The sequence below is a fragment of the Schistocerca serialis genome, chromosome 7, assembly GCF_023864345.2.
Source record: "Schistocerca serialis cubense isolate TAMUIC-IGC-003099 chromosome 7, iqSchSeri2.2, whole genome shotgun sequence".
NCBI classification, from domain to species: domain Eukaryota; kingdom Metazoa; phylum Arthropoda; class Insecta; order Orthoptera; family Acrididae; genus Schistocerca; species Schistocerca serialis.
Window position 1 is genome coordinate 18,932,964 of NC_064644.1, and position 72,089 is coordinate 19,005,052.

A 72,089-nucleotide genomic window follows, 5' to 3' on the forward strand; every position below is an offset into this window, starting at 1 on the left:
ATGGTCTGCGAATCGTTTGAGGATGTACCTTATTGCCAGTCTCGTTTAGCAGCTCACGTGCTAATCTGGTTGCACTTAGTGTAGGATCCTTCTTTATTTTCTGTATTAGCGGCCTCGTGTTACGTGCATCAAGCTTCGATGGCTGGCCCTTCTGCGGCATAGAGTCGATACGGTCCCCATTTTTTAATCGTCTGGCGGTATCTGCCAGAGCACTGTTACTTACGTTGAGCGTGGCAGCCCCGGTGTGAACAGTGAAAATAAGTGCGGCGCTGTCATCTGTCCTGATATTAGAGTAACGTGACCATCGATGAGTGCTTTATTTCAGTAGCGTTATTTAACAAGTGGTATACGTTGTGTAAACATCATTCATACAATTATTTACTAACATCTACCTTCGTATAATGTGTGGATATTTTTTCTTTTATTGAAAATACAGTTATGATGCAGCAAAGTAAAAATCTCTTAGTGTCCGAATATTAAGGTTTGATAAACGAATAAGGACGCTATGAACTAATGTATTAATCTGATACGCCATAGGGAGAACTAGTAAAGTAAAACTATTCCCTGCATGCCACCTTCGTTTGTGTGTATTGAAGTACACTGCGCTTGAAAGAAAAGACCCTCTCACCACCCCCCCTCCGTTGCCTTTTTTTATGTGTGAGATTGACTGTCGGGAAGGCATAGTCTGCACTCGAATTTTTCCCCCGATTTCCTCTGCGTCGTCTATCCTACAGTCTGCATGGCAGAAAGTAATATGTTGCTTGGCTCTTAGTGCAACGTACACTCTTGGAATTCAACGAGCAAAAATTTCATGGTCCAAACGCCTCTGTTGCGGCGTCTGTCGGTGGAGTGTGATACGTGTGACAGTGACGCTCTGGCGCATACCAAGTCAACCCTGAGGAAACGCGCTGCTATTCCCTGTCTCCTCTATTAGTCCTACTCGGTGAAGGTCGCTGACAGGGCGAGCAAGACTGGATTGAGCGAGGGTTTTGTAATGTACTACCTTAGTGGGTGAATTACATGTGCGTAGTGTTTGCTTTGTCCTGAGGCGTTACTATCTACCAAGGTTGGATGCAAACTACATATTATATATATTGTCACATCATTTTCACAGTGCTTGTTCGTAGTTCGGTTGATTTATCGAGTAACATCTATTAACTATTAGTTACTGTTCGTTTAAAAGTCACGTGTTTAATTTAGAGTTGCGGTCTCGGTGTTTTGGTACGTAGCGGTAATGAAGTACTACAACAACAAATTTTCGTCGGATAGAAACACGGGCGGTGGAATAATGGTTGTGTAGGAAGGTTGCGCCGCGTGTCAGCGTTCGTGTAACGCGCCGGCGCGGCGGTTGGCATGTTGTAGAGGCGTGCGCGGCGTTTTGTCCGCAGGCAGCTGGCTCTGGCGTGAGCGGCGCGTCTAGCGCTAGGAGCGTGCGATCGATTCACGTCACGCGTGCACGCTGCGCGGAAAAGCCGGCAGCCGCGCTGTCTGTGGTGGCGGCGGCAGGGGGGAGTTCCAGAGTGGAGCGGCCCGTCGCTATAAGAGTCGTCAGCGAACAAGCAGTATAGGACAACGGGGCTGAAGAAACCATTCCTGCATGTTTCAAATCTCCGGCAGAAAAGTCTGTATGAGGACTGACGATAACTAGTCTTTCCAGCTCATCTGCACTACGAATTCCGCATCGTAGCCACTGCAAAGAGACAAACAAAACCCCTTTCTTATATGTCAGCTGAGGAAAGAGACAATTGGTACAAGTGAGATAATATTTTATTCATTGCAATTAATGAAATGTATAACAAATTTTAAACAAATTTTGTGAATTCCAGCACCGCAGAGAATTTCGCAGCGCACTGAAACGCATTAAGCACTTCTTCGAAAGATTCGTTAAGAGTTGGTGGAAGATAATTACGAGAGAGCGCTGAAAAGTAGGCCTCCGCTTTTTTTATGTGAAAACTCCAAAGCTTTTAAAGTAAAGCAAACGTTATTACTATTCTGCGTCTTTATTCTTCATTTCTACATATTCGCAGACTTTTGCGCCTGGAGGCCCCCGACCTGTAGTGTGTAACATGGCGCTGTGTTACGTCACTGAGTCGGTGCGTGACGAACACCGTGCTGTGGTGGAGTTTCGAATCGGAGGAGTTGGTTCACATATAGAGCACGTCCTCCTCAAGCATGAAAATACCGGACCAAACACGAGCGTTGCGACATCTGCAACAGTCCGACACCTGAGGTCCTCTACAGTCATCGATCACCCTCCGTACAGTCCCGACTTCGCCCCATCCGATATTCATCTGTTTCCAAACCTTAAAGAACGCCTTCGAGGACTTCACTTTGATAGTGGTGAAGCGATGTAAGAAGAAGTGAGGGTGTGACTCCGTCAGCAAAATCTAACATTCTACGGTGAGCGTATGAGCAAACTGGTCTCCCGTTGCGAGAACTGTGTTCGTCGCCAGAATAACATAGGTTTAGAAATAAATATGTAGACACGAAAAATAAAGATGTAGAATGTTGATGTTTGTTTTATTTCGAGAGCTCTAAGAGTTTTCGCGTTCGAAGCGTTACTTTTCAGCACGTCCTTGTAGAATAAAAACCCTTCAGCGTCACTTTGCGTTAGGTTCTTGGTCAAACTTCGTACTTATTGCACAAAGAAACCACACTATAGTAGTAAATGGACGTGGAACCCAAAATCTTCATCTAAGATACAACACTGTAATGTTTATTTTCTTTTGTAATAACAATATATTGCAAGTCTTCTTGGATCGATTCCCAATATCTCAAACTAGACGCTACCTTATGCTGGATGCTCAATGTTTTTACGTGCGTACAGTGTTTTCTCTACTATTAGGGCATGTAAAAATATGCATTATACCTATTTTTCATAATTACGGGGTATTTACTAGATTCCCATTTCGCAAATATTTTGTTATTATTATATAATTTTGTGTATTGCACATTATATTATTAACTCACTAAGGATTTCTGCTTGGAGTTCAGGTATAAAGGCTCAGATCTTTCCATTGGTAGCAAAAGGTAATAGAAATACACAGTTACTTGTTTGCATGTCGATCAGTACCTTGTTGCAAACTGTAAGCTGTGCCTGTACAGCTCCCTGTTGTTGGTAGCCACATCGAAGAGAGCAAGGAATGGAAGAAACTGGTTTCCAGTTGGACATGTTAGCGAAGGGATTTACATTTCCGGCATTTGGCTTCCTGTCAGAAGAAACGTCCCAATGTCGACACTGTGTTATTGAACCTTACTTGTTTGATTACTGTGTACACAAATCGCAAATGACCGCAATTTTATTATACATGGTTTCTGTGCTTCCGGGAGGGAGGGGGAGGAGGGGAGGGAGAGAGAGAGAGAGAGAGAGAGAGAGAGAGAGCGAGCATAACATCTGTTAGGCGGATTTTTCGTTTACCGCCGTCAGCTACTCGGTTGAAGGATTTAAAGTACAAGTTAATGTTGGAACATTCATCCTATTCGCCACATTTTGTTCCCTCTCACACACGCTGCTCTCCCCACTCTTGATGAACTAGGAGACTACGAATCCCTTTGAGTCCAAAGAAAAAGTTACTGCATCCGTAGATAAGAAGCCTGTATTACAGAGTTTCCAGAACTACACTTTAGGAAATTAATCTTCGCTCTGGTCAAAATGCCGTGACATAAAGGTCTTTCTCTGCTAAGCGGAGAAATTTTAACATTGTCTTCGTAGTAAAATGTCCGAAGTGATGTGTAGGTTAGAAAATAGCCAGCTATTTTACTGCAGGGGCTTGGCATACAGTTCTTGCTTGAGTTTGACTGGAACATGAAAGATGTTACAAGAAGAACGAACAATGTCCGCGCTGTGTGTTTCCATTTTCGGCGTTACCCAGTCTACCGAGCCCTGCTCGAGTAAACGTCGCCCTGTGTGCTCGCTGCTCGCTAAGTAATTAAATGTGGCAGCCGGTTGGGAAGCCAATCGCGCTGCGTGGCGCGCTTTTTTAATTAGGACGGGCTCTTTATGCTCAGACGCTGACAGCGGCGGCAACGTCTGCCTAATGAAATTGGTGTGTTAACATCGGCGTCGCGTTCCCTGAACCCTGCGCCGCTCCGGCAGTTAAGTAGCGCTTATTGACTGACTGTCTGCTGGTGCGAGCTAACTCCAAAAGGCGACCGCCCTGAAAGCGTCACCGGACACCGGTTGACATTGCGTGCGCTTGAAAATGCGAGAAAGCTACAGAACCGTCAACAGGAAGCAGTATGCAGACCGAACAACTGGTGTATCACACGTCGTTATTACCTTCTGGTGAGACTACTATTCCTGGCTGTTTTAAACGATTTGCAGAGTTACTGTAGACAATAGAGTAGGAGCAGAAAAGATGAAAAGGCAGCATCAGAGGTTATCATCAGGAAACAAAAGAAGACAAATGATAATATCAGAAGAGAACTGGTAAGCAAGAAGATCGTTTTATGTATTTGCGATGCATAGTAAGCTGTGACGTGATGTAGAAAGAAACAGAAAAGAGAATAACAAGTATTAAGGAAACATTTTTACTGGAAAAGAGAAAAGTTAAAGAATCTTTTGTATTGAGTGTGACCTTTGTGCTCAAGAGTGTGCGGTGTTTATAAAGATATTCCAAATACGACTGTCTGCCGGAGGTAGGAATGAACTTGAAGTGAATGAAGCAGCTCTAAAAAAGACTGAACAGGAAGGAAAACTGCCACGGAGACGCAACTCACTTCGATGCCAACAGAGTGTATAATAAGTGATGCTTTCGAAGAAAGTGAGAACATTTCACAGGTGTTGGAGTAGATACCAGTGGGTGACCGTACAACATGTCCAGGATAATCATTTAGGCATATATATATATATATATATCGAAGCAAAATGAACGAAGATAGTAACGAAACCTAACTCGACCGGCCAGTGACATTAACAAAAAGGATTAATGAGCTTATCAATGTATTGATTGTCTTCGAGAACTACTACAAGGTGCGTTCAATAAGCAACGTATCACTTTTTTTTCTGAAAGCAGGTTGGTTTTATTCAGGATTCCAATGCATCGTAGTATTCCGCACTCTCTACGTGACAAAAATGTGTTTTTCAATGTAAGCTCCGTCCAGTGCGACGATCTTAGTCCGCCTTACTGGGACGGCCTGTATACACGCATTGTTCCGCTCCACTGGTCAACGGCGGAGCCAACGTCTCGGTGCATCGATAACCTCCTCGTCAGCACGTACTCCTTCCGCTGGAGTGCATCCTGCATTGGGCCAGACAGATGGAAGTCGGAATGTGCCCAATGAAATTTTCGAGGCATTTCTCGAGTGCGTAGACTTTTGAGAGACCTTGCGTTGTGTCATGGAGAAGTGGTTCGTTCGCATTTTTGTGGCAACGAACATGCTAAGTCGTTTCTTCAGTTTCTCGAGTGTAGCAGAATGCACTTCAGAGTTGATCGTTGCACCATGAGGGAGGACACCAAACAGAGTAACCGCTTCAAAGTCCCAAAAGACCGACGACTTTACCAGCTGAGGGTGCGTCTTTGAGCTTTTTCTTCGCAGGAGGGGTAGTGTGGCGCCTCTCCATGGATTGCCTCTTTGTTTGCGGTTCGAAGTGATGAACTCACGTTTTCTTCCCTGTGACGCAGTTGGACTAAAATTTGTCACCATCAGCCACGTAACGCGCAAGCAATTCCGCAGAGGTGGTCCTTCGTTAATCCTAGCGGTCATGTGTTGGGCGATGCGGAACACCAGCTGGCTATCCCGACTGGTCGACGACTGAGGCAGCGCCACCGGCAGGCGCCACGGCCGCGTGCCGGCCCGCGCCCGCGCGCCAGAGATCATCGGACAGGCTTGCGATGAGGACAGGCGCCTCGCCCGACTACTCAGCCTGCTTTTGTTCACTGCCACGTCTCCGTAGACGTTCTGCGAGCGCCTGCGAATGTCTACGACGCTCTGATTTTCCGCCAAAAGCTCTCTGCTTCGAACGCACATCGGTTGTAGACGCAGACGTTGAAAGCTTCGTGTAGCGTCGCTACCTAGCGGAACTTCATGAATCTGTGGGGGCTAAGGCGAGAATGTTCGGCGATGTCCCACAACAAATTCCGCATTTTTTTCGACCGAGGTAGCCGAGAAAAAAAAGTGCTGCATTACTTACTGAATGCCTCTCACACAATTAGTTACGGGATACGGCTCCGTGCGGCTGGTATTCATAATGAAAACTGAGCCGCATTTTATGTGGATTCAGTACGGAGTACATCATGTATAGTGCAAAAAATAATCGCGTGCCAAAGTATAAAAAAAAAAAATGTTTTGTTCATAAAAGTCGGAGTATTTAAATGAGTAAGAGGTTGACAATGCGTAACTAAGTAAGAGAGAATGGATATTTAATGCGCTATTCTACACGCTCTGTATGTGAGTAGCAGTTTGCAAGTTGCGCGCGCACGCTCGCACTTTATGTGCTCGCAAGCCAAATGGGAGACAGATTATTTTGTTCGAAGTATTTTGGGGTTATCTATTAAGTTAACCGTATAAAGGACTACAGTGCATCCTATCATAGACTAGTGCGTCAAGAATTGGATTCCGTGTCATGTAGGTGTAACAACGAATGTCGAAGAAGTATCAGGGATTCGGTTTTAGGGTCTTAAATAGTTGCTGTGCGAAAGAGCTACCGACATTGTATGGGAACGATAATGAGAATTTGATTTTCCTCGCGATACCCTGTTTGGTAAATACAGGGAATTAGTATTCCAGATAGAGAGAGCAAAAATTCTAATGGCGTCATGACATACGTCGCCTAGGAAAAACGAGAATAATGGAAAAGAGACAAGGAGGTTTGTCATACTGACGGATATTTTCCCCCACCGCATACGTGAAATGAATAGGAAATAAGTTTGAAACTTCCTGGAAGATTAAAACTGCGTGCCGGACCGAGACTCGAACTCGGGACCTTTGCCTTTCGCGGGCAAGTGCTCTACCAACGGGGCTACCCAAGCACGACTCACGCCCCGTCCACACAGCTTTCCAGTGCTAGTTCTGCAAGGTTCGTAGGAGAACTTCTGTAAAGTTTGGAAGGTAGGAGACGAGATACTGGTAGAAGTAAAGCTGTGAGGACGGGGCGTGAGTCGTGCTTCGGTAGCTCAGTTGGTAGAGAACTTGCCCGCGAAAGGCAAAGGGCCCGAGTTCGAGTCTCGGTCCGGAAGGCAGATTTAATGTTCCAGGAAGTTTAATATCAGCGCACACTCCGCTGCAGAGTGAAAATCTCATTCAGGAAACAAGTTTATTTGTGTGGCCATCCTCCGCAGCAACCACAGAAATACAGTGATCTGCTTGTGGTGTACTATTATTCTTTGGCACTCGATATAGCTATTTCTTCGGATACAGTGCTTTTAACAAAGTAAATAGTTACGCGAAGCACAATGTTCGAACAAATAGCTCGGTCTAGTGGCAGAAGAATCACAGCACATCACAAAAAAGGAGGAGAAGCATGGTGAACAGTGTGAAAAAATTCGGAAGACAAAATCGTGCGTATGTTTCGGAAGTACAGTGGTAGTGCGACCTCCAGACCAGATGAGAGGAAACGAATGTCACAGCAAACTATGCCACTGAAAATGCCTTACAACAAGAAACAGTCGAAACGCGTCTGGGAAAAATAAATTAAGTTGCAGCAAGAAAAAGCGGTTTTATTTAGAAAACAAGTATTGAAATGAATAGGACAACGATGGTTCACATCGGACCCAAATAGGGCCTGCCAAAGCGCTACCCAACACCCTACGTCTTGTGACGTTGCTCCGTCACTGTCGTACTCAAAGCTCCCTTGAACTTCTCCAAGCTAAAGTAGAAAGGTGCCCATGCCACAGGCTGTAGAACACGCGAATACGCTCCCCATGATGGTATGCATCTGCAGTAGCTTCGCAAATCTTACGCACCAGGACTGTATCAAGTAGCATTTCGGATCTTTATTAGTGTTGCAAATTTTAATTGATACGATGTAATTCTCCTTCCTTTGGCCATCTCGGATTCCACCCCTAATCAGGATGACGTTAGTACCGCCCCCGCCGCCCCTCCCCCGCCGCACCCCAATATATATATGTACATCTAATGTGTTTAATGTGTTTATCCGTGCCCCTCGTCTCTGTCCATCACCTCCTCCCTCCGTCCATCTCCTTCTTTCCTCTTTCCACGTCAATTTCGTCCCTCTGCTCTGCCCACCTCCTCTTCCCCACATCACTTACGTACATATCTACGGAAGTATATATATGACAGTTTAAAGCCTTCTTGTCTTAGTCAAATTTCGTTTCTACGTACTTGATTATAGTGTCTTACTTTTGTTGCTACATACCTGTTTTCCGTTCGTGGTATGTCTCGTCCAAGATTTTTTTTAGTGTAACTGAGGACCCGAATTCATAGTTCGCGACCATACGTAGTCGAATGCCCAATGTCAACATGGGTGCTAACAGTTTCATTAGCGGCGTGTGGCTACCAATAGGTTTTCTTGAAGCAAAACTTCGCAATAACTGTTGGAATATTAGCTTATTCTGCGAAAAAGCTTTTCCGCTGGTCATAAAAGATAGCGTTAACTTCGGTAGTAAAACTTCTTCACAAAAGGAATTTTCGACCCTCCTTGCCTTGCCGGACAGTCCAGTGATTTATAATGGAAAACTACCACCGAAGCAAGAAAGAGAGGACAGATACAAGGTTGCAGCACGGTGAGAATAATGCGTTCAGGTTTTTCCATCATTCAGGCAGATTACCGCGTGGATATGGTATTTGTATGGTTGCGTTACTCCAGTGCCAATGGTGGGTGGATAATGCGGGTAATGCTGATCAGTTCCGTTTCCAATTGGGACATTACCTGAAATTTTTGTAGTGTATAATATATCTCTTTTTGTGAACAGTATAAGTGTACAGTATGTATGTATTTGTGCACCAGACGACTTAGCAGTTTCTCAGATTGTCTTTCCCAAGCACCGAACCGTAACGCTGAGCTCTTGCTCATACATTTCAGTGGATTTCCCCGTTTGCTGCTGGTGTCGTCGCTACAATGATTCTCCGTCCGCCTAAGCTATGCCCGCGTACTTTCCTTCCCTCATCACGTGATCGTAATGTTTCGGCTCACCAGCGTATTAGTTGTTAGTAGCACCACAGTTAGTGTCCAGTCCCTAACGAATGAGACAGGAAATGAAATGGAGGGTAGCAAAGCAAAAGCTGAAATCATGAACTCTGTTTCCAATTGTACCAGTTTAATCCACGTACCATTGAAAAGATCAATGAAATCAGGATTTGCGTCGATGATGTTTAGGAACAGCTGAAATCGTTAAAATTGAACAGAGCTCAGCGCGCGATGGAACCCCTATCAGATTGTATACTGCATTTGCTGTTGAATAAACCCCTATTCTGTCTGTAATGTATCGTAGATACCTCGACGAAAATCTCGTGACCAGTAGTTGAAAAAAAGCACAGATAACACCCGTCTACAAGAAAGGTAGAAGTGATCCACAAAACTACCGTCCAATATCCTTGATACCGATTTGTTGTAGATTCAAACCACATATTCTGAGCTCAAACGTAATGAGGTATATCGAACAGAATTACCCCCTGTATGCCAACCAGCATGGATTACGAAAGCATCGATCATGTGAAACCCAAGTCGCACTTTTCTCACAAGACATACTGAAAGCTTCGGATCAAGGCAACCAGGTAGATCCAGTATTTCTTGATTTCCGGAAAGCATTTGGCTCAGTACGCACCTATGTTTATTGTGAAAACTATGATAATATGGGGTACCAAGTGAAATTTGTGACTGGATTCAGGACTCTTTGGTAGCGGGGGCGCAGATGTAGAAGTAATTTCGGATGTGCCCCAGGCAAGTGTGTTGGAACACTTGGTGTTCATCTTCTGTATCAGTGACTTTGCAGACATTGTTAATAGTAACCTAAGACTTTTCGCAGATGATCCAGTTATCTATAAGGCAAGTACTACACTACTGGCCATTAAAATTGCTACACCACGAAGATGACGTGCTACAGACGCGAAATTTAACCCTCAGGAAGATGATGCTGTGGTATGCAAATGATTCGCTTTTCAGAGCATTCACACAAGGTTGACGCCGGTAACGACACCTGCAACGTACTGACATGAGGAAAGTTTCTCATACACAAACAGCAGTTGACCGGCGTTGCCTGGTGAAATGTTGTGATGCCTCGTGTAAGGAGGAGAAATGCTTACCATCACGTTTTTGACTTTGATAAAGGTCGGATTGTAGCCTATCGCGATTGCGGTTTCTCGTATCGCGACATTGCTGCTCGCGTTGGTCGAGATCCAATGACTGTTAGCAGAATATGGAATCGGTGGGTTCCGGAGGGTAATACGGAACGCCGTGCTGGATCCCAACGGCGTCGTATCACTAGCAGTCGAGATGACAGGCATCTTATCCGCATGGCTGTAAGGGATCGTGCAGCCACGTCTCGATCCCTGAGTCAACAGATGGGGACGTTTGGAAGACAACAACCATCTCCACGAACAGTTCGACGACGTTTGCAGCCGCATGAACCATCAGCTCGGAGACCATGGCTGCGGTTATCCTTGACGCTGCATCACGGACAGGAGCGCCTGCGATGGTGTAGTCAACGACGAACCCTGGTGCAAGAATTGCAAAACGTCATTTTTTTCGGATGAATCCACGTTCTGTTTACAGAATCATGATGGTCACATCCGTGTTTGGCGACATCGCGGTGAACGCGCATTGGAAGCGTGTATTCGTCGTCGCCATACTGGCGTATCACCCGGCGCGATGGTATGGGGTGCCATTGGTTACACGTCTCGGTCAGCTCTTGTTCGCATTGATGGCACTTTGAACAGTGGATGTTACATTTGAGATGTGTTAAGACACGTGGCTCTACCCTTCACTCGATCCCTGCGAAACCCTACATTTTAGCAGGATAATGCACGACCGCATGTTGCAGATCCTGTACGGGCCTTTCTGGATACATAAAATGTTCGACTGCTGCTCTGGCCAGCACATTCTCCAGATCTCTCACCAATTGAAAACGTCTGGTCAATGGTGGCCGTGCAACTGGCTCGTCACAATACGCCAGTCACTACTCTTGATGAACTGTGGTATCGTGTTGAAGCTGCATGGGTAGATGTACCTTTGCACGCCATCCAAGCTCTGTTTGACTCAATGCCCATGCGTATGAAGGCCGTTATTGCGGCCAGAGGTGGTTGTTCTGGGTAACGATTTTTCATGATGTATGTACCCAAATTGCGTGAAAATGTAATCGCATGTCAGTTCTAGTATAATATATTTGTCCAACGAATACCCGTTTGTCATCTGCATTTCTTCTTGGTGTAGCAATTTTAATGGCCAGTAGTGTATTCGAAAGCAGCTGCATAAATATTTTCGGATCTAGATAAGACTTCCAAGTGGTGCAAAGATTGACAACTTCCTTTTAATGTTCATAAAAATAAAATTGTACATCCCACAAAATGAAAAAAACGTAGTGTCCTATAATTATAATATAAATCAGTCAGTATTGGAATTGGTCAACTGATACAAATACCTGAGTGTAACACCTTGTAGGGATATGAAATGGGATAATCACATGGAGTCAGTCGCGGGTAAAGAAGGCGGTAGACTTTGGGTTATTGACAGAATACGGGGTAAGTGCAATCAGCCTACAAAGGATATCGCTCACGCGACCTGTTGTAGAATATTGCTCAAGTGTGTGGGACCCGACCCAATTACAACTAACGAGATATATCGAACGTATACACAGGAGGACAGCACAAATGGTCACTGGTTTGTTTGATCCGCTGCAGAGTGTCACAGAAATACTAAAGGAGCTGAACCGGAAGACTCTTGAAAATATATGTAAACTATGCTAAGAAAGTCTGTTAAAAAAATTTCAAGAATCTGCCTTAAATGATGATTGCAGGATTATACTACAACCCCCTACGTATCGCTCACATAGGGGTCGTTAGGATAAGATTAGAATAGTTATTGCACGCACAGAGACATTTAAGCGTGAGTGGAAAGGAAATAAATCCTAATAATTGGTACAATGGGACGTACCCTCTGCCATGCAGCACACGATGGTTTGCAAAGTATAGATCCGTATGTGCTTTACGACATCTGGTAGTAATTGCCATTTTGAAACCTATCTGCATGATCCTTCCACTTCTATATTCATCGGTTGTATCGTTAAGTGATTCAACTTTCAATTTTTCATTTCGCTTAATTTTCTTCGAACTTTGGCGGCTCTGACGAATCTACTCCTTTTGTCAGAATAGTTCGAGGACACGTTAAAAAAAGGAAGTTGCACTTACCAAGTAATGATCGTAGCTCCTATCGAAGTAGTCCCGTTGGCTCTCTATGCACAGTTGCCAACGTTTCTGCAGGTCTTGGCAGCAAGCAGGGAAATTTCTACTTCGTTTCCCGTTGGATGTCAGTGATATCTTGATGAAACTTTCCTTTCAGTCGCCTTTTCACTCGCGGGAACAAGAAAAAAATCGTTAAGGCGAAAGGTCGGGCTAATGTGAAGGAGTAGGATGGCAATAAAAGAATTGTAGACCAGATTCTCGGAAGATAAAGTATGGGACTTGCATTGTCACGCAGTAAGAACAAATCCTGAGAATCCCACAAATCAGCGCGGTCGCATCGAATTGCTTGTTGCGAACCTTTCAAGACTTCGATGTATAGAGTTTGGTTGACTGTTTGCCCTAGAGGAACATTATCATGGTGAATTAATCTTTACTACTAAGTGTCCATTTCTTTAAATCTTCGCGTAAAATCTCATGAGACACATCACGATTCAAATTGAGTTCTTTAGATATTGCATGCAGAGTTGCGTGGCGGTCTTCTTGCAGTAACTGCCATGCACGCTCCATGTTTGTGTCGGTTATGTGCTGTTGCGGGGCGACCGGCTCTGGGATCGTCTTGCGCTGAATCTCTGCCATCACGAAAGCTTTTGTGCCATTCGAGAAACCCACCGCTTGAGAGTCTATCGCCTACACATGCTTCTTAAGCTCGGGAAAACCCAATGTGGTCAATGATTAACACAGAACTTAATGTTCATTCTTTGCTCAAAATCGGTATCCATTGTGTCACCCTGACTAATGCGCCAAGAACCCAGACAGTGTGTTGCTAAGGACATCCCTGCCACCTAGTGAGTTTGCTCTGAAACATGGCGAAGGTCATTTCATGGACGCACACATACCAGGTAACATAAAACAACAGTTGTTCCTCCATAGTACTGCAAACTCAGAAATTAAAAAAAAAAACATGTCCTCGAACTTTCCTGACAAGTTGAGTGTTGCAGACGCTTGAATCTAATTTCTGTGTTTTGTTGTAACGATCCAGGTGTCATAGCTGTGGAGAAATACTGGAACTGTGATAGTCTTACCAAATTTTAATTTCTTTCCTTATGTTATTTTGTAAGACACCACACATATATTGTATTTATAGAAGATGTTTTATCCGCATTTTGATGTTATACATAACGTACTTGATTTTTCTGATCCATGGAGTTAGGTAATTGTTCTGTTATTTCGTAAAAAATGGCGCTCTTTTATGTTACACGTCCGACTCTTGTAAGTACCGGTACTTTCGTCTTAGCTGTAGTGATCTTCAACAGCCATCCTTTCAAAATGTTTTAAACAATTCCCTTTCACTTCACGCCATTTCTGCTAGATAGTCTGGTGTGCGGGTCTTCTTCGGCGGCCAGGAGAAAACTTGTTTGGCCGCGGCAGGCTTGAAGTACAAGGAAATGCTGCACAAAAGCGTAAAACAAGCTACGGCCTGAACACACAAGTAATTACGGGCTATTATATCAATGATTTCGCTTAGGGCAGAAGAAAGCAGACAGGTCTAGCGACAACAGAAACCCAAAAATTGCCCGAACCCATGTAATATATGGGTTTTGTGTGGGGAGCTGAATAATCAACGCAGCCTAGGCAACGAAAACTGCTCCTTGACAACGAAAACTGGGCTCTATGCGTGAAGCAAGTCGTGTCCAGTATCCTTTCTCAACAGTGAACTGTTGGATCCATTCACAGAATACGGTCAAAGTTTCCGCATCGCTTGGCTCCTGTCTTCTGAGCGACGCGTCGCTGCGATTTCCTCGCCAGGAGGTCCACACGGCTTGGCACAACCCCGCTTCTGCCGCCTCGGGAAGCAACTGACTGTCTCGTCGTTTGGAGTCTGTGCATGGTGCTCGGAAAAAGGCATCACGAATACTGTGTTGGCTCTGTTACATGCGCTGGCACTGCTTTGTGCTCGTACTACAAGTATGCATACGTGGTGAGGACTAGCTGTCTGCGGACATTGGCTGACACACACACACACACACACACACACACACACACACACACACGTTCTGTCTCGCCCGGCTGCGGTATCAACGCGGTGGAGCTACCCGCCCAGTCAGCGGTAGGAAGCGGGCGTGCGGCGGCTTTCGATATCGCCAGTCCCCACGCGGTATATTATCGGCTCTCTGGGACCTGCTCCAGAAGAATCGGCCTGTAAAATATATATTGCCTTTTGTGTCTCATGGCAGCACACACATGCTGTGAATGGAACTCGCCGAATGCGTGAACAGAATCACTTCAGCCAGAAGGACGGGGGGAGGGGGGGGGGGAGGCGCAAGATTGCTTTGTCGATCGAAGAACCAACGCGTAAAGACTCCTCCTCACGGTAGCGGAACGATAAATTTTATCGTCACTTTTATTTGAAATATATAGTGGTGACAGAAAATGAATCGGATGATCGAAAAGTTCGTAAGTACCTCCATCAGTTACTTTATAGATTGTACCACATAGGTTTATAGATATACTGTGTGATCAAAAAGTCAGTATAAATTTGAAAACTTAATAAATCACGAAATAATGTAGATAGAGAGGTACAAATTGACACACATGCTTAGAATGACATGGGGTTTTATTAGAACAAAAAAAATACAAACGTTCAAAAAATGTCCGACAGATGGCGCTTCGTCTGATCAGAATAACAATGATTAGCATAACAATGTAAGACAAAGCAAAGATGATGATCTTTACAGGAAATGCTCAATATGTCCACTATCATTCCTCAACAATAGCTGTAGGCTATTGTGAACAGCGTTGTAAAGCATGTCCGGAGTTATGGTGAGGCATTGGCGTCGCATGTTGTCTTTCAGCATCCCTAGAGGTGTCAGTCGATCACGATACACTAGCGACTTCAGGTAACCCCAAAGTCAATAATCGCACGGACTGGGGTCTGGGGACCTGGGAGGCCAAGCACGACGAGAGTGGCGGCTGAGCACACGATCATCACCAAACGACGCGCGCAAGAGATCTTTCACGCGTCTAGCAATATGGGGTGGAGCGCCATCCTGCATAAACATCGTACGTTCCAGCAGGTGTTATCAGCCAGGCTGGGGATGAAACGATTCTGTAACATATCGGCGCACCTCTCGCCCGCTGTTCAGCGCCATCTGTCGGACATTTTGTGATTTACTTATTTCTTTATTTTTTTTATTCTAATAAAACCCCGTGTCATTTCAAGCATGTGTGTCAATTTTTACCTCTCTATCTACATTATTCCGTGGTTTATTAAGTTTTCAAATTTATACTGGTCGATCACATCTGTCGATTTTTAAAATTGAAATTCCCGATTTGCAGATACGGATATAACTATCTAAAGGGAGTCCCAAAACAAAGTTTAGGCTTTCACCAGTCGCTCTATGCTATAAAAAGAAAGATCCAATCAAACCAAACGCTGATAAACCACACCACATGGTAACTCCTGGTAGGTTCACATGGTGTTCCACTGTGAAGTGAGGGTTCTGAGCTGCCCATTAGGTACAATTGTGACGATTAATGGAAACATTTAACGTAAAAGTGGCCACTTCGCTCCTTATATGGGAATTTTTTGTCCTGTGCGCATCTCGCGTAATACCATTCACAAAATTCTAATACCACTCACAAAATTCAATTTTCCAGTCGTGGCCCTTCTCATTCAGAGCATGGAGTAACTGTGAGTAAAATTTTCCCGTTCGACACGCTTCAAAGGGCGATGGACGCTTTTCGTAATTCCTGTCTCGCATACCGCTTGGCGCACAGGCTTCATAGGAGACAAATTAAACCTTTCGATGACATCTCTTTGTCTTGTGGAACCGGCAGATGATGGTGGTCTTCCAGAACGGCTGTTTGGACAATCTGGACGGTTCCTACATCCTCTAACTTACACTGGAGATGAGTAATTGTGAGTCGCGCTGGTGCGTCTCGATGAAACTGCCTTTGCACTTCGCTTACGCTGTCAGTCTTCCAGTTGCATTTCAGGAAGAACCTCCTTTGTACGAGGTTCAGCCTGCTTTCAGCAATTATTTCAAGCCATCACACATACAAAATGAAAATATGTAATTATGAGCTGTAAAATTGTGTATACATACACTGTGTGTGTTTTTAAGTCGTAGGACTTCACTGCGCAGTAAGAACAGTGAAGTCACTGATGACAGTGCCACAAAAGCAGAGTTATTAAACATGGTCTCCCAAAACTCCTTCGCCAGAGAAGACGAAGTAAATATTGCAATCAAGAACAACTGCCAAGAAGGGAAACATGGAAGTAGATATCTTCGGTGTACCAAAGCAGCTTAAAAAATCACTTAATGAAGGCAAGGCCTCCAGTCCAGATTGTATACGAGTCAGGTTCCTTTCAGAGAATGCTGATACAATAGCTCCATATTTAGCAATTATATACAACCGATCGCTCACAGAAAGATCCGCATCTAAAGACTGGAAAATTGCTCATGTCAAACCAATACCAAAAAGGGAAGTAGGAGTAATCCGCTGAATTACAGATCCACATCAGTAAAGTCCATTTGTTGCAGTGGGATTATGGAACATGTACAATGTTCGAACATCGTGATGTACCTCGGAGACAACGATGTGTTGACACATAGCACGGATTCAGGAAATATCGTTCTTGTGAAACACAACTAGCTCTTTATACTCATGAAGTAATGAGTGCTGTCGACAAGGGATGTCAAAATGATTCCATATTTATAGATTTCCAGAAGGCTTTAGACACCGTTCCTTACCAGCGTCTTCTAACGAAATTGCTTGCTTATGGATTATCGCCTCAACTGTGCGAGTGGATTCGTGTTTCCCCTCAGAAAGGTCACAGTTCGCAGCAGTAGACGGAGAGTCATCGAGTAAAACATCCGGCGTTCCCCAAGGAAGTGTTATAGGCCCTCTATTGTTCCTGATCTATATTAACGACATGGGAGAAGATTTCATTAGCCATCTTAGATTGTTGGCAGATGATGCTGTCATTTGCCGTCTTGTAAAGTCATCAGATGACGAAAACGAATTGCAAAATGGTTTAGATAGACATCTATATGGCGCGAAAAGTGGCAATTAACCCTGAATAAAGAAAAGTGTGAAGTGATTCACGTGAGTACTAAAAGAAATCCGCTAAATTTCGATTCCGCGATAATTCGCACAAATCTGAAGTCTGCAAATTCAACTAAATACTTAAGGATTAAAATTACAAATACCCTACATTGGAACGATCATATAGAAAATGTTGTGGGTAGAGCAAACCAAAGACTGCGATTGATTGGCAGAACAATTAGAAAGTGCAACAGGTCTACTAGAGAGACTGCTTACACCACGCTTGTCCGCCTTATTCTGGAGTATTGCTGTGCGGTGTGGGATCCGCATCGGATGGGACTGACGGATAATATCCAAAAAGCGCAAAGAAGTGCAGTTCGTTTTCTATTATCGCGATGTAGGGGAGCTAGTGCTACAGACATGATACATGAATTGGAGTGGCAATCAAAACAAATGCGTTTTTCGTTGCGACGGGATTTTCTCATGAAATTCAATCACCAGTTTTCTCCTCCGATTGCGAAAACATTCTGTTGGCACCGAGCTACATAGGGAGAAAAGATCATCACAATAAGATAAAAGAAACCAAGGCTTGCACAGAAAAATTTAAGTGCTCGTTTTTCTCACGCGGCATTCGAGAGTGGAACGGTAGACAGACAGCTTGAAGGTGGTTCATTGAACCCTCTGCCAGGCACTTAATGTGAATAGCAGAGTAATCACGTAGACGTAGGACGAGGTGGAGCGTACTTCTGGGAATCACTCTGTCTCTCTTAAGGTTGATTCCGTCGTACGGGTTCCTCTTCTTATCATGACGTGGCAAGTTTTTTTTAAATTTTTTTTTTATTTCATCTTTGTTCCTGGATGTCGTTCGTGTCTCCACAACCATCGGGTAACCTAAGGCAGGGATGTCGTATGCACCGCTTGTTTCTGAGTCCTGTAAACTTTCCGTGTGTAGCGTGTTGGCAGCCGGCCGGTGTGGCCGTGCGGTTCTATGCACCTGTGTCGGGAACCGCGCTGCTGCTAAGGTCGCAGGTTCGAATCCTGCCTCGGGCATGGATGTGTGTGATGTCCTTAGGTTAGTTAGGTTTAAGTAGTTCTATGTCTAGGGGACTGATGACCTTAGATGTTAAATCCCATAGTGCTTAGAGCCATTTGAACCATTTTATTAGCGTGTTGTAACTGTTTGCATATTGTGTTTTCTTAGTCGAAGATCTGGAACTAGCCCACCATAGGCGTAAACGAGTGTGGGCGGCTGGTGTTGGAGAGCAACGGTCGTTAATCGCCGGACGGATTCGTTTCCGATCTGGTTAATCTCCCTGTCTCGCAATCGAGCGCGCTGTGCTTTAAGCTATTTGAGTAGGTCATCTTTATTTTGGGAACAAGCAACTGAAAATAAATCATTTGCCGAAAAGCTAGGGATAAGATTTTTAGTGCCAAGAGTGATATCCATAACGAGTTAGACTTAAAAACAAACAGGAACTCGACACCAATAACCCAGCCGTTTTTCATTCTGTAAAATAGAAATTCGTCGTTTTCTTTGTGTTCTCCGTTCCTTGAATCGAGACTGCCAAATCCGAGGCTCCACATTCAAATGAATGTAGATGTCTTATTGCGTCAAATCTCTATTTTACTTTCTGTCTTTTTTGTCGTTATTAAATATTTAGGGGGAATACCTCTTTCGTGTGGTGAATTTACATGAAATTGCGATGCAAGACAGATCCTCCTATACCCGTGATCTACGTTTGCTTATCTAGTGACTTCCGAACGTACAATAAAAATCATGTGTGACTGAATAACACCGCGTAAAATATTAGAAAGCAAACCTCGGCATCAAATTAGGATAAAAAAGATATTATTTTTGTACCTGTTTCGTGGAAATAAAAATTTCGATCTCGTTCTTCATTGCAGATACTGCATATTGAAGATTGCTTCAGTATTGTTCGGAACTGACGGGTTGAGCGTTTTCCGTGGTTTAACAAGATACGTGAACGTAATCGTTATGTAGCCCGTGCTTCTACTGCATTCGGTACACCACGTAGACTACACCATCTTCGGTTGCAACCAACCATAATGCTCTCCTTCAATGGTTTTGTTTCAGTGTTACTGTGTCTCCCAGTCGGTTACCTGTTACTGGTGACAGGGTCAACGTTTCCAGGGTAAGAACGTGTCTGGTGGGGATGTGAACTGGCTTGATTCTCAGACAGTTCTTTGTAAGATACTACTTCATGTCCCGATCTTCACACACGGTTCGTTACTATTCTTGGGTGCCTATTGTTTGTAGCTTCTTTTGTAGTATGTCGTATTAGCTTTCTTCCATTTGGAGTTTTCAATAATCCTTACTGCACTTATGGTATCTCGAAATACGACTATACCGATCTGTGTGCAAGATACGTCTACTTCTTCGCTGATTTCGATGGTTTCTGTGTGGCATATTGAAGCCTCGTTCGATAAAGTGTATCGTATGTTCTAAGTGAAAAGATCAGTTTCTAGAATGTGTATGAAGTGGGAGTTCGAGACAAGAATTTCATAGACATTGTTCGCATTTTGAATGATTCCTAGGACACATTCTCGAAAATGTTTGTAAATTTTTGTTTGGAAGAACAACCCCATGAACCATGGACCTTGCCGATGGTGGGGAGGCTTGCGTGCCTCAGCGATACAGATAGCCGTACCGTAGGTGCAACCACAACGGAGGGGTATCTGTTGAGAGGCCAGACAAACGTGTGGTTCCTGAAGAGGGGCAGCAGCCTTTTCAGTAGTTGCAAGGGCAACAGTCTGGATGATTGACTGATCTGGCCTTGTAACAATAACCAAAACGGCCTTGCTGTGCTGGTACTGCGAACGGCTGAAAGCAAGGGGAAACTACAGCCGTAATTTTTCCCGAGGGCATGCAGCTTTACTGTATGATTACATGATGATGGCGTCCTCTTGGGTAAAATATTCCGGAGGTAAAATAGTCCCCCATTCGGATCTCCGGGCGGGGACTACTCAAGAGGATGTCGTTATCAGGAGAAAGAAAACTGGCGTTCTACGGATCGGAGCGTGGAATGTCAGATCCCTTAATCGGGCAGGTAAGTTAGAAAATTTAAAAAGGGAAATGGATAGGTTGAAGTTAGATATAGTGGGAATTAGTGAAGTTCGGTGGCAGGAGGAACAAGACTTCTGGTCAGGTGACTACAGGGTTATAAACACAAAATCAAATAGGGGTAATGCAGGAGTAGGTTTAATAATGAATAGGAAAATAGGAATGCGGGTAAGCTACTACAAACAGCATAGTGAACGCATTATTGTGGCCAAGATAGATACGAAGCCCACACCTACTACAGTAGTACAAGTTTATATGCCAACTAGCTCTGCAGATGACGAAGAAATTGAAGAAATGTATGATGAAATAAAAGAAATTATTCAGATTGTGAAGGGAGACGAAAATTTAATAGTCATGGGTGACTGGAATTCGAGTGTAGGAAAAGGGAGAGAAGGAAACATAGTAGGTGTATATGGATTGGGGGACAGAAATGAAAGAGGAAGCCGCCTGGTAGAATTTTGCACAGAGCACAACATAATCATAACTAACACTTGGTTTAAGAATCATGAAAGAAGGTTGTATACATGGAAGAACCCTGGAGATACTAAAAGGTATCAGATAGATTATATAATGGTAAGACAGAGATTTAGGAACCAGGTTTTAAATTGTAAGACATTTCCAGGGGCAGATGTGGACTCTGACCACAATCTATTGGTTATAACCTGTAGATTAAAACTGAAGAAACTGCAAAAAGGTGGGAATTTAAGGAGATGGGACCTGGATAAACTGAAAGAACCAGAGGTTGTACAGAGATTCAGGGAGAGCATAAGGGAGCAATTGACAGGAATAGGGGAAATAAATACAGTAGAAGAAGAATGGGTAGCTTTGAGGGATGAAGTAGTGAAGGCAGCAGAGGATCAAGTAGGTAAAAAGACGAGGGCTAGTAGAAATCCTTGGGTAACAGAAGAAATATTGAATTTAATTGATGAAAGGAGAAAATAGAAAAATGCGGTAAGTGAAACAGGCAAAAAGGAATACAAACGTCTCAAAAACGAGATCGACAGGAAGTGCAAAATGGCTAAACAGGGATGGCTAGAGGACAAATGTAAGGATGTAGAGGCCTATCTCACTAGGGGTAAGATAGATACCGCCTACAGGAAAATTAAAGAGACCTTTGGAGATAAGAGAACGACTTGTATGAATATCAAGAGCTCAGATGGAAACCCAGTTCTAAGCAAAGAAGGGAAAGCAGAAAGGTGGAAGGAGTATATAGAGGGTCTATACAAGGGCGATGTACTTGAGGACAATATTATGGAAATGGAAGAGGATGTAGATGAAGATGAAATGGGAGATACGATACTGCGTGAAGAGTTTGACAGAGCACTGAAAGACCTGAGTCGAATCAAGGCCCCCGGAGTAGACAATATTCCATTGGAACTACTGACGGCCGTGGGAGAGCCAGTCCTGACAAAACTCTACCATCTGGTGAGCAAGATGTATGAAACAGGCGAAATACCCTCAGACTTCAAGAAGAATATAATAATTCCAATCCCAAAGAAAGCAGGTGTTGACAGATGTGAAAATTACCGAACAATCAGTTTAATAAGCCACAGCTGCAAAATACTAACACGAATTCTTTACAGACGAATGGAAAAACTAGTAGAAGCCAACCTCGGGGAAGATCAGTTTGGATTCCGTAGAAACACTGGAACACGTGAGGCAATACTGACCTTACGACTTATCTTAGAAGAAAGATTAAGGAAAGGCAAACCTACGTTTCTAGCATTTGTAGACTTAGAGAAAGCTTTTGACAATGTTGACTGGAATACTCTCTTTCAAATTCTGAAGGTGGCAGGGGTAAAATACAGGGAGCGAAAGGCTATTTACAATTTGTACAGAAACCAGATGGCAGTTACAAGAGTCGAGGGGCGTGAAAGGGAAGCAGTGGTTGGGATGGGAGTGAGACAGGGTTGTACCCTCTCCCCGATGTTATTCAATCTGTATATTGAGCAAGCAGTAAAGGAAACAAAAGAAAAATTCGGGGTAGGTATTAAAATTCATGGAGAAGAAATAAAAACTTTGAGGTTCGCCGATGACATTGTAATTCTGTCAGAGACAGCAAAGGACTTGGAAGAGCAGTTGAATGGAATGGACAGTGTCTTGAAAGGAGGATATAAGATGAACATCAACAAAAGCAAAACAAGGATAATGGAATGTAGTCTAATTAAGTCGGGTGATGCTGAGGGAATTAGATTAGGAAATGAGGCACTTAAAGTAGTAAAGGAGTTTTGCTATTTGGGGAGCAAAATAACTGATGATGGTCGAAGTAGAGAGGATGTAAAGTGTAGGCTGGCAGTGGCAAGGAAGGCGTTTCTGAAGAAGAGAAATTTGTTAACATCCAGTATTGATTTAAGTGTCAGGAAGTCATTTCTGAAAGTATTTGTATGGAGTGTAGCCATGTATGGAAGTGAAACATGGACGATAAATAGTTTGGACAAGAAGAGAATAGAAGCTTTCGAAATGTGGTGCTACAGAAGAATTCTGAAGATTAGATGGGTAGATCACATAACTAATGAGGAAGTATTGAATAGGATTGGGGAGAAGAGAAGTTTGTGGCACAACTTGACCAGAAGAAGGGATCGGTTGGTAGGACATGTTCTGAGGCATCAAGGGATCACCAATTTAGTGTTGGAGGGCAGCGTGGAGGGTAAAAATCGTAGAGGGAGACCAAGAGATGAATACACTAAGCAGATTCAGAAGGATGTAGGTTGCAATAGGTACTGGGAGATGAAAAAGCTTGCACAGGATAGAGTAGCATGGAGAGCTGCATCAAACCAGTCTCAGGACTGAAGACCACAACAACAACAACAACAAGAACAAGTAGCAGTCACATATTGCAAAAAATAAATGAGGCAAAACTATTTTGTAATTATTACGGCAGTTTGCATTTTCGGTAGTTGCAGTGTACACGGTGAACATTAATAAAACCGAGAAACTGCATGGACGGATTGCTGCTGACTGGAAATGGAGGAAAATTGGTCTCGTGAACATGTGTCCGGAAATGAACGGTGTACGTGCAACGACAACAGATCGTCTCGGAATACATCGCATCCATGTCAAAACAGATGTTGAAAGTAGCCTCGGTGGGGTGGAAAGCACGCGTTCACACATACCTCTCGTGCAGCACACACATAGTCGTACTTCGGCTCCCCCTGCGGGTCCGGGGGTTAGAACAGGTCCGAAGTATCTCTGCCTGTCGTAAGAGGCGACTAAACGGAGCCCCATACTTTTCGGCCCCTTAAGTTCAGGTCCCATTTTTATGATTTGACCTGCCACTTTCAAAATTCTACAGAAGTGCGGCCGATATGGGGAAGGACACCTTACGTGGTGCACGAGGTATCCATAGTGCCCTTACATTCGATCTCCTGAACCTCTTGTCACGGCTTTGCATCTCCACCTGCAATTCATCTATTTGAGCGAGGACACTTTCCGGGGTTTGTCATCTTCTTCCGTTGTCTCCTGTCCTCTTTCGCCCCCATGACAGTATTGGATTTCTCCGCGCCCAATATGCAGCACGGTAGCCAGTCCGTTGTGATGGGACTGTCATGTACCCATTTGCTGGTAGCCCCCTGACAACACAGGGATCGCACTGCTGATTCCTGAGCTGTAAACTCCCCACGTATGCTAAGGAGTAGATGACTGTCTTCCTGGGGCATCAGGACTCCTGGCAACGGCCATCATGCCAGGTAGCCTTTGCGGTGGGTGGGAGGTGCGCGTGGGGAGAGCTCCTGATTGGAGTGGGTGGCATCAGGACGGATGACTTGCAATGAAATGGACTAAGTGATCTCTTGCTGGTGACCATACGGCGCCAGCATTCTATAGGAAGGGCAAGATCGAGCAGAATGCTGACTGATATGACCCTAAATCGTTTCCCTCCCTCGCTACACCACAGGAGGAACGTAGTGCTACAGAAAGAAGAGAGCCATATTCGCCTCTGTATTTAGTCGGTAGCAGAATGGACGGGGACTCGTTTCCACCTATGAAGCCTCAATTTTTTGTTGAACATCTTGAGGATAAGGTTGGGGAAGTGACAGCACTGTCAAAGATGAGGAGCAGTGCAGTCTTGATTCAGACAGCATCCTCAGCCTAGCCTAGTCCCTGGCGTTACTCGCTTGTGACCGGCTGGGTGATATGCCTGTTTCCGTCACTCCCCATAAATACCTCAACATGTCCAGAGGATTACGCTCCGCCCGCAGCTCGTGGTCGTGCAGTAGCGTTCTCGCTTCCCACGCCCGGGTTCCCGGGTTCGATTCCCGGCGGGGTCAGGGATTTTCTCTGCCTCGTGATGGCTGGGTGTTGCCTGCTGTCCTTAGGTTAGTTAGGTTTAAGTAGTTCTAAGTTCTAGGGGACTGATGACCATAGATGTTAAGTTCCATAGTGCTCAGAGCCATTTGCACCATTTTTGATTATTCTCCATCGCGACCTCCTCTTGCAGTCTGACGACGAGCTCAGCGCCAATCTAGAATGGCGGGGAGTTCATTTCATCCGGCGCGTTAACAGGCGACCCAAAGACAACAGGGTTGCTACCGGTGCCTTAATCTTGGCCTTTCACGGTGATTCATTGCCTGAAAAGGTCAAGCTGATGGTTTACCGCTGTGACATTAAACCATACGTCCCTCCCCCTATGCATTGCTTTAAGTACTGAAAATTTGGGCACGTGTCATCTGCTGCACTTCCAACCCCACTTATCGAGATTGCAGACGTCCACTGCGTCCAGTTACTCCCTGTGCACCTCCTTCCACTTGTATCAACTGTGGAGAGCAGCACTCCCCCTGCTCGCCAGACTGCCCAGTACTCCAAAAGGAGTGGAAAATCATGGAGTGCAAGACCCTGGACCGGTTGACTTACCAAGAGACTAAACGTAAATTTGAAAGATTACACCCCGTTCAGTTGACGTCCACATATGCTGAAGCTGCATTACCATCGCAATCACAAGTACCAGTCGTACCGCACTCTGTGCCATGGTCAGTGGGCCACCCAGGCCTCCTGAATACATTAGCCCCCTTGGTGGTAGGGGGGAAATCTCCTTGCGTTGCTCCCAAAGTACCTACTTGAACAAGCCTCCCCCCCCCCTCCCAAATGCAGGGGACATTGGTCCCCTCCCCCCAGCCAGAGAAGTAACAGCTCCCTCTTGCTCCTCTCGTGTGGAAAGGATCCCTTGGGGCCCTCTGCCCCAAGGCCTCCATTAATGCCACAGTGGACACTCGCCAGTGGCTAAAGGAGCCAAAAGCTGCTGGACGAAAAGCCTCATGGTCTTCCTCCGTGCCTGAAGCTACTTCAGAGAAGTCCTTCCAGCAAGTCGCTAAAGAGAAGCGAGAGGGCAAGCAAACGATGACTTACGAGGTAGTGACCACTTTCCCTTCTTCCTATCACTCCCACAGCGCCATTCCACCAGACGTCTACCAAGATGGGCTTTTAAACCAGGCAGGTGGGGAAGCTTTCACCTCTGCTGTCACTGCTGACTCTCCCCCACTTGGTACCGTCGATGTGATAATTGAGCAGGTCACTAGAACTATCGTTTCTGCGGCGGCAAAACACGATCCCTTAATCTTTAGGGTGCCCCCGGCGAAAGTCAGTACCTTGGTGGTCGCCGGAAATCGCTGAGGTCATTAAAGAGCGTCGGTGAGCTCTACTGCGACATAAGCGGCACCATTCCCTAGAGCATCTAATAGCTTTTAAGCGGCTCCGTGCCCGCGATAACCAGCTTATAAAAAGACGGAAACAGAAGTGTTGGGATAGGTACGTTTCGACCATTGGGTGGTATACGTAATCTTCCCAAGCCTGGACGAAGATCAGACATCTTTTTGGGTAACAGACCGTAACAGGTGTTCCTGGCGTTAACATTGATGGTGTATTTTCTACCGACGCAAACGCGATTGCCGACCTCTTTGCTGAGATAGTGCTCGAGCCTCCGCGTCAGAGAATTATCCCGCATCATTTCGCACCCTCAAATGGCGGATGGAAAGCCCTCTCGTTCACTGAACGTCTCAGTGAACCCTATAATGCTCCATTTACAGAGCGGGAGCTCCTCAGCGTCCTTGTACATTGCCCCGACACAGCCCCTGGGCCAGATCGGATCCAGAGTCAGGTTATCAATCATCTCTCGTTCGACTACAAGCGACATCTCCTTGTCATCTTCAGCTGGTTCTCGTGCGATGGCGTCTTTCCATCGCAATGGCGGGAGAGCAGATTCTTCTGGACCTTTCGCGTGGCCCTAAGGACTCAGTTCACCCTGCAGCTCTACGCTATCACTTCCCGATTGTGGACATGTACCGGGACCATGAAGTGAATTACACTGATGGCTCGATGATGACTGATGGTCGCGTTGGCTTCGCGTATGTTCATGGAGGACATACTGAACAGCACTCCTTGCGGTATGGCTGCAGTGTTTTCACTGCAGAGCTGGCGGCCATATCTTGTGCTCTCGAGCGCACCCGCTCATATCCTGGCGAGTCGTTTCTTCTCTGTACTGACGCCTTGAGCAGCCAACAAGCTATCGACCAGTGCTACCCCCGCCATCCCTTGGTAGCGACCATCCAGGAGTCTGTCTATGCCCTGTAACGGTCCAATCGTTTCGTGGTGTTCGTGTGGACCCCAGGCCACGTCGGAATACCAGGAAATGAACTTGCCGACAGGCTGGCAAATAGGCTACACGGAAACCGCTCATGGAGATTGGCATCCCTGTAACAGAGCTGTGATCATTATTACGCTGTAAGGTTTTTCAGCTTTCGGAGGCGGAATGGCATAAGCTCAGTACACACAACAAACTGCGTGCCCTTAAGGAGGCTGCGAATGTGTGGAAGACCTCCATGCAGGTCTCTCGCAGGGACTCTGTGGTTCTCGGCCGGCTCCGAATTGGCCATATGTGGCTAACACATGGCTACGTACCTCCTCCATTGCAAGGACCCTCCTCGGTGTCATTGTGGCTCACATATGACTGTCGTCCACATCATGATGTACTGACCAGTTTTAGCCTCTTCTGCGGCGGACTTTCAACCTTCCCACCACTGTACCTTCGGTGTTGGACAACAGTGCCTCAACAGCAGATTTAGTTTCACGGTTTATTCGTGAGGTTTTTTTTTTGTTGTACCATCTAAGGGTGGGCATTTAGCCTTCTCTCAGAGGTCGCCACCCTCCCTCCATTTTAACTCTGTCGCACTTTTTTTCATTTGTTTGTCTTGGTGGTCGTCTTTTTCCTACTTGTGTTCATCTCGCCTTGTCTGTTTGGGGGTCGACATTTTAATGTGTTGTAGAGTGTCTGACTCATCCTCTTTTATTATTGTGATCAGACAGCCCAGACCATATGTTCTACGGTTTTAATACCTTCTTCTACTTTTCCTTGAGGAGTATTTTTACTCCTTTTTTTGTTCGTTCCATTCGTTTTCTTTTTAGGTGTGGTGTTGGGTGTTTCTGTACCTTGAGCCTTGCTTGCGCCAGGAAAAAGGGACTGACGATCCTGTAGTTTGGTCCCTTTGTACCCCAAACCAACCAACCGTACTGCGGCTTGCACTTTGTTGGCGGTCCACTTGCCTGGAGCTTGTTGTACGGTTCGTCTGAAGATCGGATAGAACCCTGTGCTCCAAATCTGGTGTACGCACTTTCCGCCGCCTCCCTGCAACGTTCGTCTGTCGAGGACGCAAACGCCCACAAAGGGAGCGGGGTAAACAGGCGACTGTCTCGTTGTCAGCGAACGTAAGAAGTTGACAGTAATGGATTTTGTGTCCTCGTAATCCTCAGTTTATTGTTTGCTTTGTATTGCTAGCACATGGAGAAGGTTGCACGAGGGTATCGTAATTTTCCTAACTGCGTTTTCCCACAACAGAGACGAAATATGTGAAGGCAAACAGGTACTGACGTTTTACGGTACCTGGAGGAAGAGAAAACCTAAACTGTGCGTTAATAAGAACGCAAATTAATAAATATTTTCAACAAAAATTGTTCGCACAATGAAAAAACATCCATTGAAGGAGAAAATAGTTTCCGACGTTACTGTTTGTTTAAAAGAAGACGCGAAGGATAATGTGAAAAGGCGCTGTTAATTGCCTCCTTAATAATGTTTGATGTATTTTTATGTGTATATTTTCTCGAACAGAGGAATGTAGAGTAGGAGTTTTTGAAAGAACGTTTCCTATTTATTCACTTCACAGAAGTGCGTAGAATTTGTGTCAGGCCTTTTCTCAGTGTGATGCATTATGAAGTTCACTTTGGTAATCAATAAACTTTATTACCACTGCTAATTTCTAAATCCCTTTTCCATCTTTCGAATTTTTTGTAAAAAGGGCAGTCCCTCGTAACGTCACTTTAACCGTTCAGGAGCTAAAGTGCACAGAAGACAGAACTCGCGACATACGTATATTTTGGCGCCGCCGCGTAAACGAGAACGACCATTCGCGACAGTACAGGAATGAGTTACCAGGGGCGCTGCAGTACACTCACTTGCGAGGAGTCTTCGCCTAAGACAGTGTCTCTCGTGTAAGATGGACTTAATAAGGTCCCCTTACACAGGCCAACTATTCGGTCGTCCCCCACTCCCCCCCCTTCCCCCCTTCCCCCCCCCTTCCCCCCCCCTTCCCCCCCCCTTCCCACCCCCTTCCCACCCTTCCCCCACCCCTTCCCCCTTGAGCCTGTCTGCCCCGAATCGTTCGCCAGTGTGTCGGCGATTTAATAGCGTCGGTTTCACGGCGGGCAGCCACCTGCCGGCCTACACTACGTCAGTGCACACAGGCAGGGTCCGGCAAGCAGTCTGCGTCACGCACACACAGTGAGACGAGTCGCCGCACAGGTCGGGCTATAAGTGAGCGTCCCTGTCTGCAGAGCGGATGTTTTCTTCGGAAGGATAATGATTGGTGAACGTAAACGGCGCGTCCCGACAGGCGGCAGGCGGCGCGTCGAGGCTCGGAGCGCGCGCGCCCCAGCCGGGGGTGGGAACACTGCGCGAAGAGCGGCCCGCGCTATCGACCGGCCGCGCCACGACTGTCTGCCGCCACCGCCGGCGGCAGGGCGCCCTTTGTGTTGCCGCCGCCGCCGCCGCCCCCGGCTCTCTGCCCCGTGTCCGGCGCCACACCTGCCCTGCAAACCACGCCGGGCACACACCGCGCGCACCAGTCGCTATGACGGGCACGTCAATCTGCGCGTTGGAACCAGTGACCATCTTTACGATTAGGTAATTTCCTAACGTTAATATTCGTATGCGACGCACGTCGAGCTCATCATCTTACAAAAACATCCGTGTACACAATAGTCCACGCGCCGAAAAAAGAAATGAGTGCTAGAAAGTCCGACAGGTCACACCAGTACACAAGTTGGGAAATACAAACAGTCCACAGAATTATAGAGCCGTGTCACTGACTTCGATATGTAGTAAGGTTTTGGAATGTACAGAGTGAAGAAAAATTCGCCCAGTGCGACTTCGCAGCGCGATTCTTCACGTACAGGGGATAGGCAAAATAACGTGAACACATGTACTTATTTGGGAGTGGTTGATTAATAAGTGGTTGGAGTGCCGTTTGTCCGTAATACAGGGTGCATCAAAAAAAGTATACACTCTTAGAAGCGTCATAGAAAATCTATTTCCCGTTCTACAATGTTAAATTTCTGGAAATGGAAAGCTTAAATTCCAATTGGAAAAATAAATGTACTTTGCAAATGTGATTAATGTTCAAACTGGTGGCCTTCAGCATCAATACATTTCTGAGTACGAGTCACCACTGATTCCGTACATCGTACCAAAGTGTCCAATGAGATTTCTGCGCACACCGCCTGAATCTCATCCCAAAGTGTGTCCAGGTTACGTGGTTTACGTTAGTACACTTCATCTTTTACTGTGCCCCATAAGAAGAAATCCAGCGGCGTGAGGTCTGGAGAGCGTGCAGGAAACTCGATTGGTCCCCTGCGTCCTATCCACTGACCTGGCACATTGTGATCCAGGTATGCTCGTACGTCCCTATGATAGTGCGGCGGGGCGCCATCTTGTTGGAAATGCAACTCATCATTACCGTATAATGCACCAATGGCATGGAATATGGAGTCAGCTAGCATTGTTAGGTACGTTTCTCCAGTAACAGTACCTTCAAAGCGGAAAGACCCAATGAGTCCCCTTGCAGACAAACCACACCACACGTTTACACCAGGCAAATTCACAGCCTTTTCAACTGTAATGTGAGCATTATCTTCAGCCCAGTACACACAATTGTGCCTATTGACAGTTCCATTGAGTTTGAATTGGGCTTCATACGACCAAATTATGCTACCCATAAATCCCGGTTCACGTCTCACCATCTCCTCAACCCATTCACAAAATTCTAACCTTCGATCTGGGTCGTCGTCACTTAGCTGTTGCACCAGCCTTGGAATGTACACAGGAAACTTGCCTTTCTTCAGAATGCGCAGTACATTACTAGCACTTACATTACTCTCACGTGCCGCTTGCCTTGGAGATTTTTGAGGCGAACGCTGAAACAGTTCCAAGACCGCAGTTGTAGAATCGTCACTTGTAGCTGTACGAGGTCGACCTGGTCGACCTTTATGCACATCACACACTGTTCCACGAATTTCGAATTTGTCTCGTAGACGTGTAATTGTTAACCTTGAAGGTGGTTCTGTACCATACTCACTCCTCCACTGTCTTCGAACCGCAGCTACATTCTCAAACTTCCAGTACCACTTAATAATCTGCTTCCGCGCTTCAAAGCTCAAACGCACGTCCGCCATGTTCCAGTTACTTTCTTACCACTGCTGCCACCTGTTATAGAAACATAACATTACTTTCTCACAGATATTTAACTTTGTAGAACAGGAAATAAATTGTCTATGACAGTTCAAAGTGTGTGTACATTTTTTGACGCACCCTGTATAACAGCGATTTTTCTTGGAATACTGTCATATGATGAGTGTATAGTTGCAGTGGAATGCTGTGTAACTCTTCAATCAGAACCTCTTCTAACTCCTGTACTGATGGAGGCGGAAATCTGCTCCGGAGTCTGCGCTCCACTATCGCCCACAAGGATTCGATAATGTTCAAGTCCAGGGACTGTGCAGGCCAGGGACGATGCTGCAGTTCAAAAATGTTCAAATATTTCTGAATTCCTAAGCGACCAAACTGCTGAGGTCATCGCTTCCTAGACCTCCACACTACTTTAACACACACACACCCTAAGAACAACACACACACACACACACACACACACACACACGCCCGAGGGAGCACTCGAACCTCCGACGGGAAAGTCCACGCAGTCCGTGACATGGCGCCTTAAACCGCGCGGCCACTCCGCGCAGTTGCACGCTCCTCATCCCACGACTGTACGGTCCTAGCTGTGTGAATGGTTGCATTATCGTCCTGAAATTTGCATCATTGTTGGGAACAACATTTGAATCATGGGGTGCACCTGATCACGTAAAATGGTCACATAATCGTTGCCTGTAACACGGCCTTTGACGGTATTAATTCAACCAGCAGAATATCATGGTATGGCTGCTCACTCCATCACACTTCCACCTCCATGCTTAACCGTTGGAATCAAGCAATCGGGATTGTAGGCTTCATTTGGCGTTCCCCAGGCGTAAACCCGACCCGATGTTGGAAATAACGTGAACTTTGACTCGTCGGACCGTATGACGTGTTTCCACTGATTAGCCGCCCAGGATTTATGCTCCTGACAACCATGTTTTACGCTTCTTTGCGTAGGTTGTCGTCACTGATGGTTTCGGTATAGCAGCTGGTCCATGAATATTCGCGTAACAGTTCGCGGCGGACAGTGGTGTCTCGAAGATGGCTATTGAGCTCTGCAGTCACTTTAGACGCCGTAGTTTTATGTTGTTTTGACAAAATTCGTGTTAGCGTACGACATCTCTGCCATTTAGATTTGAGCCCACTATTACGTTTACACGATGTTGTCTTCCCATGTTTTGTGTAGGCTGTCGTGACTGTTGAAACAGTTGCTCTTGAAACATTCGATAAGTTGGCTGACTCGGTTACTGATGGTCCAGCTAATCGGGCCCCAACAATCAGACCTCTTTCGAACTCTGGTAGGTCTTTTATTTCACTTTGACCTCGGCCTCGGAATGCAAATGCGAAGTGTGCACTACTCGTAAACAACCCGCACTGATGCCTGTATTCCGTATTGGACACGCACGGACTGCCACTGTTCGCATTATTTTGCCTATCCCCTGTACTGGCAACACAAAAATGTCCGACACAAAATTTCGTCCCGCGCATATTTCGGGCAGTAAATTCACGTTAAAGATTGGCTGTCTGGCAAGACTCTAATCACACACACGCTAACTACCCCTGTTTGTCAGGATGTAGCAGTAGTGCTGTGCAGCTGGTGCAGCGGATAGTGTTTTGGGTTACGATGCAGGCGGTTGACGGTTCTATTCTGGGTAGAGGCTTATTTGTTTTTATTTGCTAAAAGTAGTCTGCGTGGTACGTTATCTGGCGTCTTAATCGTTGTAAAGCGATTACAGTGAGTCTCCTGCAAAACATTTGCAGTTACGTGCTACAAACACAGAAATGAAAATAGTCGTTTTCATTGGTCAGCTTTTAAATAAACCTTTTGCACGTCGGGGACGCGAATTGTTTCCCATCGTTGCATCTACTAGTTCCAAACTTGCTTTGTGTGCACCCTCCCCCAGTGGTCCCATCGATTTATACGATGTACTATTCTTACCACTTTCAGATCCTTAGATTTCGTTAGGACATTACGTCAACAGTAGAGGTAGCACCGAGCTTTGCAAATAATTTCGATCTGGCCCATTCAGTGAGAGTACACAGAAAACAGGTTTGGAATTTAGTAGACGCAGTGGTGCGAAACATTTCGCGTGCACGACGTGCAAAAGGTGTCTTTAAAAGCTGACCCATGAAATGATTGTACTTCCATTTCTGTGCTCGTTGTACGTAACTACGAATATTGTGTAGAAGGCCCACTGTAATCGCTATACAACGATTAAGACGCCTGATATCGTACCACGCAGACTACTTTTAGCAAATAATAACAAAAAGGCCTCGATGCAGAATCGAACCCTGGACCTCCCCCGTGCTGACGTAAAACACTATCAACTGCACAGCATTAGCGTTTCATTCTGACGGAGGTGGTACCTTACACTTGGTTACAATGTTGCCCGACTGCTGCTCTTTAACGTTCGGTTACTGCCCTAAATATGCGCGGGACGAAATTCTGTGACAGACATTTTGGTGTTGCCAGTATGTGAGGAATCGCGATGCGAAGTCTGAATGCGCGAATGTTTCTTCACCCTGTATATTGTGTTAGGACATGATAAAATGCCTCGAACACAACGGTCTATACAGCATGTTCGAAAATTCGCTTTACATGATTGTAGGACTTGCAGGGGAGAGTGAGTACATAATATTTTGAAGTGGAATCCATGCCCAGAAACGTAGCCTTTCCGTACTACAGCCATTCGAAAAAATGTTTAGTTGGCAGGTTTGCAACGGGGTAGATAAGATGGGGGTAGGGGGGGGGGGATGGTTACGTCGGATCGACTGACGTCATTTGACGCCTCACTGGTTCGGGCCTCATTCACGTGTCTGTGACTGTTGGAGTTGGTATGCAGTGCTGGAGGCGGTGAGGATGAAGTTGTTGGTCATCCAGAACACCACAATGGGAGCAATACACATTGCAGTGCACTCGTTGGCGGGTTCTCTTCAAGGTGATGCAGTACTCTCTCTTCCAATTCGGGTGTGTGGCGTCTCCTTGGAGCACAAAAGCCACCCCTATTGGTGGCGGAGATTCCTTTTCTCGAAGCCGCTGCGTAATTGTGGCGGAAGGGGTGTGTGATGACGTCTGACGGTGTGGACGACGATCTTGATAAAGGCGACGAACGGCTCTTCCATTACCATGAGCTTCCCCATACAGAAGTATCGTGTCTCTGTATTCTGCAAACGTGTACCCGACCATGTCTCTCTAACACTCGGAGACACATGAGTGAGGCTCGGACCAGGTCAGAGAGGTAGGATGGACGTCAAATGACATCAGCCGATCCCACGTAACCGCCACCCGTCATGAATACACTGTTGCTTACCTATTAGGAAACATGTTTTCAAACTGTACGTTCCCGAAGATGGGTTCCTATTCAAAATGTTGTGTACTCACCTCCTCTACAATTTCTACAAGTCTGTAACGGGAATTTCCGAACACCCAACTGACACATAACCACATCGGATTCAGAAAATGTCGTTCCTCTGAAACGCAACTAGCTCTTTATTCATATGAAGTGATCAGTGCTGTCGACAGCGGATCTCAAGTTGGTTTTACATTTCTGTATTTCGAGAAGGCTTTTCACACCTTTCCTCACAAGCGGCTTCTAATGAAATCTCGTCCATATGGAGTGTCGTGTTTGAAAGGTCACAGTAATAATTGATAGAAAGTCATCGAGGAAAGCGGAAGTAACTTCTGGCGTTCCTCAAGAAAGAGTTATAGGCCCTCTGCTGTTCCTAATCTACATAAACAGTTTAGGAAACAATCTGAGCAGCCCTCTAGATTGCTTGGAGATGGTGCTATCGTTCACCGTCTAGTAAAGTCGTCAGACTATGAATACGAACTACAAAATGAGGTGTGAAAAGTCGCTATTGTCTTTGTGTAAGGAAAACTGGGAGGTCATCCGTTCCATGATAAATCGCACAAGTTGAAAGGCTGTCGATTGAACTACGTACCTGGGCGTTGTAATTACGAACAACTTAAATTGGAACAACCACACACATAATGTTGTTAGGAAGTCATTCCAAAAACTGTGTTTTATTGGCAGTATTTTTAGAAGGTGCAACAAATCCTACTGAAGAGTCTACCTGCACTACGCTTGTCTGCCCTCTTTTGGAGTATTTCTGCGCAGTATGTGATACTTAACGGAAAGGATTTGTGGAGAACATCGAAAATATTCAAAGAAGGGCAGTTCGGTTTTGTGATCCGGGGTGGCCGTCGTTAGAACAAAGGCTTTTTCTTTCTTTCCGACAAGATATTATCACGAAATTTGAATCACCACCTTTCGCCTTCGAATGCGAATATATAGTGTTCGCGCCCACCTACATAAGGAGGCATGATAATCATAATAAAATCAGAGAAATTAGAGGTCGCACGGAAAGATTTTAGGGTTCGTTTATACAGCGCGCGTTTCGAGAGTGGAACGGTAGAGGAAAAGCTTCAAGCTGGTTCGAAGAACCCTCAGCAGGACACTTGATTGCGTATTCCGGAGTAATCATGTACACGTGTATAATGTCATATTCAGGCGTATCTACTTGTTTTCGGGTTACTGTTCAGTGTAAATTGAAGAAAGGGTACTTCGTAACCATGGAATGAGCCAACAAAAAGAGTAATACAAATATGCTGCACATTGTCTGCTTTGTTATTCCACATTTTGAGTGATAAGAGTCCGTCCTCCGGCAGTGCGAATTGTCGTTCAGGCTTTCGCTAGCATGCTGTGGTCGCACGTAACATATGGTCTCCTGTTGCCCGTGTCCATCTGTGCCCCCCCCCCCCCCCCTCCTTTCGCTTCAACAAAAACAACAACTACTACAACAAAAAGATCGAGGGGAAGGAAAACGCCTTGCTATACTCGCGGGATCTAGATTTTGACGTGTCTGATTTACACGGACAGTTCTAATTCCTTGAGAACTGTGTGTGTGATTTTATACATCGTAACATGTGTTGTCGCCTAAGAGTGGTAACGAGGTGGGAGCCGTAGCACTCAATTGAAATATCCTGTCCGTTTTTTCTGGCCAACATAATATCATATGAAACATGTCTTTTCCTTCTCATCATCTAAAACGAGGGTTGTAGGTCAGCCCCAGGCGATTTTTTTTAACGGCCATTATTGAATGTCGTTCTTGCAATGATAGTATCATATCCTCTTGACGCCCGTTTGTGTCATATAACAATTAGTTGTGTCTCGGGCAGTGTACGGGATGGTCAGAAACAGTCTGAAAAGGTTGTAAGGGTTTTGGAAGGTAGTTTTTCTGAGAAATAATTAAGAAGAAAACTCCATACGTTGCGCCGTTTCCGAGTGATTGTCTTTGAAGTTTGTCAGGCAATTGCGCGCGCACACATTCAAACGGCCTGCTAGAGACGGTGTCGCCAAATCTGTTGTTCGTTTGGTTTTGTAAAACCGAGCAGGAAGCGGCAGAAAAGTTGGACATGGGACGGTAGAGGGATACAACTATTAGGCAAAACCTAAACATTCTTGTGCGCTATCGGATACGGCGGTTCTACGCTGTGAAAACAGCCGACACTAAGAGTACCTGACGCACCGCTGGAATTCGCGCGCAACGGACTGACAGGGTGACATCAGTGCTAAAGTAACTCGGAAACGGCGCAACGTACCGAATTTTTGTCTTAACCAATATTTCTCAGCTCATCGTATCTTTCAAAATCGTTATCAGCTTTTCAGACTGTTTCTGACTATTCTGCATTTTTGGAGTGGCCGTTCCCAGCCACGCGTTGCTGTGGCTCGGTCTGGTTAAACGAAAAATAAAGAAAAGAGAAAGCACAGCTTCCGGCACGTATTCGGATTGGCTGAACATCCTACTCTCTGTCTCGCCCGTATCTTTGTCAATCTCCTCCTCTCTGTCTCTTTATGCATCTCCTACCGCTTCCCCTCCCCCCTCTTTGTCCAACTCTTCCTTCCCGTCGCTCTCGTCCCCTACTTCTGCCTCCTTTCTCTCTCCCGCCTTCCGTTCATCACTTCCTCTGCCCCCCCCCCCCACCTCTATCCGTTTCCTCCGCCCCCTCTCCCTGTCCGTTTTCTCCTTTTGGCTTTCTTTGTCCCATCTCCTCCGACTCCTTTGACCATGTCCTCTTCCACCCCTCGTGTTAATGCAAACTGAGATTCTCTAGTGGTATTCTATTTATAGGCCGGTAAGCGATAAATAGAAATTTCCTGTTTGGCAGCAACATTTCATTTTTATAGACTTTATATTTGAATTTATGTTCGTTAACATTTATAGCCTACATGTGCCAGACTTTTCATTAGAGTATTGCCTAAAAAAAGTTGAAGTAATTCATTCAAGAACTCTTACAGCGTTTTTGTAATGACGTTTTCAAATGGTTCAAATGGCTCTGAGCACTACTGGACTCAACATCTTAGGCCATCAGTCCCCTAGAACTTAGAACTACTTAAACTTAACTAACCTAAGGACATCACACACACCCATGCCCACGGCAGGATTCGAACCTGCGACCATAGCAGCAGCGCCGTTCTGGACTGTAGCGCCTAGAACCGCTCGGGCACTTCGGCCGGCAATAACGTTTACCAGGTATATATTACGTATTCACTTACATATTAGGTATATTAAATATAGGTATATAAAAACAGGCTCGCATTTGAATGCAACGTTTTGTTAAAATTTCGAAGTAATCGATGAAGAACTTTCGGAGATTTACTATTTTGTACCAACGGACATTTACATGTTTATTTATACAGATGATTTTGAGCGGGAAGCAGCAGTCTGCGGCACTGTGTTCTTTCCACTGGCTGCCCCTGTACGTTCTGCGTTACGCCACATTTAGGTTGACTAGTCGGCGCGTTAATGAGATCCGGAAGGGTTTTCCTGCGCTGCGATTTCGCCTGGGAGTTGCAGCAGGCGGCCGGCGCATCTGGCAGGCAGTTACCGCGGCAGCGGCAGGTCCGGCGCGCTGACGCCCAAGTTAAATTGGACGGTGACTGCAGGCCACGGCAGGCGCCCGTCTCCACAGGTAGCCGGCCGGCCTCGGGTCGAGATCTGCTAGTTTACCTTCAGCAGAGTGAGAGAGAGGAAGTCTCGTAGGATATCTATTCCTACATCTTCATACAGGGTGTTTCAAAAATGACCGGTTTATTTGAAACGGCAATAAAAACTAAACGAGCAGCGATAGAAATACACCGTTTGTTGCAATATGCTTGGGACAACAGTACATTTTCAGGCAGACAAACTTTCGAAATTACAGTAGTTACAATTTTCAACAACAGATGGCGCTGCGGTCTGGGAAACTCTATAGTACGATATTTTCCACATATCCATCATGCGTAGCAATAATATGGCGTAGTCTCTGAATGAAATTACCCGAAACCTTTGACAACGTGTCTGGCGGAATGGCTTCACATGCAGATGAGATGTACTGCTTCAGCTGTTCAATTGTTTCTGGACTCTGGCGGTACACCTGGTCTTTCAAGTGTCCCCACAGAAAGAAGTCACAGGGGTTCATGTCTGGCGAATAGGGAGGCCAATCCACGCCGGCTCCTGTATGTTTCGGATAGCCCAAAGCAATCACACGATCATCGAAATATTCATTCAGGAAATTAAAGACGTCGGCCGTGCGATGTGGCCGGGCACCATCTTGCATAAACCGCGAGGTGTTCGCAGTGTCGTCTAAGGCAGTTTGTACCGCCACAAGTTCACGAAGAATGTCCAGATAACGTGATGCAGTAATCGTTTCGGATCTGAAAAATGGGCCAATGATTCCTTTGGAAGAAATGGCGGCCCAGACCAGTACTTTTTGAGGATGCAGGGACGATGGGACTGCAACATGGGGCTTTTCGGTTCCCCATATGCGCCAGTTCTGTTTATTGACGAAGCCGTCCAGGTAAAAATAAGCTTCGTCAGTAAACCAAATGCTGCCCACATGCATATCGCCGTCATCAATCCTGTGCACTATATCGTTAGCGAATGTCTCTCGTGCAGCAATGGTAGCGGCGATGAGGGGTTGCCGCGTTTGAATTTTGTATGGATAGAGGTGTAAACTCTGGCGCATGAGACGATACGTGGACGTTGGCGTCATTTGGACGGCAGCTGCAACACGGCGAACGGAAACCCGAGGCCGCTGTTGGATCACCTGCTGCACTAGCTGCGCGTTGCCCTCTGTGGTTGCCGTGAAATTTTTCAAACAGATCCTTTATTGTATCGCTTTTCGGTCCTTTGGTTACATTAAACCTCCGTTGAAAACTTTGTCTTGTTGCAACAACACTGTGTTCTAGGCGGTGGAATTCCAACACCAGAAAAATCCTCTGTTCTAAGGAATGAACCATGTTGTCCACAGCACACTTGCACGTTGTGAACAGCACACGCTTACAGCAGAAAGACGACGTACAGAATGGCGCACCCACAGACTGCGTTGTCTTCTATATCTTTCACATCACTTGCAGCGCCATCTGTTGTTGAAAATTGTAACTACTGTAATTTCGAAAGTTTGTCCGCCTGAAAATGTACTGTTGTCCCAAGCATATTGCAACAAACGGTGTATTTCTATAGCTGCTCGATTAGTTTTTATTGCCGTTTCAAATATACCGGTCATTTTTGAAACACCCTGTATATACTCCGCAAGCCACACTACGGCCGGTGGCGGAGTGTACCGTCTATAAACCTCCGTATGAGCCCCGATGTCTCGTATCTCATGTTCGTGGTCCTTACGCTCAATGTGTATTGACGGCAGTAGAATCGTTCTTCACTCAGCTTCAAATGGCGGTTCTCTAATTTTTCTCAGCAGTGTTTCTCGAAAAGAACGTGGCCTTCCCTCTAGCGATTCCCATTAGAGTTCCCGAAGTATCTCCGCAACGCTTACATGTTGTTCGAACCTACCGTAACAAATCTAGCAACCCGCCTCAAATTGCTTCGATGTGTTCCTTCAGTCCGACCTGGTACGGATCCCAAACAGTCGAGCAGTACTCAAGAACAGGTCACACCAGCACCCTACATGCGGTCTCCTGTACAGGTGAACCACTGTCTCCTAAAATTCTCCCAGTAAACCGAAGTGAACCATTCGCCTGTCCTACCACGGTTCTCATATGCTCGTTCCATCTCAAATCGCTTTGCAATGTTAAAAAAAGGCTCTGAGCACTATGGGACTTAACATCTGTGGTCACCAGTCCCCTAGAACTTAGAACTACTTAAACCTAACTAACCTAAGGACATCACACACATCCGTGCCCGAGGCAGGATTCGAAACTGCGACCGTAGCGGTCACGCAGTTCCAGACTGAATCGCCTAGAACCGCACGGCCACACCGGCCGGCTTTGCAATGTTAGTCCAGGTATTTAAACGACTTTACTGTGTCATGCTTGACACTAGTAATGCTGTATCCGAACATTACAGGTTTGTTCTTCCTAATCATCCGCATTAACTTATTTTTCCACATTTAGGGCTAGGTGCCATTAATCACGCCAACTGGAAATTTTGTCCAATTCACCTTGTATCCTCCCAAAGTCACTCAACTTCCACACCCTACCGTACACCACGGCATCAGTTGCAAACAACCGCAGATTGCTGTCCACCCCGTTCGCCAAATCAATTATGTATACAGAGAACAACAGCGGTCCTATCATACACCCCTGCGGCATTTCTGACGAAACCCGTGTCTCTGATGAACACTCGCCGTCGAGGAAAACATGCTGGTTTCTGTTACTTAAGAACTATTCGAGCCACTCATATATCTGTGAACTTACTCCATATGCTCGTACCTTGGTTAACAGTCTGCAATGGGGCACCGTGTCAAATGCTTTCCGGAAATCTAGAAATGTTGAAGCTGTGTTTCTGCCCTTCATCATAGTTGCAATATATTATGTGAGAAAGGGGCAAGTTGAGTTTTCGACGAGCCATGCTTTCTAAAACCATGCTGATTCATGGACATACGTTTCTCTGACCCAAGAAAATTTATTATATGAGAATGAGAATATGTTCAAGAGCTCTGCAGTAAACCGAAGTTAGGGATATTGGTCTGTAATTTTGCCCTTCGTTATATACAGGAGTCACCTGCGGTTTTTTCCAATCGCTTGGGACTTTGTGCTGGGCGAAATATTCACGATAAATGCAATCCAGGTAAGGGGCAAATGTCGTACGTAGACTATTCTTCGTAAAATCTAAGTGGGATTCCATCCGGACCTGATGATTTATTTGCTTTCAAATCTTTCAGTTGTTTCTCTACGCCAGGCATTCTTATTACCATGTCGTCCATACTTTAGTGTGTCCAATGGTCAAGTATACTTAGCAGAGGTGGTTTGAAACGGAGAGGAGAGGTTTGCTGGCTTCGTAGGCCATGAATAAGGGTGCAAACACTTCCAGATTAAATTTCAGAATACTTTCTTTCTGAATGGTTTAACCCTACTCGGAGAGGTGTCTTACAGCGGTTTTGTGTTTTTCATCATCATTGACACGCAAGCCGCCGAAGTGGCGTAAACTAAAAAGACTTGCAATACGGCGGCCGAATCTCGAAGAGGATATCCGGGCCAATAAATGCCATACGATCATTTCATTTACACATCAACTAATACATTCTATCACTCTTCACGTTAGTCCTCTTTCCAGAAACTCCCGATTCCGAGTTTACCTTTCACTGTCAGAGTGAAGTGCTCTGTTTCCGACTGATATTGATGTTAGAGAATCAAATACTCGAAACGAAGAAAGAGACGAATGCGAAACAGCACTCGTTCCTTTCTGCTTTCTGACTCTCAGAGAAATACTAATTATCTCTCGTTGCAACTCGTGCAGCTACAGACCTTACTCACTGTAGGAGACAAGCGTAAGACGGCTTTTCTTCCTCTGTGTATCGCGACTGGTACGGTCGCAGGTTCGAATCCTGCCTCGGGCATGGATGTGTGTGATGTCCTTAGGTTAGTTAGGTTTAATTAGTTCTAAGTTCTAGGGAACTGATGACCTAAGATGTTAAGTCCGATAGTGCTCAGAACCATTTGAGCCTCTGTGTATTCGGACAAACAGAAATAGTACTGCTCGTTGGTACTTCTAGAGACAAACTCTACAGATGTTGTTTTTTACTAACAGGCAGAAAAGTGAAGGTGACAAGCGTGGCTGGCTGGTTATCGGGAAATTGGTTGCCTCCCTTGAATGTCTACACTTTAGTTTACTGCCGAATCATCGAACAGCACCCGAAAACTCGGCTGCTCCCTGTTGGTGACACCGACTCTGACCGCGACTGCCGAAACTGCCTCCGACTGCGTTGTATGTAATGTATTTTCAGAGTATTGCAGGAGTTTCTCTAGCGGTATTTTTTGCCGCTGGTGTTACTGAAGGTTCTCTTAATTATCGAAATATTGCCAGAAATTATTCAAACCTTCTTGGATATTTTGGAAACGCCCCACCTTGAGCTAGTAGTTGACTACTGTTACAGAACAATAACCCACGTCTCTGCGCTCTATACTAAACAGGCCGAAGTCCCAGATAATATTATAAACTGTCGTACCGCTACCTGAGTAAAATAATTACTCCTAAGTATTCATTTTAAATTGAAGTGCAAGAAACAGAATGAATATATCTGCATCAAAGGAAACACTGCTGCATGGTGGTCAGAAACAGTCTGTAAAGCTTTAAAGGGTTTTCGGGGCAGGGGCGGGTAGGTTTGTGCTCAGAAACAATTCTTAAGAAGAAAATTAAATGCATTATGCAGTTTCTGATTTAATTAGCATTGGCGTTGATCAATCAGGTTGTTGCGCACACAAAATCAAGCACTTGCACACGCTAAATGCAGGGCCCGTCAGTTAGCGCTTGTTCAAATGCTCATTACCAGTTAGAATATGCCTTTTTCGGATGTGATATATTCAGCTAGGTGAGCAAAAGTTAAATTTGTTCGGTTTGAGGAAACCAAACGAAGGACACGTTTGGTGACGCTGTCTCTGACAGGCTGTTTCAATCTGCGCACGTATCAACCTGATAGTCAAACTCGATTCATTAAATCGGAAATAGCGCAACGTGTCGAATTTTCTTCTTAACAATTATTTATCGGCACAGTCTACCCTGCAACACCCTGTCAAGCTTTCCAGACTGTTTCTGTCCACCTTGTGTATCAGATGTGCTCACTGATGTAATGAAATGCACTCAGTATCATACTAAATTGAAAATCTTCGCAGTAGTTTTTACATACAGATATGGTCCGAAATTTAGCCCGTAGCCGTAAATTCCAGTTTAAAGGATTAAGTCAGCCAGCATAAATTCATACTTACTTCTGCTCATGTCTCCTATAATGTACTGAACACAGTGATATAGACGCAGAGCTTCAGACGCGCTAAATTCCCGAAATCAAAAGCAGCTATCGTACAACTTCTACCTGGAGGCCAAATCTCGCCTCTTCATCTCATTCAAACCGCTGGTAATGTGCCACCCGATAGTAGATTCAAATTTCTCGGACTGAATCTTTATGGCTAATTCAGTTTCTAAAGTAATTCATCTGTAAGCCCTACAGAAACACAAAAACTAACACGATATTGTGAAGCTTCATTTCGTAATTTTGGCATTCAGACGTAAAGACGGAGACCTATGCTGCCGCAAGCTTTAAACTCAAACTGCTCTCTGAACGCCTTTACATTATTCGCCCTGTCGGTCGGCCGCTACGCGTTTGCGCGTGGACCTGTTTATGCCACATTTTTTGTAGAACTTACTTATTTACCAGCCTGTTTGACTCGCTGTGGAGAATCACGCATCGGGTACGAATCGCGTGAATCGAAGTTAGAGATTCAGTCTGACCGTCCCAGAAAGGAGACGAAGGTTTAACGTCCCGTGCACGGCGAGAATTGATTGACGTAAATCACGGAGAACTCTAAATCTGAATGGCGGTCCGCCGGCATGTAAGTCCTCTGTCTTAACCATAGCGCCGTCTCACCAGGCTCAAGCGTCCCAGTATGGTACAGAACGTTGATGAATCGTTCCGCACAGACATAGCTTTCGTAATAGGACTGTAGATGGTGCAGCAAGTTTTCACAATAGTGTTCGCGATGCCCTTGATGACGATGAAACCACCTCGAAATCACACTGATATATCACTACACTAATACCTAAATTCAAAAAAAATTACATATCAGTTTCATATGCGTTACATACGTGTGGCTCGGTAGCTCGAGTGGTATTATTGGGGGAGTAATTGTAATATGCAGAAACTCGCAATTGCACACGGGAAAGGTCAGTCATGAAATTTTAAATGACGGAGAAACACGCATGGATTATAGTAGCGGTGGCTTAGAGGTTAAGTGCCAGACTGCAAATTCAAAGGAGTCGGGTTCGATCCCGCTCAATCTTCGTATTTTGCTTGTCACTTGTCACTTCTTTCACTTGTGGCAACGTTGATGATGTGTAACACGCCGAGCTCCACCGTGGTTCGGAACCCAAGTCTAACTGTAGCTCCCTCCCCGCCACCCTCCCCCCCCTCTTCCCCGTCTCTCTATCTGGCTGGGTGAGTCAATTGAGAGGATCACCTCTAAAGTAGGACCGTGCCTCGTAAAGCGCATTCGGAACATAAAAAGTCGTATTGCCACAGAGAACTGGCATTGCCGAGGCGATGAGTGGCTCATTTTAGTGCGTTATTTTTCATCAGTAAGTGCAACTTACCAATTCGATGCAATAGTTCTTGTACAAAACTATACGAACCGGAAACTGATTATAGAAGTGTGTAGCTCTCAATCTAGGCACAGTTTCCCTCGTAAAATACATATGAGTCTATTTCTTCACGACAAATATATCACGCGTTTCATCGTCATTCTCAGTCTGCCGCTGTTCGTTTTCCAATAGACGTTCGGTAAAGTCGTAAACTTTTCTCTTTTTTTCATACTCCGACGTACGCTTACCCTATTGACAATGGTCGTACCGATGTTATCACTGGTGCGACGCGTTCTGTGGCACAATCCAATCTCACATGAGATTGCTTCACTCGATCTGCTTTGCAAGCGGAGTGGCGTGACACAGAACGTGCATCCATATGTGCATTCCACTTAACGCGTAGTTGGAGCAGTGCAGTAATAAAGTGCATTCCGCGTTCGCGCAGCTGCAGCTGTCGGCCCAGTGTGTCATACTATCGGTTAAAGCGAGTGCTACGACGACGTCGTCACGAAAGCGTGAAAAAGTCCATTTCAATAGATGACACTTTTCTTTACGTTTTATTTCAGCATTTTTTACTCGCTTACCATTTTTCAGGTCATAACCGAATCTTCATACAATTCTTTAAGACGCAAATTGTTAACTTACACAGTTTAAGTCTGTCGATGCGTCTTCAACATGTCATTCATGTTTCCACCTCAGGCATTTTAATTACAGAACCATTTATCTTCGCTACGTTCTGTTAGAACCTTAGAGAAGAAGAAAGAGAGAGAGAGAGAGAGAGAGAGAGAGAGAGAGAGAGAGAGAGAGAGTGGTGATACTGGTGGTGCTGATAGCAATAAGAAGCATTTTGCGTTACCCACTTAATCCGTGTCATAATCAACGATAATTTGCAGTAAGGGTTTTTCCTGAAAAAACGAGAGCTTCTTTCGCTGAGTAAGCACCACGATTCTTACTTAAAACATACCGTTGTCCAGAGGTACCTTAACTCCTTCGGGTTAAAGGCACGAGCGCCACGTTTCCTCCATTATGTGATTGACAACAGAGTGATGAAACTTGCAGTAAGTAATGACATTTTGCGGAATGTTATCAAAGTATTGACAAGGTGTGTCTTTGGCGACACATCGGTTCTGTATGTAGATAAGTCACCAGCTCCTTATGTCGTCTACGACACGCGGTAAGCGAAGAGATTAACAGTTGCGGCCATAATACGAATAAAAGGGGGATTTTTTTAAAAATTTGATGCCACCAAATTGCCAACTTGACATCCATTTTAGTAGTTACCGAACACTCAGTATTATTTCAGGGTGACCAGGGTTTCATACTTACTTTTCCTCTTGGCGCTGATTCGCATAAAAGCTGTAAAAGTTGACAGTTACGCACTGAGGAGAACGTCGTCACATTTCCTATTCATCTATGTATCGTAAACACTTGGTGGAGCAGTCCATGATACAATGTATTCAGAAAAAACATTTGATGTTTTCCTGTGCCCAAAATTCCTGCAATTTGTTGCTTTCCATTCGAAACTATGTCGTTAACCTGTTTCCAGTCACTTGATGACGCTGGCCCATACAGATTCATTTATGAAATATCACACACGCGATCCACCTCCGTGTTAATGAGACCCACGATGATATTAAAATCTACTACCTGCCACGTTCTGAGCAGATGACGTACTCTGTCGGAGGCTCACACAAAGAGGAACGTCATTGGTTTTCAAGTCGTTTCGCTGAAGCCCAAATACCACGTGTTTCAGTCTTTTCTTTGCACATCTAGTCTAGATCCCTAATTCACACTAATGAGATGACTCTTGAATAGAGAGCAGCAAATTTATATCATTTCTAAGGGATGTAGCTTGATCTCCATAATAGTAACGTAGCACACGAGAGCATATTCTGTTGTGTAAGCAGCGTAGCAAGTGAAACTAGGGCTGTCAGATTAAACTGATAAAATCACCGAATACTGTCTAGCGAAAGGATTTGCTGAGCTGAGGGCGAACACAATAAAACATTTATTCTTGCAGCATTTGTTCTCCGTTTAAAAACGCTTTCCACGAAAAAGAGTTTGTGGACGTATAAGCCTGACTTCTCAATTTCCAAATTTTTATTTAGTATATGGATCTCACCGTATCAACTATGTTTATGAATGTCTCTTTCAGTACCCACAACCTTTGATGCTTGTACATATTTCTCATGCGTATGAGTTACCTTTCCTACATCCTCGTAACTGAAAATGTTAAAGAAGAGTTTTCGTTGTCAAACCGAGGTCACAAATACAGCATGCACCGGCTGAAAAAAGGACACCAAATGGTTATGGATTTGATTTTGCAAATCAATAAATAAATGAGCGATATGAGTGAAATCCTAAAACTACCGAACTACACATCCTTCGGTACCGAACAGTTTGGTAAAAAAAAAAAAACCAACACCAGGCAGCTCAGGGGTAAACTGGCGTGGCACTTACAGATCTCATAATGCACCAGCAAACTGGAAATAACAAGCTGTTACAGCATTTAGGAATCTCTCTTACCTATATGGAATCAAAAAATTTAGGAAATCATTTCCACCCAATTTTTTTAAAGGTAATCGAGTCTTTAATCTGCCGAATTTCGCTGCTGTGATGTATATGAACACAGCACAAACAGAAAAAAACTTCAAAACTCTATCTCCCCATGAATGCCTGCGTAAGAGATGTATGTAACATACGGTCTTCTCATGGTGTGAGTAAGAGTAAGTGCGTGATTTTCGCATTCTCTGTTTACTTCATCGGTTTCATAGACGCGGCGTCTTCATACCTCTCCTCGGATATCAGATACCTGTACTCACTCGTCGACGGCAATACAAGATATATGTGTGCAGCAACTTAACACCAAAACTGTCTTCATCTCCTTCTCCACGTCAGCCATATGGCTCTGGAACGGACCACCCGGTAACCTGCGTCTTATTCGAAACCTCTGCATTCGAGGTGAAACTGAAGTTTTGTTCTTTATCATCGACGTAGCTTCCCTCTTGGTGTTGGCGGATCCCTATTGTCTTCCTTCTGTCAGACAGCGAACCAGTATTTCTGTCACACTTTCAACACTATACATGCTTTCCTCATACCTAACAGTTCCTGTTTTCTTTCCTTCATCTCGTCTGATAACCTTACCGTGTTATTTCTGACTCTTGTCGATACACGTCAACTTCTACTCGGTATTTCTTTCCTTTGTACTGCTACCGGACGTTTGTTATATGTCGTCATTCACATACGAAAAACACAACAAGGACATTAGTTAACACGGTGTTTACTAGACTGACGTTTCTGAAATCTCGTGTATTCATTACTTCATCGTCATTACTGTATTTATTATTATTGTTTTGTACTGCTGAAGTACTAAGCATATTGCGTTGTTAACTAGCTCAGGATGGCTGGATAACTGTAAGAGATGACATTGAAGTCCTAATCTTTCCAGCCATAATATATACATAAATAAAATGCATCCGCATGCAGCCACTGATACGCCATGTAAGATTTCAAGCGCTGCAGAAACTCAGTCACCGTTTCGGTGTCATCGTAGCCTACTATCCGGCGCGGTTTATCACGACAGCTTACGACTTGTTTTTCTGCTGTTTCCGCTATAAATAATAAGAGAAATATTATTATTTGTAAAATTGTTAGTGTGAAGAGTGTAATAATACATATTAAAAAGAACATCATAGAAAATTATTAGAATGCGAAGGCGAAAGCATTCACTTGAAAAACTTAACCTTCCACTATCCCCACTCTGTTGTCACCACATTCGCGAAAATCATAGTTATTCTTATGCTGGGACTGCTGGAAAAGCGGATACTCAGGGTTGAGTTGCTTTTAATGCTAATTTAAGGGATTTGTTTGTGGTGTACGTTTCGCCCAACGCAAGTTTTTTTTCGCGACTTTATCTCAAGCGACTTGGAGTGTACGGAAAGATAAGGTAGAATAATCGCAGTTCGTCGCAATATGTCCTCTGTACTTCTAAAATTACAAACTTTAGATTACTTCTAGGGAGTAATTTTAGCCACTTCTCCTTGCAGCATCAAGTACGAGTGAGAATGAAGAAGTGAAGGCAATTTTTTGAAGAAACTTTTTATGGGCAAAACAACACTGCAAGAAAGCAATTTCTCTACATAATCTTCATCAAGATCCATGCTTTCGGTACGTCACTTGGCAAGTTCCATAATTCCGTCCTGGAAGAACCTTCGTGGCATCGTGCCTTTGCATTTTGGCACCGCATTCACGACGTCGTCTTCATCCGACGAAAATTAGATTCAAGCAGCTGGTCCTTCACCGGAGCAAAAGGAGAAAATCACTTCGAGACAGGCCTGTACTGTACGGTGGAAGCTCCTAGAGCTCAGAACGAAGCTTCTGAGTGCTTCCCCAGATGTGTCAAGGCGGGCGGAGAATCACTTCTTCCGAAAGCCATCCTCTGCTCTCCGCTTTGATTTTCGGTTGCATAACTCGCAGTAGCTCACATTAACTGTCATTATTCAGCGTTAGACCTTTAGCGGTATAATGAATTCACAGTGGATCATTCATATTTCATAACACACATCATCAGCGTTTCCGACAGAAACTTGGATTTTTCAACTTTTTTTGATGTAGACGAAGATTGATGTTTCGGTATCATGCTCTGCCGCTTAATCCACGCTTGGTCATTACTGACCGATCCCTCATCAACGGCTACTATCTGACTGAGAAGGTCTTCTGGTCACTTTCCACAACGCCTAAAATCTGATTTACATTTTTCAAAGTTCTTGTCTCTGTTTGTGTGTCAGCTTATGTGGTACCCAACGAATGCAAACGTTGCGATATTGTGGAGATAAATGATCCACGGTAATTGCCGAGGCGTAGCTATTGTCCAGCTCACGACCAGCATCATAATTCTGACACTACTATAACCACGAACAATTCGCTCAGTTTTGTCGAGGTTTCCCTCCGTTCTTCGAAGTGGATGGCCTACCCAAAGTCTCGCCCTCCCAGACAGATTCACAAACACTTCTAAAGAGACTTATTCGTTCTAAAACTTTCCTTCGATAAGACAACTACAACCATGCTGCATCTGCGTTCTATGGATAATCTCGTCAGCGTGAGTCCCCTAATCCGGTAGTGGAGCGACCTGCAATTCCGCCGCAACCAATGTGTGGGGTGTAGCACACTCCATGTACTTTTTTAATATATCTTGAACATTGCAACCCTGAAATTAGTGGTTTAGTCAAACTGTAGGTTATTACTAATTTTATTTATTAATTATTAGTCACATACCAGTTACAAATATTGACTCATACAATACTAAAATTGTTATGTCCCCAAAGCTATCGTACGGAAATAACTGAGGTTATAATCAACAAAATGTGCCTTATATATAGACAGTACAAGACACCCGCATTATGGAAATAAACGTTTTCATGGTTTCTTCTTACTCGCACAATTCTTTCCTCTATTTAGTCGTTTCATCTTTTCCCAGATTATAACTATCGCTGACCTCATCTTCATCATGTTTGTCTCCTTCCTGCTCTGATGTGTCATGACCAGTGACAGTAACAGCATCGTCATCCTCATCTCCACCATGAGAATCAACTGGCCTGTCGCCATGTTCATCAACCAGTGCTGGCACTTGGTCTCCTTCAGGCCTATAACTATCCAGTTATAACAACATTTCTTCTTAGTTAAACTGTCAAATATCATATCTGCTGGAAAATACTCCCAACAATGCACTGAAATAGCTGCCTTGACTTTTTCGCCTTACGGGGCTGACCAACCAACCCAAGTAAGCTCAAACTCGTTTCAACAGCACCTCAGGAAGTCGTATGCACGACTAATGTTACAAAAGACACTTCTATCTCTCTACTGACATCTCGTAGCAGGCACCTGGAAATACAAAGTAGTGTGACTTGCCATCTAGCAATTAATCACAGAAAGTCGTCGTAAGGGGTACACCACATCACAAAACACCACTGTCGGTTTAAGAGCACAGAAAACGAATCAGTACCCGTAGTTCTTCTTGGCACTCGTAATACAATGCCTTCAAGTCACTACAAATAAGAACTTTTCAATGACCCCCAACACAGTTAGCGCAGAACAATAGTGGCTTCAGTGCGTGTCATTGTTGAGTCAGTTCCGTCAACGTATGGACCGTAAAAAAACTGACTCCATTTTCTGACTTGCCCTCGTAGTTACTAAAAATTTGCACGTCTGTAGTTGCTCAACCCTTTATTTTGCAGTGTTGCTCTGAAGCAACATCAAATTTACGTTGGCCTTATGGGACAACAAACACTTCCCAGTGACTTTTACTGGCATAGATGCCTCCAGGTAACGTTCCTTTACACACTGCGAATGCCAGTTGTAATAGTTCAAGGTTTTCCACACGAGATGGCAGTTTGTGCAGTGGTGTTACAGAGATCTCCTCGTGTGAGCAACAGGGGTGTCTTATTTTGGTTCAGAAAGAGTGGATTTGAATAAATTGGCAGTAATGTTAGCAGATTTTCTTCAAGAAACACCGAGATGTGAGTTTACAGCAGAAATATTTCAATCTAATATTGTTTTGAATTACGTAAATAGTATAAAACTTTTATGTTGCCTGTGAGCAACATTGTCCATAGTTGGGGCATCTGCCATTAGTATATTACATGTGCTTACGGCAGATATTCAAAACAATAAAATCGTGACACTTGCAAGCTCATTTTGTGGTGTCCAACCACTCTCAACAGTAAAATGATGGGACAGCAATGAAAAAAGAAGAATTGATGTGCCCTGTCCCAGTATGGTACGTCAGTACAACAAGCATATTGGAGGAGTTGATCTTGCTGGTATGCTGATAGAGCTCTACAGAGTACCAATGAAAACTAGGTGTTGGTACATGAGATTGTTTGGATTTATGCTAGATCTGAGTGTTGTAAATGCCTGGCTGGTATTTCGAAGAGAATCTCTGGACAAGAAGACCTCACTGAAGTCATTCGGGGCAGATATTGCCAATGGTTTGATGTTTTCAGGGAAAAGGTAAGTAGGAAGGCCCTCAATAGACATAACACCACCACAAAAGAAGAGGAGGAAGCCAACAGGTCCGACTGTTACTCAAGATGTCCGATTTGATAACATGGAGCATTGGCCTGTATACGGTCCCAAAGGTCGTTGCCGTTGTTGTACATCTGGATTTTCTACAGTCATGTGTTCAAAATGCAATCTAGTATTGTGTTTCGTTCCAAAGAGGAACTGTTTCCAAAAATTCCATTGCAAGAAGAACTAGAAGTGAAAATGAAACAGTTCTGTTACACAGCAGGAATGCATAAATGTGTTTATAAATTAAATTATTCACGTACAGGAAACCTTTTGCTTGAGGTTGTTGGCAAACACCTTTTTTCTATAATATGTATAAATGTGGTCTACTGCTGGCAATGTTGCTTGTAAGCAGTATTTCATAATTTTTGTCAAAAATTTCTAAAACTGATTGAATTGTATTTCTTTAAGCATAAAAAATAAATATAAGGACTGAAAAAAATTTTTTGTTTTTATTTTCACCATTTGCCAAATAAGGGGTTAAATAATAATAATAGACAGAATTAGTGGCACATAAAAAAAATTTACTCGCAGGCACATCTCGACGGTACTGGGCAGTGCTGCAGTAGCAATCGCGAGCCTTTTACGTTTCGGCCTTCCTCTGTGGCGCGGTGGGCGCGTGAATCTGCCGCCTTACAAGCGCTCGTTACACGCCAGGCTGGGCCGCGCCTCGCCGCCCGGTTTGTGTAGCAGCTAGCCGGCCGCCCCACGGCTGCGGATTGCCGCCTCCTTTAACAGCCTAATAAGTGCGCAGCCGGGTCGTCTCACGCTCTTTGGTCCGTGAAAAATTCCTGGCATCCGTATTTTCGACTTCGTTACTGCGTTTCCTTAGCCTGCTGTGCGAGTTTATTGGATTCGAGGTGCTTCGCCATGGTAACGGGAGGCGGAAAGAGTTCAAGTAATTATAAAGAAGACAGGCTGCCAAAGTTGTACAGTTCGGCGAGAGGGACTGAGCTCATTTAGGGGTAGTTTTTCATCGTCAAATAAAATTGTTTTTTAGCGTTTTTTAGTAACACAAAAAATGTTTTAACCAGCAGTACTAGTTACCTAATTAAAAACTTGAATGCGAAAGATAAGTGCATTTGCAGTCTAGAAGATGCAAAGAAAATAAAAACGAGAACGTCACTGCTAGATTTGCTCTATATAATGAAGAATTGCACTGGGCGGGAAAAAAGTTGATATAAGGAGGAGGAGGAGTAGTCAGCGGGGATGTTTGTACGTCTGCACCGTGACGTCTATTCAGATTTGGCACCGGGCGCGTAAGAGCGGCTCTAGTAGCGCCAGTATGAGGATGTCAGTCAGATTTGCTTTACAGACTACCGTCGTTATCAAAGCATACTTGTTTCCCTGGTATGACAGTTTAAATATTTCTGACATTACGTTTAACGCAGCCGGGAATACCTCATCACGCTTTACCTCCATACTTCACACTTTTGGGTTTTGTGACTTCACTTAACACTTTCACATTATGTGACTTCTCCAAGACAAGAAGCCACTTCCTATGTACGGTGCATGAGGACAGAGACTATTGGCGTCTTGGTCAACCTGCGGCGCTGCTTCTTGGGAAAAGTCCAGTCCTGTAGATGCTGTGGAGTGTAAGTTAAATCCTGTAGTATCCACAAAAAATGGAGTTAACGTTCGTAACCCACTGGAGAACAGCGCAGGGTGAATACTGAGGTGTCACTATGGCGTGGGATCGTGTGAAGGGCTGCAACGGTAACCTGTAAATTTCCTACGAATCGAATAGTTTTCGTCGAAGCCCAGTCGATGGAAAGTCATTGCAAGATACTGCAACTATCAAACAAAAAGGCTGTCATAAAGCTTGAGAACATGATGTCTGTCATAACTTCGCCTCCAAATTGTGCAAATGCACAGTACTGACTTGCGTTTCGCGAAAGTCATTCAATAATTTTGAAAACTTGAACGCATAGTTTAAAATTGTCTCACAGTTTCATAAAACCCCGACAGAAGACTAAAAAAAGCAGTGTGGAAGGCAGTGGCACGTGTAAAAATATTTCATGTACTTTCGGTGCTTGCTGAAGCGAGTGTAAACTCAATACGTTCTGCAGGTAATAGGAGTTGGGATACTACTTAACCTTTCCGGAACTAAACGGGATGATATAGCAAGTGTATTACAATCCTCTGTAACAGTGGCTATTACCTTTCCTTGTATTGCCACAGAGGTCTGTCGGAAAAAAGAAGTTCGCAACAACCAGACGTAATGATCCATTGTGACAATTTTTATGCAAGTCAGCCATCACTCTATACACAACGGAGTACCGCGCCGTGGCTGGCGGGTACTAACCAAGGCGAGGATATTAGTACAGTGGGAATGTAGTACTGTCAACAGCTGTGCCATTTTATTTCGAATTTGTTGCGACACCACAAGCATTGCGGACATGTTAAGATTACTAACATAACTGGTTTCCGTATTGGAAACGCCATTACATACGCACAGTGCAGTGATCTCTATGCATAGTGTAAATCCCCTTAGTTATCCGAAACTGAACGCGTGAGGGGTGCTGCGATGCTTTTTCCACTCAGGTTCAGTTCACCCCAATCCTACAGTAAGCCTGATAGCTATTACGTCAGTGAAAACCACAGTTCTTTCATCCCAGCTTGGTTTTTTCGTTGTACATAAATACATAAAAAATACTGAATTTACACAGCAGCATTTTCGATTCAGTTACTGGCTGAAAATGAAGATCTGTCAGAGGGATCAAGTCCTGGTCGAGCCTTGGCTTCTTCAGTCTGCGTTTTATTCCAGCCTTCACCTCTTAACGATGTGCGGAGCCTCAAGAAACGGCTCGTGGTTCTTACTCCACGATAAACTTCAGGTCCCCTTTCCACGGTTGGGTAACTGCAGTAGGTTAAGGGCAAACAAGTCGCCGAAGTGACGTCGAATAGCGGAAGATACGTCAGAAGCTGCAGGTCTCCGGACAACGAAGCGTCTCATTACAAAAGCAGCTGATTTCATGATGTTTATCACGTCACTCTGCAATTTTACACAGATTTATGCAGTTGTACGGTCAAAGACTATGATAACTGCAGCTGTGGAAAATGCCAACATATTTTTCTTGCATTCTCTCAGTCGCGTTTTCTGCTAATTATGAAAATGAAGTCAGATGCTTCTTGACAGAGCGCAGGGGAAAGATGCGGGAGACCCGCACCGCCGTACTAGGCAAGGTCCTAGTGGAGATGGTTTGCCGTTGCCTTCCTCTGACCGTAATGAGGATGAATGATGATTATGATGAAGACGACACAACAACACCCAGTCATCTCGGGGCTGGTGAAAATCCCTGACGCCTCCGGGAATTGACCCCGGGACCCCGTGCTCAGGAAGCGAGAACGCTACCGCGAGACCACGAGCGGAGGACTGCTAATTATAATCTAGACAAAATCGTACGATAGCAACAATAAAGCGAATAGTGAAATTACAGATAAATCTTAATAAGGTCTTTCTTTTAGGTTTAAAAATGCTTCTTGGGGTAGCTCTCGAGTAACAACGTGAAATAAACTGTTGCAGACCGGTGTTATCATTGGACAGTACAACAAACACTTGCTTTGTTCTGAATCTCCACCTCGTATTACTATATCGTATAGAAAGCTGGTGGAGACAACCTATTTTGGCTCTTCAAATGGCTCTGAGCACTATGGGACTTAACATCTGAGGTCATCAGTCCCCTAGAACTTAGAACGACTTAAACCTAACTAACCTAAGGGCATCACACACATCTATGCCCGAGGCAGGATTCGAACCTGCGACTATAGCGGTCGCGCGATTCCAGACTGAAGCGCCTAGAACCTATCGGCCACACCGGGCGGCCAACCTATTTTGGTAATGTTTTATCATGTAGTTGAGCATTGAGAAGGAGTGCTTTGAATAACATTCTTCCTCGACTTGAAAAATAGATTACCGGTGTACAGAGTCCAAACCTCAGTAATTGAGCTGCCTGTGTATCAGCTCCATTTATTCCATCACGAGAAACAGAGTGCACTGCAGCATCCAGAAGGTATACTGGTGTGTGCTCATAGCCATTGGGGAGGAATAAAATGAAACGCTAACGACATTGTAAAAGATTCTATCTGAATCTCCAAGTCGCACATCAATTCAGAGAACTTAAGAATACTTACACGCTGCAGTCGGTATTGATCCACACGGAAATGTAATCACCGTGATTCTAATGTGAGAAATATGAAAGCTGCTGCATGCTAACTCTGTTGAAGACTCAGACATTTCTTTCTTTTTTGTGACAGTAAAACCGTTACCATGTACTCCGATTCTCCGTGAACGCCTACTGCTGTCGTTTCAATTGACTTTTGAGAGTAGTCAGCGGACCCGTCCTGGTTTACTGCTTAGTCTATTCTTCACCCGTTTTTATGAAAAAAGAAAACTCAATTCTCATCTCTGCACCTCGTAAAATATAGATTAAAGTTTCCGAAAATTGTAACGCGGGAGAATATACTTTATACTCTGCTTACTAGAATGAAAACAGATTAGCCTTTAGGTTCGTGCAACTATTTATTTCTGAAACTTCGGGAATTCAGTGCTTTCTGAAGCGTCCGCGTGCCGCACACAGAGCTGCTAAACATAAATGTGATGAAATCATGAGTGTTTCCCGGCCTTTGAAGGACAGTATAATTTTCCTGACATTTTGTCGACGTGTGTTTATTAAATTGTGCAACAAATTACCTCAGACATGCCAGTAATTGAAAAGACCATAAACCAGTCTATGTGCCAACACCAAACCCGCCCGCAACAGTGCAATCCGGCGACTGCGGAAGCCCAGTAGCCGTTAGCCCGTATTGGTCGACGAAAGACAGAGAATGCAACCAGCAGAGTGCTGTTTGTTCCTGTACCTAGCGTGTACCGAGGTTCGGCGCACCAGTCACCCGCTGAACACACCAGATAAACTCGGCAGGTGTGGGGCATCGCTTGCTGTTTCGTCGTGTAGTGCGTATTTCTCAACTGCTGGCCTCTGGCACCAGCGGAACGTAATAATGTTCAGGAAGTATTAGTATATCCCCCCCCTCCCGCCCTCTTCATCGACACACTTTTTGACAGACTTCTCTTTTGTGTATATTGCATTAAGTAGTAGTTGAGATGACGACTGCTTTCTTCCCCATCACGACCGCTGCTGGTATGAGTCGACTGAGTTGCTATTAAATTAAAGTGTGAACCCAGGTGTAGTTTCTGCACAGTATATTTCGAATTCATTCACATGGACACATTCAGTTAACACACTTTCTCTCTGCCCGTAGAGCGTGTAACGGGTGTGCCTCCTTAATACGTACCCACAGCAGGGTGTCGGCTGATTTTTCTCTGCGTCAAACAGCCTTCCCGCAAACAAATCACATAATTTGCTACCCGATATTTCCTGCACGGTCATAACTGCGCCACTAAATGGACTACGCCTGTCAGTATAGACTAACAGTTTTGCGTTCATGCGTCCGCAGGTCAACGCTTGACGTGCTGCCCAGAGGACAGTAAACATTAATGGCTTGCGCTTGCCATAAGTGGTCGCAAAACTCACCAGCGTAAGAACATAGACGTGTAATGGCTATAATTATTAGCCTTCGTATAGCAACGTTTATTTCTGGAGTCCGTGTTTGTTCTGCTTTCTTTCCTCTCCTTTATGAAATCGTTCTCCGAGCTGTCTACTGCGATACCACGCGACGACTGAATTGCCGCAGTGCTTGCTGCTTTGCCGACAACAGCTTCCTGCCAATGTGTAATCAATGACTACTCGCAATGCGTGATTACACCGGATAGTCGGTGTATCATTTCCTGGCACCTGACCGCATCGTGATTTAATAGTTGTGAATAAACCAATGCATTCGGGAGGACGACGGTTCAATCCCGCGTCCGGCCATCCTGATTTAGGTTTTCCGTGATTTCCCTAAATCGCTCCAAGCAAATGCCGGATGGTTCCTTTCAAAGGGCACGGCCGACTTCCTTCCCCGTCCTTCCCTAATCCGATGAGACTGATCACCTCGATGTCTGGTCTCCTCCCCCAAAGAATCCAATAAACCAATGTAAATAAGCTGTGTAGGTCTTCGGTGTGTGTGTGTGTGTGTGGTGTGTGTGTGTGTGTGTGTGTGTGTGTGTGTGTGTGTGTGTGTGTGTGTGTGTGTGTGAGAGAGAGAGAGAGAGAGAGAGAGAGAGAGAGAGAGAGAGAGAGAGAGATATCAATGAGGTTGGGTGTACCTTTGAAATTGTAACATTGGAGTGTATAATATACGAAGGTCACAGTAAAAATTGTCCTCTCTCTCTCTCTCTCTCTCTCTCTCTCTCTCTCCTCCAAATATAACTATTATGTACCTCTGTCTTCATCATCCACTAATTGAGGTATTTAAATTTGTTGCAGGTACGTACACCTCAGTTCTGCTGTGCGAAGACGGTGGAAACGGTATTGTCTGTATCTTTGCAACCTGGTAAGCGTTACATAATCAGACAGTAAGGTAAAACTGCTTGGGCTTCGTGGCTTATTCGGCAAAAATCTGATATTGGAAAACCTGCTGCTACTGTCGACCATTTGATGTTATCACCGCCAGTTGGCTTCCTGAGCGACTCTTGCCTAGTTGTTCGTGTCTCGCCAAATGCGGTTTTCTTCTCCCGTACAGCTGCAAGAACACGAGACTGTCACGTTCGTGGCCAGCCAGCTGTGCTGACTCGGCCAGATCGCAGGTCGCGATGGCTGCGCTTATATGGCGATAAAGCTGCAGAGTGAGATAGCGGGAGGTGCTGCGCCGCTTTATCTACACAGCACGCAGATAGCTGCTGGAGCGAGCTGCAACGCCCATGTCACCCAGTATAATATGGTGACATTCCGTCCCAACTGGCGGCGTACGAACTGTTACTCTATTGTGGGCGATTCGAGAAATGACAGGTTGTGAATTCCAACGTGTTCTCCAGAGCTGACGTCGCGCATTCGAACATCCCATCGAACCACCATCTCTCATATTGGATAGGCTTGAGTCGGCTGCTCTTCAAACCGGTGTCGTGTCCTGACATTTGTGGGAGAGGGAAAAAGGGGTTGCTAGCCAGTCTGCGCTACGGAGCGATACAGAGCAGAAGGCAGAAGGACAATTCACAGTGCAGGCATTTAAATGTTTTCTTCTATGTGAGCCAACACTAGTACAGGCATTTACTAGAAATGCAGGTGGTGAGACTCGGTAGGGAACTCGTTGTGGAGACTCTTGGACAAACAGGGTTTTGAAATAGTTGGTTATTCCAGGCAGGACTAACTAATACACTGGAGGCTAGTTCTAGGGTTAGAAAAAGCACGAATAACACTGTTACAACAGAAGCCAGTGCAGAAGTCCCAGGAGTGGATGCTAACCACAGTAGCAAACACGAGCAGCATCTTAAAGCAACAACTTAGTTGCAAAAGAAAACATAATGAATGTGACGCTGTTCACTGAGGCACTCCAAGTGAGAGAGAGAGCAGACTTAGGCGGAGCTGGACCGAGGCTGGAGTCGACGGACGCCGATTCGGCGCCCAGATCGTCTGACTGAGAACTCTGCCAAAATGTGGAATCTAGGGGTTTTAAAGAGTCGCGTGGGGGCACTGTTTTTCCCACTTAAAGCCACCCAGCCAATCCCGCAGGTCTCTTGCAGGCGCCTGCCAATCACGGTTTAGTTAGGTCCCCTCTACTGCTCCTAAGGTGGGGATGTTAACGCAGTTGCACTAAGTAAGTCCGTATTTCGTATCAACATTGCTCAGCTGAAAGCTAAACGTAACTGCTCTGCCAAATAAGGCTTACAAAATTATTGTTATACGTCATTTAGCCTCGCCCCTCGGGCTTCACGGAGTTCGTGGGTCAACAGTTTTTGGCGTTTTCGCTCTCTTTCTAACCATTGTGAGTCTACTGACGTTGCTGTTCTCAGGGCTGGTATCAAGCTGGCTTTATACCCTAGTACGTGCCTGTGGGCTACAAAGTTCTACGGTGACAACCTACTTCAGCGTCCAGACGACACATGAAGTTACATGTTAATTCCTTGAAGAGTAACTAACGCCCTGGGACCGCATCTGGGGGCGTCTGCATTTTCGCAAGGCTCTCCCCTTATTGTTCACTTCTTGTAACAATATCTCTCCTAGTTTCGTCTGCCCTCAGCATCGTCTCTGCTTCCGCGCCTTGGAACGCCTGTCCCCCTTTCTCACGGCTTCAAGATAACACTACAGTAGCAAGGAATAATCACTATATTACACGGGAACGAGAAGCTTCTGTAGGCTGTTCGCGCCGAAGGACTCGGTTTGCCGATGTGTACACTTTTCCATTTGCTTTCAGCTGCCTCCAAATACGGGAATTTTGGCAACGGCTTTGACTAGTTCGTTAGTTATTTGGTGTCGTCCGAAGAGTGAAGTACCAACGCAACGACTACAGAAGACAGTAGCTGCAAGCCGCATCGACGAATGAGCGACACGTCCGTAGCCACGCCCACAAACGTATCGCTACGCCGCCGCAACCACTGTTCTGCTTGCGGCCGAGCAGAGGACCGCTCAGCCCAGTCCGCGATCATCGGCTAAGACCACAGCATCGTCTTATTGTAAGCCAGCTGTGTGATCATTGCATTACACATAACTTCACGTTAAATATGCTCTGAACAGGGAATGGTCAAATCCGACATGTCGAAACCAGCCCCGAAATTTTGTAAGCAGTAAGAATACACCAAAAGAAACACATTGGCTAAATTTTAGCTGCCAAGACACAATGCAAGAAATTTTTTAAAAATGTTGAAAATTGCCAGAGTCATAGCTCACCATGCGACTGGAGCGATGTACCGCCCTACCGTAACTGTAGGAGACAGCGCACGTGAGACATGGCAAGTCGAAGTCAGGTGGTCTAGTGTCTGGTGAGTAGGGTGTGTGCCGGAGCATCCGTGTTCGAGCACGGCCAGCCTCACACGAATGTTTCACGTGCTGGTGCCGGCCCATCCTAGCATGCGGTCGCAGTATGTCGGTTGATTTCGGTGATGTTTGCCACGGGCTTCCGGAAGTATTTACTGCAATTAAGGTGACGCCACACGTTCACACGGTAGATCGTAGTTGGCGTTACTTACGTAATGACCCTCGTATTTTGGTACAAGGGACCAGTCGGTGGCTTGTTGTGGAGTAATTGCATTTCTTTGCACTTCTTACACAGTTTCTCTCTGTGTCTGTGGTGCACGGAATGTAGTGGAACAGTGTCACGAGGACGCTATACTGAGCAAGCTAGCCTAAAAAACATTAGAAAAAGTGTGTGTAGTAACAACAACAACAACAGCAACAGCAAAAGAAATAAACGTGTTAGTACGACATAAACAAGACGTAAAAGCATCACAGCATCTAAAACCATGACAGGCTGTAAATTGTATAGCTACACAAATAACTGCTTTATCGTGAGAAAGAAACAAATAAATCCACTAAACATAGCACAAAAGGTGATGAAACATGTCTGTGTGAAACCACCACTATAAAACAGTATCTTGCATAAGACGGAATTCCTCTCCCAGCTTTTCTTAGCAAGTTTGGAAATAAGAAGTACTTAAACATCCACAGGATGATTATTTATATTTCCTCCGGAGAAATGGCTGCTTTTGCCTACTGAACTAATACCCAGATCTTCCTACACCATGGAAGATACTGACCGGCTCTTACAAGAAAACCGTTCATTTTTTTGTCCAAGTGAAATGTACCTCGTTGTCCAAATGGCAAGTTTTAAGCACAGATAACGTCTTTATTCTTATTTCGGTGTGTCTCTTATAGCTATTTCCGGCACTGTGTGTTGGGGCGGACTCCGGGTTAAATGCCGAGAGGACGAAGCACGTTCGTCGTAGTGCAGGACTTTCTCATTTGCTGTCGACTTTCCTTGAGGTGCGCTCGCTGCGATTAAGATAAGAAACTTCACGCGTACGGCCACTTCAGCAGCCTTATCTGCTCCGCTCATAAAAGCGTCGTCAGTGACGTATGTTCTTTTCAAAGACCCAATCCGCCCGCCTCTCACAACTGAGTAGACGTGTACGCCACAGGTTCTTGCCTTGCTCAGCAACGAGCCACACATTAGTGGACTTTTCCCCGAAACCTTGCTCTATGATGTTTAAATTAATAATGTAAGAGTGCTTCTTACAGTACGTTATTGAGCTATGAAGAGTTTCTTTCTTAAAGATGATTTACCCCAAAACACTGTTCCCTATGAGACTCCTGAATGAAAATATAACAAATATGTCAACTTACTGATCTCCCTTTCCCCAAGATTTGCGATTAGTCTGACACCCAAACCTTCAGATGTCAAGACACATCGGTCCCAAACGTTGTATGTCGATAGAATATCAACCAAAACACCGATTTAGTTCGTGTTTGCTGTCGTCAAGTGTAACATCAATAAACTGTAATTAAAATTAACACCAGAACTATGGAGCAGAGGAAAAGAATACCTGTGAGTGAGAGATTTGAAGGTGAGTTGGTAGAGCGTCAGGTCATGTACCAATGGTCCCGTGTTCAAATCCCAGTTTTTTTAACTGTTTACGCGTGACACTGTTATGTGGTGTTGGACACGTCCAACAGAACACCGCACCTATGTATACAAATTTACTCTATACGTTTGCTACTTCCAACTAATGAAGCGAAAGCAAGCAGTCAAAACAACTTTGTTGCAAACTCCGACAAGTTCTTTTACATGTCAGGAAAGTGCTCTCCCACATAACTGCTTCACGCGTAAACAGTGTAAAAAATTTTCATCAGAGGGATTTGATCGCGGGACCATTGGTAGATGACCAGACGTTCTACCAAGTCACCTACGCGAGATCTTGAAATCAATCACTCACAGGTACGCTTTTCCTGTGCTCCGTAGTCCTCGTGTTATTTTTAATTACCATTTACGCATGTTCTACTGGACGACAGCACACAGCAAGAACGAAATCCGTGTTTTGGTTGATACCCTATGAACACACGGTGTTTGGTACCGATCTGAGTGTCTGACATCTGGCGGTTTGGGTGTGAGTGAAAATGCTGCTGAACTACGTTGTTTTAGGAGTTCCAAAATGTGTTTTTTGCAGCTTAAATTCTGTCCAATGTGGACCACTGCAGATGTTGATGTTTGTTCACAATTTATTATTTTCTCTTAGTGTGCAGGACTGAGTACCTTGCGTCTTTTTAAAATCGATGGTGCGACCAGTAAGTGATACTTTCACAAACATTGTTTACCATTTCGGCTGTTCCTCTGTGTTTGCATGGATTGATTTCAATACTAGTGTCATCTGCAGAAAGAACTAATTCTGCTTGCTGTGTATTAGACGGAAGAACGTTCACATTCATGAGGGGAAAATAGTGGGCCGAAGATTGAGCCTTGGGGAACCCCATACAGAGACTGCTCCATATTTGCCGGCCGAAGTGGCCGTGCGGTTAAAGGCGCTGCAGTCTGAAACCGCAAGACCGCTACGGTCGCAGGTTCGAATCCTGCCGTGGGCATGGATGTTTGTGATGTCATTAGGTTAGTTAGGTTTAACTAGTTCTAAGTTCTAGGGGACTAATGACCTCAGCAGTTGAGTCCCATAGTGCTCAGAACCATTTTTTGCTCCATATTTCTTCATGGAGACTAAGTATTCCAAACTCAACATTCTACGTTAGAGCTCCAACAGTAACCATTTATTTCTGTACTTCAGAGTGGGTGTGTAGATAGGGGAGATAAGACAGCGAGCCCGTATTTTGAGGGAGTGAGGCTCAAATCCGTCTCCCGTCATCCTTAGTTAAGCTTTCTGTCGCAGAATAATGACAAAATGATTCGCAAGAGACCACCTTATTGTAAGAAGGGAAAAATAAAGGTATCTCATAAAGTACACAATTTTATCTGATTATAGACATGTGTTTTTAGTTCCTCATGTCTTACATTGAAACATGTCGTAATGTTAAGGTCATTGAAGCAAGTCAACAAATGATTGCGACTTGTAACGAGCTGTAAGAAAACTAGTTACCTAACAAGTAGTAACGGGCGAGTAAAGACCAGTATGGGTTCAGCTTGACGCATCGGTTGGGCAGGAGACAAGACGCAGTGTTGATAAGCGGAGCCGCGGTTGTATTGAGTTAGACAGAGCGGTGAGTCACGTGTCTCTAGGCGAACAAAGGCTCGTCTACTGTACCAGCCTCCGCCACTAGCCCACCAGCACCGGTCGATGGCAGACGTTCCACCGGTCCACGTTAACGTTCCCCCAACATGGGCGCCATCCCTGGCGTAAATTCATCCTGACGACGCCGCCGCCGCTAGAGGGGAAACTTCCAAGACACTGATTGTTATCGCGTCAAGCTGATGTCCTCCTAGCAGCATAATATCAGTCAGAATTCTCAATGGCTGCGAAGCCGCAGTACGGCCTCTAATTGGAATCGTGATGCTACCTGGGCACCTGTCTTGCTGGCCCGTAAAGCCATTTAGAAATTTATTGCTACGTCAACATTACTTTACGTACTTGTGAAGTAATAAAATAACCTTAACGGTTACTGTACATCAACCGCTCGTAATTATGTGATTTCTAATCCCCTTCTTAACTTTTCTCTAGATTTAAAGACATCTTTTCATGCTGCACTATGATCTGTCCGTCATAAATTTTATGGAAGACACGAAACAGTCGTTAGTTAGCACGCGTCGTAGGCCGCGCACTCCAGTAAGGGACTGACCGGCCGCCATGTCGTCCTCTGCCACACAGCGACATTTGGATACGGTATGGAGAGACACGTAGTCAGGACACGGTTGTCAGCTTCCCAGACCTTGGAGCTCCCTCATGTCACTCAAGTAGATCCTCAGATGGCACCAGGAGTCTGATTGCACCCCATTCCTATTGTACCAGCAGGGAACAATCACTGGCAGCATCGAGCCTTGACTTCGGGTTGTCCGCGTGACAAATTCGGAGGGCGCTCACGTCTAGAGCAGAGGTGGGCAGTACAACAGAGCAGTAACTGTTAAATATTTCTGCATGAAGCCCCCTGCCCAGGTACTTCATTAAATTCTGTCTGTTACGATTGTACTCCAAACTGTGTAACTGTGGAGTAAAAGCGTACATGCTATTCTAATTACTGCGTCCTGTCACTAGATCACAACATTTATCTCCATCCCAGTCCCTCCGATCGTGCCTTCTTGTTTGCCTTGCATATTTAGAATCCGAGTAGTAAACAGTACTTCACACGTGAGTCCGCTTTGCCGTTAGTAGGCCTGCTCTGGTCACACGTGCGGTATAACTGGCACATTTTGTCCTGTTTTCAGGAAAACCATTTCCACGTCGTTTGGTATACAGTGAGCACCCGAAGTCGGCTAACAAAATTTGGGAGGTTGTTCGGGGGTGTTTTCTGAGTACTTTATTGCGAGCGAGCCGTGGTCGCCAGTGGTTCGTCACAGAGAAATTACAATTTATTGTGTTGGTTTGTCCGATTATCTATGCTTCTGTGAAAATGACTTAACATCAGTGAAAGAACCTGCAATATGCAATCGCCAAAATGTACAATCCAAAATGGATCAAACATCAGTTGCAAAAATACTGCGGTTACTTTGCTGTTGGAGCAGCTAGGCGTAGCATCGTCGTGACTCTATTCCATTGCGTTCAGTCAACCAGTACACGAAGCGCATACCGACCAACTGTTCACCAATAAACCAATCCATAATACTGTGTATCACGGTTAACGTACATCAGACACTGTCAGAAAAACAAACCCGAGACGAAACCTAGCAGTAAGGAATGTGCAAACTTGAAGACAAAGACTCAACAGTACAGTGACTGAAAGGAAGTACTCGATTCCGAAACGGAACGTACAGCGCATACCGTCGACATAGGCACTCTTGTGCAGATGGTTTGTGTGTAGCGCGAACACAGAGAGGGATGTAAGGAAATTAAACGAAATGCTATTAATCTGTAAAGAGGCAACAGAGACAGCTGGTCCCGTGAACGAGGATACTCATATATTCAACAGACTCGTAAATCTTGTCGGTGGATTTGGGGCTCCCCCTGTAGGTACACCTCCGTCACAGAAGTGCAAAATGTTGCCTAGCTAAACCACGAAAAACACGTCTTGTAGGCTAAGACAATGCTGCTTTTTTTCATATTGTTGTACCATTTAATGTGTGGCTGTACTACGTCCGAGGAATGGTTCATGAAGCTCTGTTATATTTTATTTTTCAGTTTTCAGTGACATGATGGTTGCAGCAGCAATATTTAATTCTATATCAAGATAAGTTTCTTTTCCCTAATCCCCCGTGTTGGTGATTTCTACCGTCCAGCCATTCCCGCCTCCCCAGCCACCCATCACGCCCATCAAACACGAGACACACAGCAATTAATTTCGCCAAGGCATGTTATTTACTGCCACCTTGTCTAATGTACCTTCAGCAGACGCAAACATCAGGTCGGGACAGAGTTTCAAAAGGGGCATCATTGTGGGCCTCCATTTGGCGGCTGGTTGAATCGTGTAACATCGAGATTCGTGAGGCGTGCGGATGTGACAGTAGTCTGATGTTGGACTGCGTGAGAACGTGAGGCCAGTCGTACTCTCTGTCAAAGTTCTGATCACCTACGTGTGACCACCCCAAGGAAGGATCGCCGTACTCTGCACCAGGCACATCCTAAACGCTTCATATTAGCGCCAGCCATTCGAGGACTGCGTGCAACATTTCGCCACACCACTGGCCGGAGGCTAGCAGCAGACGGACTAGCCAGTTACCGTTCCGTGCGTGGGAGTCCTTCCGTGACCAGGAGTCATGGACTGCTATGCAATGGCGTTGCAGTGTGTTCACCGATGAATTGCGGTCCTGCAGTACTCCCAATGAGCATCGTGGGCGGTTGTGGAGACGGCCTGGGAAGAGGTCCCTTTCTTCCGATGTTTTGGGGAGGACGCGTTAGTCCTGGAGTTAAGGTGTGGGGAGCCATTGGGTATGACTCCAGGTCACTGCTGGTAGTGATTGAAGGAACTCGGACGGCACGACGATACGTTTTATCCTGCGTCATTCATGACACTCTTCCCAACCGAATCAGTATATGCATGCGGTCCGCACTGGTCAGCGGGCACGTACTGCCAAGTTCTGTGTAAAACTTCACGCGATTTTGTATTTACCGACATAACATCGCATACACTCTGTGCCTGTCAAATTTAATTCCGTTTCGTCCTCCGCTTCTGCGTACATCACTTATTTTGTCACGCAGTGTAATACAACTAATGCAATAAACGGACACGAATGGAATCTACTTAAATCACCGCGCGCCGCTCTCCAGTGCTAGACAGAAAATTGATTAAAAATCATCCTGTACGGCAGTTGCAGCGTTCATACGGAAAAGTCAGCATCCTCTACCACAAGCTCTGCTCGCTCTACAGTTTACAGACCGCGCTACAAGAGGCAGACGTACTCTCTCCCCGTAACTCTTCCCACTCTTCGCTTGTTCTGTTGTTAATACCAAGCTCATTGGATAAAACATTAACCGAGCGAGGTGGCGCAGTGGTTAGCACACTGGACTCGCATTCGAGAGGACGACTGTTCAAACCCGCGTCCGGCCATTCTGATTCAGGTTTTCCGTAATTTCCCTAAATCGCTTAAGGCAAATGCCGGGATGGTTCCTTTGAAAGGGCACGGCCGACTCCCTTCCCTATCGTTTCCTAATCCGTAGGGATCGATGACCTCGCTGTTTGGTACCTTCCCCCAAATCAACCAACCAACAAAATATTAGTCATATCCCAAGACGAGCGCACTAGTCTCTCTGGATCACTGTAGACGGTGCCGAACAGGTGCGAGGCGGTCGTGTGACCGACAGCAGTGAAGTGGTGTAGTGTGCTGGTTGGTTGAACGGTGTCAACGCAGTGAGACGAGTTGACGTGTAGACTGCACAGAATGCCAGAAAGCAGCTGTGGTATTGGGACGTGAGCATGAGAAGATCGAGAAGGAAGTTGCCCCATTTGTTGCTCCATCGATGCGGACTGCCCGGTGTGTCTACAGGGAATAGTGCTGTATCACTGCCAGCCATGTAACGCGGTGTAAGGACAGTGATCTTAAGGAGGTCCTAACCGACAGAAACTGGAGCGTCTGCCATGCCTCGTCAATGACAGTCAGGTTCAGAGTAGACAGGAATTTCTGCTTTAAGTTAATGCCGGTCCATCTCAAACGTGTTTCAGACCAAACTTGGTGAAGAAAACTGCATGCGGACATTTCGAGTCGCATGCCTCGCAAAGGCTGCTGCTCAAAGCGGCACGACTTCAATCGGCCGAACAACTCGCAGTCTGAACAATGGTTGACTGGCGGCGTGCAGTGTGGTCTCGGTGACCTGCGATTTAGTCACTTTTCAAATGCACCAAGACGTTGCAGTGTGTGGAAGGTGCAATTAAGGACCGAGATGGTCCTGAGATATTTTGGGGTGTTTTTAGGACTGTTGTTAGGATTCCCCATCTCCAGCCTGGTTGCCGTTAGCATGAACCAAAATGTTCATTTCAAAATCGTCGATGACCATGTGCTGCTGTCTTGTACATCTTCATGGTGAGTGTATTGTGGACACTCACCTTCCAAGACGACGATAGCCATGTTAAGAGCAGTTCTCGCGGAAGTTTCTGGTTTCACGAACACTCAGGCACAATGTTGCAATCCGTCAGGTATGGCAGGTCAGTAGATCCAATAGGATGTATCTGAGACTAATTGGAAAATCGGAATCGTAGCAATCGAACTGCCCGCTGTTCTGTAGCTATACGGGATCCAATCATCGCTATTGAATACCGGAAAGGACGTGTAGGCACCCCTCCTTTACCGTGAGTAGAGGGTATTAGCATTCCGTGTTTCTGTGCTATTGTAAGAATGTTTCGCAGTGAATGGATTCAACGTCCTTCCAACTAGGCCTGTCGACTTATAGGCGTAAGTGACAGTTTCGTCAAAACAGACGCTAAACTTCGATATGAATTAATTAACCGAATGAAATTTAGTGATAATTATGTAACGTCAAAAGAAATCTTTGGATTTTAGCTACTGTTCGGTCATCAGTTCCGTAACTTTTGTTTATTTTATGTTGAACTGATTTCCCAGAAAATACGTGCGTTTACGATAAGTGGTTTATTGTTGTTGTGGTCTTCAGTCCTGAGACTGGTTTGATGCAGCTCTCCATGCTATCCTATCCTGTGCGAGCTTCATCATCTCCCAGTACTTACTGCAACCCACATCCTTCTGAATCTGCTTAGTGTATTCATCTCTTGGTCTCCCCCTACGATTTTTACCCTCCACGCTGCCCTCCATTGCTAAATTTGTGATCCCTTGATGCCTCAGAACATGTCCTACCAACCGGTCCCTTCTTCTGGTCAAGTTGTGCCACATACTTCTCTTCTCCCCAATTCTGTTCAATACTTCATCATTAGTTATGTGATCTACCCATCTAATCTTCAGCATTCTTCTGTAGCACCACATTTCGAAAGCTTCTATTCTCTTCTGGTCCAAACTATTTATCGCCCATGTTTCACTTCCATACATGGCTACACTCCATACAAATACTTTCAGAAACGACTTCCTGACACTTAAATCTATACTCGATGTTAACAAATTTCTCTTCTTCAGACACGCTTTCCTTGCCATTGCCAGTCTACATTTTATATCCTCTCTACTTCGACCATCATCAGTTATTTTGCTCCCCAAATAGCAGAACTCCTTTACTACTTTAATTGTCTCATTTCCTAATCTAATTCCCTCAGCATCACCCGATTTAATTCGACTACATTCCATTATCCTCGTTTTGCTTTTGTTGATGTTCAACTTATATCCTTCTTTCAAGACACTGTCCATTCCGTTCAACTGCTCTTCCAAGCAGTTGAAGTGGTTTATTAGTGGTTAGAAATCTCTCTCTCTCTCTCTCTCTCTCTCTCTCTCTCTCTCTCTCTCTCTCTCTCTCTCTCTCTCTCTCTCTGTCTGTGTGTGTGCGTGTTTTTTGTGTTTGTGTGTGTTTGTTTTTGGAGAGTGGTTGTTACATACGCAAATAGTGTCACGGTGACGTATTCGCTGACGCAATTAGCGGCTAGGGCGCTGTACACAATACAGCCAGCCAGAAAGTGATCCCTCACCGTAGCCGCCTCTAAATAGGCAGCAGAAACGCTCGTCGCTTCTGATTCGTATTTAAATCGGAAAAAAGGTTTCGTTTTCTCAAGCTGAGCAAACGAACTAGGACCCTCTCCTCCGTGATTTGTAATACGTTGTTTATTTGGTATTGCCTCAAAGACGGTGGCGGTTCAACCTTCGGATAGCAGGCGTCAGCTTTGACCTTTATCATTATACGATGCTTGACGTCACATTTGCACAATGGTGGAACACTACATCGACAATATTTTTTATATTCAAATGAAACTATGCGGTTCGAGAGACTTTTTCAAGTGTAAAACATATCCAGACCGAAGGCTGGGATTCGAACCCTCGTCTCTCGTTCTGTAGGCAGATGCGCCAACTACAACGCCGCCCTGACACAGTGGCTTTGCACACCTACGCCCACTGTCCTACACGCGTCCCTCCTGTATCGACATTTCCATTCACGCCTCGAGCCACTTGGTGTTAAATATTTTCAACATTTCATGGCCCTGTCAGCAACTGTATAAATATTAATTTTAAAAACCAACAGCCTCAGTTTCGTAGACAGGTCATACGTTGTTAGCACGTGATGTCTTTTTCACATCATAAATGTCAAGACAGTCGATCTAAGTACGTTCTGTACAGGATGACATATACGCCCTTTTCCTCAGTTGTACCTTTCTTTTATTTCACTTTACTAGTAAATTCAAGGTCAGGAGTTAGGTTCGCGTCTTGTCCCAAGTACCCATCACACAGTTAATGCGCAGGCGCAAGGTATTGTGTCCGCCTAGGCGGGCCTCATGACGCTGCGGTCAGTTCCAGTACAGCACTCGTGGCTGCCGCATCGCGGTCGCGAAGTGGGGCCGAGGCAGTTTCAGATAAGTTTTTGCAGTCTGACGATAATTTATGGATTTGTAGTTTTAGCTTGACGATGTCCACTATGGACAAACGGTAGCTACTTTTATTCTGAAGAAGGTTGGATTATCCCGACTGAAACCTAGGTAAATCTAGGTAAACTTTGCAAGTGAGGCTGTTGGTTTTTAAAATTAAAATTGACACTCGGTGTTCCCTCTAAACTTGAACAGCATTGCAAAGGCTCCCCAACTGTGTTCGAATAGCACCCCAGCACTGAACGAAACGGGGGATCCTGCGTGAAACACAGGTGCTGTTCCAGTACGGTTGGAGAGTCCCTGCACTGCTTTTCAACGTTGGCAAGTTGAGGGGTCGACGGTGTAGGTGGATAGCGATCACTCACCCTTCTCTCCAAAGCAGACCAATAATGTTGAGATCTGGTGACCTTGGTGACCAGAGGAGGTGCGACTGTTCATCCAAAACCAGTACTGGGCCACGCGAGCGTTGAGGACAGTGGCTCTGTCGTCTTGGAGAACAAACATTGTACCACGGGATAGATCCGATGAGCCAGAAAAGTCGCAGCAATGTGACATCGCAAAACAACCATTAGGCTCATGGAATACCACGATATGGCTGCCCAAATCATCACCGAATCCCCGCCATGTTTCACTCTTGGGACGTAAACTTGGCCAGAAATTGCAAACAGTGTGAAACAAGAATCATCGAGCAAATGACATTGTGCTATGTTTCATAGTTCATGTTTTGTGGCTTCGGCACTAGATGTTTCTTCTTCTTCTCCTCCTCCTCCTCCTCCTCTCTCTCTCTCTCTCTCTCTCTCTCTCTCTCTCTCTCTCTCTCTCTCTCTCTCTCTCTTTATTCTTCTTCTTCCCTTTCTTGTATCACCGGCGACTGGTTTTAGAATTCCTTCTCGCTCCGCAAGTCGCTGCTTCTTTAGCTGCCATAGTATTGTTTTGGTGCCGACAGGGTTCGCGAGTGCGACATTCAGTTCTGCAATGACTTTTCAAGTTCTCTTCCCCTTATTTTTCTTCACAATCTTCCTGAATGCCTGTCAGTCTCCGCATTGGAGCAGTATCGTTGTGTTGATTGTTTCTTATCCTGTAATTTACAGTTTACTTCCTATTTGGATTTTTCTGTCCTAGCTTTCTGTGGTTAAACCTCGATAGTTTTACATCTTTTGTCCGCTTCTCAGTGAGTTAGATTGTACGTATTCGGAGTATGTCCATTGTTTTTACATCGACACTGTGGTTGCCCTATCTCTCTGTTGATATTACCATTTTTGCAGTATCGTCAAATTCCGTATCAACCTTACTATTTGTCGTGTTATTCCAGCTTCCTCTCTTCCGTAGTTACATATGGTTAGTGCGTGCTCTGAGCGAACTTAAAAGCGGT